The sequence below is a fragment of the Bufo gargarizans genome, chromosome 4 (genome assembly GCF_014858855.1).
Source record: "Bufo gargarizans isolate SCDJY-AF-19 chromosome 4, ASM1485885v1, whole genome shotgun sequence".
Taxonomy (NCBI): Eukaryota; Metazoa; Chordata; class Amphibia; order Anura; family Bufonidae; genus Bufo; species Bufo gargarizans.
Genome location: NC_058083.1, coordinates 472880997 through 472953085, shown reverse-complemented (window position 1 = coordinate 472953085; position 72089 = coordinate 472880997).

The following is a 72089-nucleotide window of genomic DNA, read 5'->3' as shown; positions in this document are numbered from 1 at the left end:
TTGTAACATCCCCAAAAAATAAAATATCATTCCCAAAATAATTCAAACATGAAGTAGACATATGGGGAATGTTAAGTCATCACAATTTTTGGGGGTATTACTATGTATTACAGAAGTAGAGAAACTGAAACTTTGAAATTTGCTAATTTTTCCAAATTTTTGGTAAATTAGGTATTTTATTATGCAAAAAAATTAATTTTTTTGACTTTATTTTACCAGTGTCATGAAGTACAATATGTGACGAAAAAACAATCTCAGAATGGCCTGGATAAGTCAAAGTGTTTTAAAGTTATCAGCACTTAAAGTGACACTGGTCAGATTTTCAAAAAATGGCCTGGTCCTTAAGGTGAAAATGAGCCCGGTCCTTAAGGGGTTAAAGACTCCTGTCCACCACACAGTCAATCAGACGGCAACTACTACCATGGGCAAGACCAAAGACCTGTCAAAAGACACCAGAGACAAAATTGTGGACCTCCATAAGGCTGGAAAAGGCTACGGGGCAATTCCTAATCAGCTTGGTGAAAATAGATCAACTGTTGGAGCAATTGTTAGAAAATGGAAGAGTCTAAAGACGACTGTCAGTCTCCCTCAGACTGGGGCTCCATGCAAGATTTTACCTCGTGGGGTATCACTGATGATAAGAAAGGTGAGGAATTAGCCCAGAACTACAAGGGAGGAGCTGGTCAATGACATGAAGAGAGCTGGGACCACAGTCTCAAAGGTCACTTTCGGTAGAACACTATGCCGTCATGGTTTCAAATCATGCATTGCACGGAAGGTTCCCCTGCTCAAGTCATCACATGTCCAGGCCCATCTGAAGTTTGCCAATGACCATCTGGATGATCCAGAGGAGGCATGGGAGAACGTCATGTGGTCAGATGAGACCAAAGTAGAACTTTTTGGTCTAAACTTCACTCGTCATGTTTGGAGGAAAAAGAAGGATGAGTTGCATCCCAAGAACACCATCCCTACTGTGAAGCATGGGGGTGGTAACATCATGCTTTAGGGGTGCTTTTCTGTGAAGGGGACAGGAAGACTGCACTGTATTAGGGAGAGGATGAATGGGGCCATTTATTGTGAGATTTTGAGCAACAACCTCCTTCCCTCAGTCAGAGCATTCAAGATGGGTCGTGGCTGGGTCTTCCAACATGACGACGACCCAAAGAACACAGCCAGGATAGCCAAGGAGTGGCTCCGTAGGAAGCATATCAAGGTTCTGGAGTGGCCTAGCCAGTCTCCAGACCTTAATCCAACGAAAGCCCCAAAACCTGACAGATCTAGAGGAGATCTGTGTGGAGATGTGGGACAAAATCCCTGTTGCAGTGTGTGCAAACCTGGTCAAGAACTAAAGGAAACGTTTGACCTCTGTAAATGCAAACAAAGACTTCTGTATCAAATATTAACACTGATTCTCTCAGGTGTTCAAATACTTATGTTCAGCAGTGAAAGACAAAAAAATTCTTTAAAAATCATACAGTGTGATTTCGTGATTTTTTTATTTTTATTCTGTCTCTCAGAGTGGGAATGCACCTACAATGTGAATTTCAGAACCCTCCATCATTTCTAAGTGGGAGTACTTGCAAAATCGAAGGGTGTTCAAATACTTCTGTTCCTCACTGTACCACCATCGATGGATGTTGATGTTGGTGCAGAGGGGAGCAGAAGTGCCTGTCTGGGAGCCACGTCGACTGAAACCAGCAGTGGGGACCAGGTGAGTATCATCACCATTGCGGGTATGATACGACTGCAGGTCTGTTTGTATCCCAGATAACCCCTTTAAGGAAATATTGACAATGTAGTTATGTCTGCTAAGGCATCTTAATTTGTTTATATGTGTTGATTATAATGGCCCAAAGCACCACTTTATTAGATAGCATATGGACCATGATAGAGATCCTGAATGCGATCTTTCCCATATTAAATCACTTGCATGCTCATATTGTCTGCACCTCAAGAACATCTGTAGAATCCGGCCTTTTTTCACAGTAGACACGGCCAGAACTCGTTGCTTTGATTCATTCCTGCCTTGACTATTGTATTGTAACTCATTACTTATCAGTGTTCCCCTCATTAATCTCTCCCCCCTTCAGTCTGTCCTAAATACAGAAGCCAGGCTCACCTATCTGTCTACCCGCTACACTGATGCCTCTAACCTGTCACTTCACTGGTTGCCCATCCACCACAGAATACAATTCAAATGCACAAAGCTCTCCCCAGTGCCTCTGCTCCCTATATATCCTCCTTCATCTCTACCCTCCTGCATTAGCACCCTGCATAATTTGATCTTCTCACTCCCATCTTTAAGACTTTTCTAGAGCAGTGATGGGTTTGTCTAACAATCTTTCTGCCATCATGGCTGTCACTGAAGAAAGAATCTTTGTGGATGGAAATGGGCAGCGACTAATCCCGTTGTCCCTCCCACCATAAACACTTATTTGGAAGTCGGAAGCAATAGTTGTCATTTGGCCAACAGCTAACGTTATGAAACATTTTAATAGACTGCCTGTCCCAAAAAAAAGTCACCACCAAAAAAAAAGGTCACACACTCTAATATTTTGTTGGACAGCCTTTAGCTTTGATTACGGCACGCATTCGCTGTGGCATTGTTTCGATAAGCTTCTGCAATGTCACAAGATTTATTTCCATCCAGTGTTGCATTCATTTTTCACCAAGATCTTGCATTGATGATGGTAGAGTCTGACTGCTGCGCAAAGCCTTCTCCAGCACATCCCAAAGATTCTCAATGGGGTTATGGTCTGGACTTTGTGGTGGTCAATCCATGTGTGAAAATGATGTCTCATGCTCCCTGAACAACTCTTTCACAATTTGAGCCTGATGAATCCTGGCATTGTCATCTTGGAATATGCCCGTGCCATCAGGGAAGAAAAAATCCATTGATGGAATAACCTGGTCATTCAGTATGTTCAGGTAGTCAGCTGACCTCATTCTTGGAGCACATACTGTTGCTGAACCTAGATGTGACCAACTTCAGCAACCCCAGATTATAGCACTGCCCCCACAGGCTTGTACAGTAGGCACTAGGCATGGGTGCATCACTTCATCTGCCTCTTTTCTTACCCTGATGCGCCCATCACTCTGGAACAGGGTAAATCTTGACTCATCAGACCACATGACCTTCTTCCATTGCTCCAGAGTCTAATCGTTATGCTCCCTAGCAAATTGAAGCCTTTTTCTCTGGTTTGCCTTACTGATTAGTGGTTTTCTTACGGCTACACAGCTGTTCAGTCCCAGTCCCTTGAGTTGTCTTCACATTTGCATGTGGAAATGCTCTTACTTTCACTATTAAACATAGCCCTGAGTTCTACTGTTTTTTTTTCTTTGATTTGATTTCACCAAACGTTTAAGTGATCGCCGATCACGATCATTCAGGATTTTTTTCACGCCAAATATCTTCCTCGAATACAATGGGTCCCCCCTATCCTTCCAGTTTTTAATAATGTGCTGGACAGTTCTTAACCCAATTTTAATAGTTTCTGCAATCTCCTTAGATGTTTTCTCTGCTTGATGCATGCCAATGATTTGACCCTTCTCAAACAGACTAACATATTTTCCACGACCACGAGCTGTTTCTTTCGACATGGCTGTTTAAGAAATGAGAAGCAACTCATTGCACCAGTGGGTTAAATAACTCATTGCCAGCTGAAAGATAATCGCCCATGCAGTAATTATCCAATAGGAGGCTCATAACTATTTGCTTAGTTAAATCCAGGTGGCGATTTTTTTTGGGACAGGCAGTGCATATGCTAAGTTCCCATCTGCATTGCACTCCACTGGGAGCCTTCGTCACATATCTAGGCAAAAAATGCACCATTTTCTCCAGTAAAATGCCAGGCCCCATGACGAAAACTTGATGGACCCCATTATAGTCAATGAGATCCATAAGGCGCAGTTATGTGCTGAATATGCACCTCCATGATCTTCATTGTTCAACTCCTATAACAGACCAGAACAAAAATGACCTGCATGGATGATAAATTCCCACCACTGTATTAATTCAAAAGGAGACCAAAAAGACCATAATGTTTTTTCACAACTACCCATGCTTTGTCCTCCTTGCCCAATAGTGTTACCATAGAGAAGCTCTATCTACATGCAGTTGTAATATTAAGCAGTCACCTCCATCCTGGATGGTAGGTATTAGAGATGAGCGAAGCGAGCTTCGGATGCTATATCAGAAGCGGCTTTGCTAAAATATTCATTATAATACTGTACGGAGATTCGTCTCCGTATAGTATTAGAATGTATGGGCTGAAGTAAGTTATTCACAAAGTCACGCAAGGCTTTGTTGAATAACTTCGGTAACTGATTATTACAGCGAAAAACCACTTCAAAACTTGAAACCAATTTTAACTTCGGTTACAAGTGGTATCTTGGAACCGAAGCCGAGTTCGATTCCAAGGTTTTTCACTGTAATAATCAATTACCGAAGTTATTCAAAGAAGTCACGCAACTTGATGAATAACGGACAGCAGTACATTCTAATGCTATATGGAGAAGGATCCTCGTACATCATTATAATAAAAAATTTTGCGAAGCAATTTCGGATGTAGCATCCAAAGTCATTTTGCTCATCTCTAATAGGTATGTGCAGGGCTGGATTATGGGAAGGGCCACTTCTCCTGGGGTCTCCAACACCTTAACCCCTTGAGGACCCGTACATGTACGGCGCTGGTGGATGTGACTTAAGGACCAGTGCCGTACATGTACGGCGGGGCTGATCGTGGGGGGCAGGAGCTGTACCTACCCGATCAGCGGCAGGGGTCCGGCAGTTACTGATAGCCGGTCCCCTACTGTATGCATCGGTGAAATCACTGCTGCCAGCGCATTAAACCTTGCACTGCCGTGGTCACCGCTGATTGTGGCACGTGCGGGATCCTGCCAGGTGCGGGGTGGCCATCGGGTCCCTGCGCTGCTGTGACGAAGACCCGATGGCAGACAAGGCAGCCCGATGCCTTCCACTGGCATTGTGGCTGCCTTCCGTGACAGCCTGTGAGATCTAGCCCCATGGATCTCACAGGCAGGAAGCTGTAAGTGTATTACAGTGTGTAATACACTTACAGCCAATGCATTACAATAGAAAAGTATTGTAATGCATTGTAAAGGGGATCAGACCCCCAAAAGTTGAAGTCCCAGAGTGGGACAAAAAATAATGTGAAAAAAGAAGTTAAAAAAGAAAGTTTAAAAAAAAAAGGAAAAAATAGGCAAAAAAAGAAAAGTAGACATATTAAGTATCGTCACATCCGTATCAATCAGCTCTATAAATATATCACATGACCTAACCCCTCAGGTGAACACCGTCAAACACCAAGCGATCAAAAAGGCGTATGCCCCCCAAAATAGTACCAATCTAACTACTAGGGTCACCTCATCCCACAAAAAATGAGCCCCTACCTAAGACAATCACACACAAAATAAAAAAACTCTCAGACCATAGAGACACTAAAACATGATTTTTTTTGTTTCAAAAATTATATTTTTGTGTAAAACTTAAATAAATAAAAAACAGTATACATATTAGGTATTGCCATGTCCAAAATGACCTGCTCTATAAAAATATCACAATATAAAAAATATCACATGACCTAACCCCTCAGTTATACACCGTAATAAACAAAAAAACGGTGTCAAAAAAGCCATTTTTTGTCACCTTACATCACAAAATGTGTAATAGCAAGCGATCAAAAAGTCATATGCACCCCAAAATAGTGCCAATCAAACAGTCATCTCATCCCACAAAAATGATACCCTACCTTAGACAATCACACAAAAAATAAAAAACACTACGGCTCTCAGACTATGGAGACACATGACCCTCAGATGAACACCGTAAAAAAATAAAAATAAAAATGGTGTAAAAAATGCAATTTTTTTGTCACCTTACATCACAAAAAGTGTTATATCAAGTGATCAAATGGCCATACACAGCCCAAAATTATACAAATCAAACCGTCATCTCATCCTGCAAAATATTAGGCCCCACCAAGGATAATCGCTTAAAAAATATAAAAACTATGGCTCTCAGAATATGAAGACACTAAAACATGATTTTTCAGTAATGCTGTTATTGTGTAAAACTTAAAAAAAGGATACATATTAGGTATCTCCGCATCCGTAAGAACCTTCTGTATAAAAATATCACATGACCTAACCCCTCAGGTGAACACCGTAAAAAAATAAAAATAAAAAGTGTGTCAAAAAAGCAATTTTTGTCACCTTACATCACAAAAAGTGTAATACCAAGAAATCAAAAAGTTATACGCACCCTAAAATAGTACCAATCAAACCATCATCTCATACTGAAAAAAATTGAGCCCCTACATAAGACAGTCGCCCAAAAAATAAATAAAACTATGGCTTTCAGAATATGGAGATACTAAAATAAAATAAAAATTAAAAAATTATTTTCTTATGTAAAACAGAAGCAAACAACCAAAGAAAGTAGTCATATTTGGTATTTTCACGTCCGTAACAACCTGCTGTATAAAAATACCACAGGATTTAACCTGTCAGATGAACATTGTAAATACAAAAAAAATAAAAAAGTTGCCAAAACAGCTATTTTTTTCCTTGCCTCACAAAAAGTGTAATATAGAGCAACCAGAAATCACCTAAAATAGTACCAACAAAACTGCTACCTTATCCCGCAGTTTCCAAAATGGTGTCTTTTTTTGGGAGTTTCTATTCTAGGGGTGCATCAAAGAGTTTTCAAATTAGACATGGCAACTTAAAATTATCCCAGTGAAATCTGACCTTTAAAAACCATATAGCGTTCATTTTCTTCTGCGCATTGCCATGTGCCCGTAAAGCAGTTTACGACCACATATGGGGTTTTTCTGTAAACTACAGAATCAGGGTAATAAATATTGTGTTTTGTTTGGCTGTTAACCCTTGCTTTGTAAGTGGAAAAAAATGGATTAAAATGGAAAATATGCCAAAAATTGGAAATTCTGAAATGTCATATACATTTTCCTTAAATTCTTGTGGAACACCTAAAGGGTTAATAAAGTTTTGTTGTCGCAAATTCTACGACACACTTCTTCTTTTGTGTGGCTCCAAATCAGTTAGAATTATAAGTATGAGCTCATACAGCTTTCTCAATGAGACCAATACAGGCTGGTATCATGGAAAATATGCAGTCCTTTATTACAGTTACATACACTTATATAGACAATATGAGGTAGACAAAAGGGTGGTCCTAGATGAAAGTTTATTGGCTCTGTGACAAAAAGTAGTTTACTAACTTTATTCCTGAGTTTGATTGGCACATTTGAAACTAGCAACTTAACTCCTCCTTTCTTTCACTAATGATCTTAGAACAAAGAAAATGTACACGAGGCACTTAATTGATTTCTGCCATCTAGTGGAGAATAATGTGTACTACAGCAAAGAGAGTGAAATAAAATCCTGTCTCTCACAGTTTTGATTACCTTGAGCGGTGTATTTTCCAAAATGTGGTCACTTTTTAGAAGTTTCTACTCTAGGGGTGCATCAGGGGATCTTCAAATGTGATATGGCAACTTAAAATTATCCCAGTGAAATCTGCCTTCCAAAAACCATATGGTGTTTCTTTCCTTCTGCGCCCTGCCGTGTGCCCGTACAGCAGTTTATGACCACATATGGCGTGTTTCTGTAAACGAAAGAATCAGGGCAATAAATAATGAGTTTTGTTTGGCTGTTAACCCTTGCTTTGTTAGTGGGGAAAAATGGATTAAAATGGAATATCTGTCCAAAAAGTGAAATTCTCAAATTTTATCTACATTTTCCTTTAATTCTTGTGGAACACCTGAAGGGTTAAGAAAGTTTGTAAAATCTGTTTTGAATACCTTGAGGGGTGTAGTTTCTATAATGGGGCCATTTATGTGTGGTTTCTATTATCTTAGCCTCACAAAGTGACTTCAGACCTCAACTGGTCCTTAAAAAGTGGGTTTTGTAAATTTTCTTCTTAGAAGATTTGCTTCTAAACTTCTAAGCCTTCTAACGTCTCAAAAAAAGAAAATGCAATTTATAAAATGATCCAAACATGAAGTAGACATATGGGAAATGTAAAGTAATAACTATTTTGTGAGGTATCGCTATTTGTTTTAAAAGCAGAGAAATTGGAATTTTGAAAATTGCTAATTTTTCCAAATGTTTGGTAAATTTGGTTTCTTTTTATAAATAAAAATGAAATATTTTGACTCAAATTTACCACTGTCATGAAGTACAATATGTGACGAGAAAACAATCTCAGAATGGCTTGGATAAGTAAAAGCGTTTTAAAGTTATCACCACATAAAGTGACATATGTCAGATTTGCAAAAAATAGCATGGTCCTTAATGTGAAAAATGGCAGGGTCCTGAAGGGGTTAAAGGGGTTTTCCAGTAATATTTATGTTTATGGAATGCCCCCAGCCTGTCTCCTGAAAATGAAGATTCATACTTCCCTGCTACACGCCGCAATGGTCCTCCGCTGTCCTCTGCGGTCTTCTGCTCCCCGCAGTGTTTACATCCAGCTGACCATAGGCATGGTTACATGCACTGCTCCAGCCCAGTCACTGGCTTCAGTGGTGATGTTACCGTGCCATAACCATCCAAATGTAAACAGCGCCAGGACTGGAAGATGGAGAGGGCAGAGGCAGCACGGAGGACAGTTGTTGCAAAGGAACAGGTAGGCATGAATCTTGTGCCATTCTGTGGGCATTGATAAAAAAATAATTTTGACTGGAAACCACCTTTAAACAAAAGATAAAGAAAAATTGAAGCTATAGCTTCCCTTTATAATAAAACTCATGTCACCCTGCTGGATCCATTTTCTGATGGATCCACCTAGCAGACGGTAAATTCCTCTGATTGAGAATGAATCCATTTGGCTTCTGACGAGGCTTCAGTCATTTTCATCACAGATCATCTGATGGAGGCTCCTAAAACCTATGTGAACACAGCTTCAAATTTTAAAGAGGACCTGCCCCCTCTCCTGACATGTGAGCTTTAGTAACTACCTGCCTTCTCCATGTATAACAATTATGGAGCATCTATTCTTATGGCTCTATGCTGTGCCTTTCTCTATTATTCCTAAAAATGAATTTCCATTAGTATGCAATGAAGGTCCAGATGGGTGTTACCTGTAAGGCTACCATTGATACACCCTCAACTGGTAACATCCAGACAGACCTTTATTGCAGACTGCTGGCAATTCATTAATAACTTCTAGTCGAAATAATATAGGAACCACACAACATTGAGTCATAAAATCAGATGCTCCAGGATTGTAATAACGTGGGGGATGTCAGTAGTTACTAAAGCTGACATGTCAGGAGAGGAGACAAGTCATTTTGAAACTTGTCATGAAAATTGAGAGTTATATCAGAACAGTAACTCACCCTGTATACTCTATTACATGAACTGTTTAAACATGGCTTTTTTAATGATATTTGGTTGCGGCAGCAGTGTATTCCTGTTTTGTTTACCTGTTTCTATTGACCAAACGATATAAATCCATTAGTCTCAGCAATGTTCTAAAGAAAAAAAAGGCAAACACGATAATGAACTGTAATTGCATTAAACATCTGGTTCCCAACTCCTTGGTGAATTTGCCACCTGATGACTCGCACTGATGTGCTTAGATATAGGCGATGCCTCCAGCTTCCTAATCATCTGGCACTTATTACAAAACACATTGAGCACCAACTTCCTTTCATTAATTGGCTCTGGGTTACTGGCACTGGAAAGATTTTTCAGGTATGTATTGTGCATACAGAGGCAATTACACGTAGGATGGAATATGGGAAGTGAATCAAACTACAGTTTTACTATTAATTATATTCAAAACTAGAGATCTTTGCTAAATTAAATGTAGATTTAATAATGTAATAACAATAATAACCTCCCTTCTCAAAATAAATGTTGTGCCACAACAGTAGTGTGTGTGTGTATATCTATATATGTATATATTTATATATTTTTTATATACATATATATATATATATAAGGATGAAACACGGACAGCACTCCAGGTAAAAAATGGTGGTGTTTTATTCACCCATGTGGATGGCAACGTTTCGGCTCATACACAAGCCTTTTTCAAGCAATGAACACAGTATAGAGGTGGAGTATATATAGTCCAACCCATATTACAACACAGTATAATCAATTAACAAACCAGTGTAAATAAAGTGCAAATAGTGCATATATAGAAAGGAGTAGCACATATACATAGAAGTGACATATGTATCAGTGTCAAAATATATCACTGATTAATACAAAATATATGATGAAGTGCATATAATATCACAAAAACATATAATAATCAATTAATAAACCTCAGGTGCACCAAAGGTGGGAGGGGCGAGAAGAGATGATGCTGTCAGATGGTGGGGGAAGCGACGACATACCCGGTTCCATTTTCTGTATCGTACACACCATGTACCGCCACGTCCGGAGTTCGGCTGAAGACAATGTGCAGGCGCCCAGTCGCATAAAGATCATAGTGTGTCTTCCAAAAATGACGTAACCGGAGCATGCGCACAACAGTGAACAGACCTCATCGGCCATCTTGGAAAAGGTACAACTGCTCCCATATAGCGGAGAGCACAGATACCGAACCTAATCAGCGGTGTAATATATATATTATCCTCCCGAACAGTCACAATCATATACACAAGGCAAGAAATATTTAATCGGCCCAATATAGACCAAAGAAAAAAGGAAAAAATGAGAAAATAATAAAAAATGATACTATGAATAAACAAAATTGCCACAATAGTGTGTGCGCTAACCTGGTGGTGGACAGGATAGCGCAACATGGAAACAATGCCGTGTACCTTGATATGTGTCCATAGGGGGCAGAGGGAAATTGCAGCTAATAAGGCCGCACCTCACCACATAAGTGAACACAATGAGGCAACGTACACCGCAGAAACCACAGCGGACATACCTCACAATGGTCACTAGTCCCCACTAGGGACCCAAAATTAAAGGACACACCATAAGAGGCAAAATGTAACAAATAAGACTGAATAGATGTAAATATAATAAAAACCATCACTGAATAGGGGCATGTTAACAAACATGGTAAGCACCGGGTACGTCTCACTTCACCAACCCGCAGCATCATTCTTGTCTGTGAAGAAAACAGAAACAAAGAGTAAAAAAATTGTAAAAAAATTGGCTTAATGGTGTTCATAATACACTATGTAGCACCAGAAGAACAACAAATATCGCATAAATGACATTGTAGGGCAAACTACTCATCTAAGCATATATCCCCGAATTGTAGTCAACATTGAGCCCATTGGGTCTCAAACTATTAAGGGTGTAGATCCAGAAGAGCTCTTTTTTTCTCAGCATCAACACTCTGTTGCCCCCACGTCTTGGCATAGGTACATGGTCAATGGCCCTACATTTAAGATCTTTTTCGGAGTGTGAATGCTCCGTAAAGTGTTTGGCAACAGGGAGGTCCTTTCTTTTTTTGCGTATAGACAATCTGTGATTGTTCAATCGCGTTTTGAGATCCGTGGACGTTTCACCCACATATAATAGTTTACACGGACAAATTAAAACGTAAATAACATAGTTGGAATTACAGGTAAGGTGAAAACGAATCGGATATGAAATCGCAGTGATGGGATGAACAAAAGTACTGCCCTTACCCATATACTTACAGTCAATGCAACACAGACAGGGGAAGCTACCCTTGCCCTGAATAGTAAGGGAGGTTTGAACAGACTTGGACCTGGGTCCAATATCGGCTCGCACCAGTTGATCACGCAAGTTTCTGGATCTGCAATACGAGAAAAGGGGAGGGGATCTGAATTCCAAGATCTCACTATGGCAACCACCCAAAATCCCCCAATGTCGTTTGATGATACGGTTAATCTCCTCACTCTGTTCAGTGTACTTGGAGATAAAGGGAATCCGAGAAATAGATCTATCGACCACTCCCCTCTCCAAAGTACTGCTCCTAGCCATATCACAAACCTTATGTTTGTGGGAATCAAGGAGTCGGGTGGGATACCCTCGTTTCCTGGCCATGTTGTCCAAAGCCAGATTAACCTGTTCAGGTTCAGAAACTATGCGTTTGACCCTAAGAAATTGGGAAAAGGGCAGATACTTAAGCATATTGCGTGGATGACCACTGTTGTAGCAAAGGAGAGTGTTTTTGTCCGTGGGCTTGGTATATAGCTGTGTGTGCAACCTGCCCTGATTATAGATAACCGTAGTGTCTAAAAACTGTATCGCAGTGTCAGAATGGACCAAGGTGAACTGAAGGTCCCTATTGACACTATTAAGGAACAAATGGAACTCATCAAGCTGTGCAACACTACCTGTCCAAATGAGGAAGATGTCGTCGATGTATCTCCACCACCGCAGCACATGGCTGCGGTGGTGTGACACATGGACGACATCCCCCTCAAAGCACCTCATGAAGATGTTTGCATAAGTGGGTGCTACGTTCGAGACCATCGCCACGCCCCTCTTTTGTTGAAAAAAAAAAAAAGGTGGAAAAAAAGGAACACACCAGCTACATCTACTTCATCTTCCCTTTTTTTAGGGAACAATGTGGACCCACAAAGAAAAGACGAGGGCGTACCAGGAGAGGGGGTCGTAGACACCATAGAACCAACCGTTTCCAGGAACAACAAAACCAGAGCTCAAACGAACAAACTACAGATGAACAAGAGGAAGTGACTGTCATCAATTAGGTTAATCTGGCTTTGGACAACATGGCCAGGAAATTTCAAAAACGAGGGTATCCCACCCGACTCCTTGATTCCCACAAACATAAGGTTTGTGATATGGATAGGAGCAGTACTTTGGAGAGAGGAGTGGTCGATAGATCTATTTCTCGGATTTCCCTTTATCTCCAAGTAAACTGAACAGAGTGAGGAGATTAACCGTATCATCAAACGACATTGGGGGATTTTGGGTGGTTGCCATAGTTGGATCTTGGAATTCAGATCCCCTCCCCTTTTCTCGTATTGCAGATCCAGAAACTTGCGTGATCAACTGGTGCGAGCCGATATTGGACCCAGGTCCAAGTCTGTTCAAACTTCCCTTACTATTCAGGGCAAGGGTAGCTTCCCCTGTCTGTGTTGCATTGACTGTAAGTATATGGGTAAGGGCAGTACTTTTGTTCATCCCATCACTGCGATTTCATATCCGATTCGTTTTCACCTTACCTGTAATTCCAACTATGTTATTTACGTTTTAATTTGTCCGTGTAAACTATTATATGTGGGTGAAACGTCCACGGATCTCAAAACGCGATTGAACAATCATAGATTGTCTATACGCAAAAAAAGAAAGGACCTCCCTGTTGCCAAACACTTTACGGAGCATTCACACTCCGAAAAAGATCTTAAATGTAGGGCCATTGACCATGTACCTATGCCAAGACGTGGGGGCAACAGAGTGTTGATGCTGAGAAAAAAAGAGCTCTTCTGGATCTACACCCTTAATAGTTTGAGACCCAATGGGCTCAATGTTGACTACAATTCGGGGATATATGCTTAGAGGAGTAGTTTGCCCTACAATGTCATTTATGCGATATTTGTTGTTCTTCTGGTGCTACATAATGTATTATGAACACCATTAAGCCAATTTTTTTACAATTTTTTTACTCTTTGTTTCTGTTTTCTTCACAGACAAGAATGATGCTGCGGGTTGGTGAAGTGAGACGTACCCGGTGCTTACCATGTTTGTTAACATGCCCCTATTCAGTGATGGTTTTTATTATATTTACATCTATTCAGTCTTATTTGTTACATTTTGCCTCTTATGGTGTGTCCTTTAATTTTGGGTCCCTAGTGGGGACTAGTGACCATTGTGAGGTATGTCCGCTGTGGTTTCTGCGGTGTACGTTGCCTCATTGTGTTCACTTATGTGGTGAGGTGCGGCCTTATTAGCTGCAATTTCCCTCTGCCCCCTATGGACACATATCAAGGTACACGGCATTGTTTCCATGTTGCGCTATCCTGTCCACCACCAGGTTAGCGCACACACTATTGTGGCAATTTTGTTTATTCATAGTATCATTTTTTATTATTTTCTCATTTTTTCCTTTTTTCTTTGGTCTATATTGGCCGATTAAATATTTCTTGCCTTGTGTATATGATTGTGACTGTTCGGGAGGATAATATATATATTACACCGCTGATTAGGTTCGGTATCTGTGCTCTCCGCTATATGGGAGCAGTTGTACCTTTTCCAAGATGGCCGATGAGGTCTGTTCACTGTTGTGCGCATGCTCCGGTTACGTCATTTTTGGAAGACACACTATGATCTTTATGCGACTGGGTGCCTGCGCATTGTCTTCAGCCGAACGCCGGACGTGGCGGTACATGGTGTGTACGATACAGAAAATGGAACCGGGTATGTCGTCGCTTCCCCCACCATCTGACAGCATCATCTCTTCTCGCCCCTCCCACCTTTGGTGCACCTGAGGTTTATTAATTGATTATTATATGTTTTTGTGATATTATATGCACTTCATCATATATTTTGTATTAATCAGTGATATATTTTGACACTGATACATATGTCACTTCTATGTATATGTGCTACTCCTTTCTATATATGCACTATTTGCACTTTATTTACACTGGTTTGTTAATTGATTATACTGTGTTGTAATATGGGTTGGACTATATATACTCCACCTCTATACTGTGTTCATTGCTTGAAAAAGGCTTGTGTATGAGCCGAAACGTTGCCATCCACATGGGTGAATAAAACACCACCATTTTTTACCTGGAGTGCTGTCCGTGTTTCATCCTTATTTCGACGGGGTAAGCTGCTACATCCCTGGACTTAGCACCCTTCCTGTGTTTTCTCTGGTGCCGCCATCATTTTTCTTTTTCTACATATATATATATATATATATACTTTCCAAATAACGAGGCAGCACTTCCAGCTTTCGGTGACAGGGTGAAGACCCAAAAACTTTATTCCCAGCAACATTTCGGCCTACTCAATGAGGCCTTTGTCAAGCTATATAGCTTGACAAAAGCCTCATTGAGTAGGCCAAAACGTTGCTGGGAATAAAGTTTTGGGGTCTTCATCCTGTCACCGAAAGCTGGAAGTGCTGCCTTGTTATTTGGAAAGTACGTATCGTGGAGGAGAAGCCGACCTCTGTGAGAAATTGCACCCAGTGCACGTGGTCTGACTGTGCTGTTGTGGTATTTGTGAGTATATATATATATATATATATATATATATATTAGGGTTCAGCAAATCAAAGTATCCAAAGTGGACTTCGATCTAAATTTCAGGGAAAATTTAAATTCGCTGAATTGCTTTGTGGTAACAAAAAATTTTTCCCCTGAAATGGTGGTAAAAACAGAAATAATACATACTCACCTCATCCATTTGAGCGCAAAGAGGCCACCACGGCTATCTTATAATGAAGGAACTGCTATACTGGCACTCTGTACCCACTGCCTCACTCCTTCCATTGGGTACAGCTGCTGGAGCACTTACCTGCTCTCCCCTGCTGTCTCTCTGGTGGACTTCTTGATGCTTCCTCCTGGTGGTCCCGGCTGCCGGCTAGACTCTGGTTTGCTTTGCCTTTCACTGCCAATAGGTAGCGCCCGAGCGCCCTCTCCAGCACTTATGGCGTCAGCGTGTGCACATTTTCATTACCCCCAGCCTATGGCTGGCCACTTCAAGGTATTTAAGGCACCTTCCCTTTTGAATGGGTGCCTGAACAATAGATTCTAGGTAGCTAGTTTCTTGCAAGGAGCCTCCATTGTCTTATTTGCATGCTTGGGTACTGAGCTCTACTTGCTTCCCAATTTAATCCTTGGCTGTTTGATCTGACCCCTGACTGTTTCTAATTTTGACCATGTGATGCCCACCTTGACCATTGCACTTTTTACTGGATTGCTAACACACTGCCTAGCCTCACCTCAGCTTGTTTCCTGACTACATTTTGCCTGATCCTTAGGTGCTACACGCTAGTGTCTCTTCATCCCTGAGGGTAGGCCAACACTTAACAGAGACTGCTCCAAGAGGTAGCAGCCTGGTTATTTCCCTACAACAGAGTCTACAACCCTGTGTAAGGGTTAACGGGTAAAGACCAGAGGGTCTGCTTAGATAATGCCTTTAGGAGTAGCCCAAAATAAAATCTGTTCAGTGGCACAGCATATACACATCTGTTACTGTAACAAAAGCCCTGTCACCTATGAAGATTGAGCCCTTTTCTTTGCTAGACAGAGGCAGTACTCCCATATCTTTTTAAGGGGATTTTTACATGGGACTGCTTTTCATCATATTTTCTGTAAGAGTTATTTATATAAGTTAATCGTGTCTCCCTTACAACCCAGTTAGACTTGTAATGATCCTTTCTTCTGCACCGTAGATTGTTCTCTTGACTCACCAAGGAGCTTCACTGCAGCAGTGATGGTTCCCATGAAAACGGTTCCCATGAAAATGTGCAACATTTTAGGATATGTTAGTATGATTGACAAAACACTGTAAACTTATACTGTAAACAATAAAGGGGTTGTCTCATCTGAGACACTGGTGCCATATCGCAAGGATATGACAGCAATGTTAGATACAGTAGGTGCAGGTCCCACCTCTGGAACCAGCTTCTATCACCAGGCTGTGCATGTGCAGTGCACTCTCCATTCACTTTCATGGAACTTCAAAAAAATAGCCAACCCTGTCTTGGCCATTTTTGGAACTCCCATAGAAGTGAATGGAGAGCATGTTCCCCATGAGTGGTGCACTTTCGGGGCCCCATTCTAGAAACAGGTGTGGATCCCAGAGGTGGGACCTGCAACTATATGACATTAGTGGGATATCCTAGCCATATGTCACCAGTGTCTCAGATGACACAACCTCTTTAACTTATTTGTGCAATTACAAACTTCAACTTGCATTAGAATGTTTGTGAAATCAAAATGGTCCAGAATTAAATATATTTGTTGAAAATATGTGAAACTTATTTCAGTAAGGGCTCATGCACACGACTGTATGTATTTTGCGCTCCGCAAAACACGGATCTGCAAAGAATACGGATGATGTCCATGTGAATTCCGTATGTTGTGGAATGAAACAGCTAGCCCCTAATAGAACAGTACTATCCTTGTCCATAATGCGGATAATAATAGGACATGTTCTATTTTTGGGTGGAACGGGCATGCGGACAAACAGAGACGGAATGCACACAGAGTAACTTCCAATTTTCTGTGGACCTATTGAAATAAATGGTTCCGCATACGGTCCGCAAAAAAAATGGAACGGACACGGAAAGAAAATACATTTGCGTGCATGAACCGTAAAGCTAAGTTCACACTTCAGTTATTTGATCAGTTATTTCCATCAGTTATTGTAAGCCAAAACCAGTAGTGAAGCTACTCAGAGATAAGGAATAATAGAATTCTGTGATCTACACCCGTACCTGGTTTTGGCTCACAATTACTAATGGAAATAACTGACCAAATAAGGCTGAGTTTACATCACTGTTTAGCTATCTCTTCTTCTGATCCGTCAGAAGAAGAGAAACAAAATGATCCTGTAAAAAAAAAGGTTCCTGTTGCATCAGTTGTCATCTGTTTGAGCCATTAGATAGAAAAAAAGTACTGTATGCAGGACTTTTTTTCCCCATCTAATAAAACGGATCTCAGATGGAAATGGTTCAAACGGATGACAACCGGTGCAACAGGATCCTGTGTTTTGTTTTCTCTCTCTTCTTCTGATGGATTAGAAGAATGGAAAGCTAAATGGTGATGTGAAGTCAGCCTAAGGCCTCTTTCACACTACCGTTTTTTTTTTCCATTTTGGGGCCATTTTTTGTGTTCCGTATACGGTTCGTATACGGAACCATTCATTTCAATGGTTCCTAAAAAAAAACGGAATGTACTCCGTATGCATTCCGTTTCCGTATTTCCATTTTTCCGTTCCGTTGAAAGATAGAACATGTCCTTTTATTGCCCGCAAATCACATTCCGTGGCTCCATTCAAGTCAATAGGTCCGCAAAAAAAACTGAACACATACGGAAATGCATCGGTATGTCTTCCGTATCTGTTCAGTTTTTGCGGAACCATCTATTGAAAAGGTTATGCCCAGCCCAATTTTTTCTATGTAATTACTGTATACTGTACTGTATATACCATAAGGAAAAACGGAACGTAAAAACTGAACGGAAACACAACGGAAACAAAAAAACGGAACAATGGATCCGTGAGAAACAGACCGCAAAACACAGAAATAGCCAGATGGTAGTGTGAAAGGACCTAACTAGTGTAAGCAAAATACATTTTGGTTAGGCCTAGTTCACACGAACGTATGCTTTTATAGTTTTTTGCGGTCTGTTTTTGAGTTCCGTTGTGTTTCCGTTTCCGATCCGTTTTTCCGATCCGTTTTTCCGTATGGCATATACAGTATACAGTAATTAGATAGAAAAAAATGGGCTAGGCATAACATTTTCAATAGATGGTTCCGAAAAAACTGAACGGATACGGAAGACATACAGATGCATTTCCGTATGTGTTCCATTTTTTTGGCGGACCCATTGACTTGAATGGAGCCACGGAACGTGATTTGCGGGCAATAATAGGACAGTTCTATCTTTCAACGGAACGGAAAAACGGAAATACGGAAACGAAAATGAATGGTTTCGTATACGGACCGTATATGGAACACAAAAAAACTGGCCTGTACACTCGCAAAAAAAAACATTTGTGTGAACTAGGCCTTAGTATTTATCTTTTCTTAAAATATTATCTTATGGATTTTTGTAGAACATTTTTAACAAATACCCCATGGCACAAAGTATGTGTATTAGGCCTCATGCACACGACCGTTGTGTGCATCCGTGGCCGTTGTGCCGTTTTCCGTTTTTTTTCGCGGACCCATTGACTTTCAATGGGTCCGTGGAAAAATCGGAAAATGCACCGTTTTGCAGCCGAGGCCGTGATCCGTGTATCCTGTCCGTCAAAAAAATATGACCTGTCCTATTTTTTTGACGGACAACGGTTCACGGACCCATTCAAGTCAATGGGTCCGAGAAAGAACACGGATGCACACAAGATTGGCATCCGTGTCCGTGATCCGTGGCCGTAGGTTGCTTTCATACAGACGGATCCGAAGATCCATCTGCATAAAAGCTTTTTCTGATCTAAGTTTTCACTTCGTGAAAACTCATTTCCGACAGTATATTCTAACACAGAGGCATTCCCATGGTGATGGGGACGCTTCTAGTTAGAATACACTGCAAACTTTGTACAAGACTGCCCCCTGCTGCCTGGCAGCACCCGATCTCTTACAGGGGGATATGATAGCACAATTAACCCCTTCAGGTGCGGCACCTAAAGGGGTTAATTGTACTATCATATTCCCCTGTAAGAGATCAGGGCTGCCAGGCAGCAGGGGGCATACCCCCCCCTCCCCAGTTTGAATATCGTTGGTGGCACAGTGTGCGCCCACCATCGCCCCCCCCTCCCTCCCTCTATTGTAATAAATCGTTGGTGGCACAGTGTGCCCCCACCATCGCCCCCCCTCCCTCTCTCTATTGTATTAAATCATTGGTGGCACAGTGTGCCCCCACCATCGCCCCCCCTCCCTCCCTCTATTGTATTAAATTGTATTAAATCGTTGGTGGCACAGTGTGCCAACCACCATCGCCCCCCCCCTCTATAGCAGTAACATTGGTGGCAGTGTGCGGTCTCCCATTCCCCCCCCCCCATCATTGGTGGCAGCGGAGTTCCGATCGGAGTCCCAGTTTAATCGCTGGGGCTCCGATCGGTAACCATGGCAACCAGAAAGCTACTGCAGCCCTGGTTGCCATGGTTACTTAGCAATAGTACAACAGTAGAAGATTCATACTTACCTGCTTGCTGCTGCGATGTCTGTGACCGGCCGGGAGCTCCTCCTACTGGTAAGTGACAGTTCTTTAGCAATGCGCCGCACAGACCTGTCACTTACCAGTAGGAGGAGCTCCCGGCCGGACACAGACATCGCAGCAGCAAGCAGATAAGTATGAATCTTCTACAATTGTACTATTGCTAAGTAACCATGGCAACCAGGGCTGCAGTAGCGTCCTGGTTGCCATGGTTACCGATGGGAGCCCCAGCGATTAAACTGGGACTCCGAACAGAACTCTCTGCTGCCACCAATGATGGGGGGCGATGGTGGTTGGCACACTGTGCCATCAACGATTTAATACAATAGAGGGAGGGAGGGGGGGCGATGGTGGGCGCACACTGTGCCACCAACGATTTATCACAATAGAGGGAGGGAGGGGGGGCGATGGTGGGCGCACACTGTGCCACCAACGATATTCAAACTGGGGAGGGGGGGCTGCCCCCTGCTGCCTGGCAGCCCTGATCTCTTACAGGGGAATATGATAGTACAATTAACCCCTTTAGGTGCCGCACCTGAAGGGGTTAATTGTGCTATCATATCCCTCTGTAAGAGATCGGGTGCTGCCAGGCAGCAGGGGGCAGTCTTGTACAAAGTTTGTAGTGTATTCTAACCTGAAGCGTCCCCATCACCATGGGAACGCCTCTGTGTTAGAATATACTGTCGGATCAGAGGTTCACGAAGTAGCTCATATCCGACAGTATATTCTAACATAGAGGCGTTCCCATGGTGATGGGGACGCTTCAAGTTAATATACCATCGGATTGGAGAAAACTCCAATCCGATGGTATAAAAGAACTCCAGACTTTACATTGAAAGTCAATGGGGACGGATCCGTTTGAAATGGCACCATATTGTGTCAACATCAAACGGATCCGTCCCCATTGACTTGCATTGTAATTCAGGACGGATCCGTTTGGCTCCGCACGGCCAGGCGGACACCAAAACGACTTTTTTTTCATGTCCGTGGATCCTCCAAAAATCAAGGAAGACCCACGGACGAAAAAACGGTCACGGATCACGGACCCACGGACCCCGTTTTTGCGGACCGTGAAAAAAAACTGTCGTGTACATGAGGCCTTAGAGTCAGTTCTGGATTTGACCTTCCTTTAGTAGACTAAGTTTTCTGCTTTTGGTTGTTTTGTATGAAGTAATTTTTTTCCATTGGGCCAAATAGGCCAAACCATCATACTGCCTACCATCTGCCCCATGTTTTCATGCATTTTTTTTGCCATAGTTGATATTTCTTATACGATATAAGCAAACAGCTCCACTTGGGACTGATCAGTAGTCTGTGCATTGCTAATTTTGGCCTCATGCACACAACCGTTTTTTTTTTGCGGTCCGCAAAAACGGGTCCCGTGGTTCCGTGATCCGTGTCCGTTTTTTCTTCTGTGAGTCTTCCTTGATTTTTGGAGGATCCACGGACATGAAGGAAAGTAAAAAAAAAAATCTTTTGGTGTCCGCCTGGCTGTGCGGACCCAAACGGATCCGTCCTGACTTACAATGCAAGTCAATGGGGACGGATCCGTTTGACACAATATGGTGCAATTGCAAACGGATCCGTCCCCCATTGACTTTCAATGTAAAGTCAGGAGTCCCTATTATACCATCGGATCGGAGTTTTCTCCAATCCGATGGTATATTTTAACTTGAAGCGTCCCCATCACCATGGGAACGCCTCTATGTTAGAATATACCATCGGATTTGAGTTAGATCGTGAAACTCAGATCCAACAGTATATTCTAACACAGAGGCGTTCCCATAGTGATGGGGACGCTTCAAGTTAGAATATCCTACGAACTGTGTACATGTCTGCCCCCTGCTGCCTGGCAGCACCCGATCTCTTACAGGGGGCTGTGATCCGCACAATTAACCCCTCAGGTGCCGCAGACCCCCCCCTCCCCTGTATTACATTCATTGGTGGCTAGTGTGGCCCCCCTCCCTCCCCAATATTATTTTCATTGGTGGCCAGTGCGGCCTCCCCTCTCCCCCCCTAATTAAAATCACCCGCTACCATCATTAGTGGCCAGTGCGGCCTTCCCTCTCCCCCCCCCTAATTAAAATCACATTCCCCCATCATTGGTGGCCAGTGCGGCCTCCCCTCTCCCCCCTAATTAAAATCACGTTCCCCCATCATTGGTGGCCAGTGCGGCCTCACCTCTCCCCCCCCTAGTTAAAATCACCTTCCCCCATCATTGGTGGCAGCGGAGAGTTCCGATCGGAGTCCCAGTTTATTTGCTGGGGCTCCGATCGGTAACCTTGGCAACCAGGACACTACTGCAGTCCTGGTTGCCATGGTTACTTAGCAATTTTTAGAAGCATTATACTTACCTGCGATGTCTGTAACCGGCCGGGAGCTCCTCCTACTGGTAAGTAAAGGTCTTTGCGGCGCATTGGTTATAGCACAGACCTGTCACTTACCAGTAGGAGGAGCACCCGGCCGATCACAGACATCGAAGGTAAGTATAATGCTTCTAAAAATTGCTAAGTAACCATGGCAACCAGGACTGCAGTAGCGTCCTGGTTGCCATGGTTACCGATCGGAGCCCCAGCGATTAAACTGGGACTCCGAACGGAACTCTCTGCTGCCACCAATGATGGGGGAAGGTGATTTTAACCACTTCAACCCCCCTAGCTGAAACACCCTTAATGACCAGGCCACTTTTTACACTTCTGCACCACACTACTTTCACCGTTTATTGCTCGGTCATGCAACTTACCACCCAAATGAATTTTACCTCCTTTTCTTCTCACTAATAGAGCTTTCATTTGGTGGTATTTAATTTCTGATGACATTTTAACTTTTTTGTTATTAATCGAAATTTAACGAAATTTTTGCAAAAAAATGAAATTTTTCACTTTCAGTTGTAAATTTTTATTTTTTTTATTACATCTATATATAAAGTTTTCCCTAAATTTATTGTTTTACATGTCTTTGATAAAAAAAATGTTTGGGTAAAAAAAAAATGGTTTGGGTAAAAGTTATAGCGTTTACAAACTATAGTACAAAAATGTGAATTTCCGCTTTTTGAAGCAGCTCTCAATTTCTGAGCACGTCATGTTTCCTGAGGTTCTACAATGCCCAGACAGTAGAAAAACCCCACAAATGACCCCATTTCGGAAAGTAGACACCCTAAGGTATTCGCTGATGGGCATAGTGAGTTCATAGAACTTTTAATTTTTTGTCACAAGTTAGCGGAAAATGATGAATTTTTTTCTCTTTTTTTTTTTCCTTACAAATGCCTCATGCACACGACAGTTGTGTGCATCTGTGGCCGTTGTGTCGTTTTTATTTTTTTTTTCGCGGACCCATTGACTTTCAAAAATTGGAAAAATTGGAAAAATTCAGAAAATGCACCGTTTTGCAGCCGAGACCGTGATCCATATATCCTGTCCGTCAAAAAAATAGGACCTGTCCTATTTTTTGGACGGACAACGGTTTCACGGACCCATTCAAGTCAATAGGTCCGTGAAAGAACACGGATGCACACAAGATTGGCATCCGTGTCCGTGATCCATGGCCGTAGGTTACTTTCATACAGACGGATCCGAAGATCCGTCTGCATAAAAGCTTTTTCAGAGCTGAGTTTTCACTTCGTTAAAACTCAGATCCGACAGTATATTCTAACACAGAGGCGTTCCCATGGTGATGGGGACGCTTCTAGTTAGAATATACAACGAACTGTGTACATGACTGCTGTGACGAAACCAACCTCGCCACAGTGTTTTGGAGGGGGCTGGTTGCCAGCCTCCTGCCTCAGGATTATGGCCCATACTGACTTAAAAGAAGACAGGCCGGCCACACAGCTTAAATCTGTCTTTGGAATTGTATTTTGTTATGTGAGGGTACCCAGATGGCTAGTTTAATTGTATTCGTGTGGTCTGAGTGTCATTCGCCTAATGATATGCACTCAGACTTGTATCTGGGACAGCTATCTGGGAATATGTTAAATGTCTGTGGTTGCTGGGAGGGTGTGACATTGTGTGTTTAAATGGTGATTTCTGTCCTGTTGTCCCCACATGTGTATTGGCGATCTCCCCTTTGTCCTGAGAGATAATTGGATTATCCCTCGGTTGTCTCTGGGGCAGAGAGGAGGAAACCATGATGCATTGTGGGGATATGTTGTATCTGTTCGGTGTGTCGCAGTCTCCATTCTGGTCCCCTGGGGGCGTGTCCACCAGATGGGGACCTGCATAAATACGGGCGGGTAGCCCTCAATAAAGTGTTCCTGTTTTATCCTTCATCATGTTGAGACTGGTGTTTGGATAACTGGGATTGCTATACGCTGAAGATTTGCTATACTCCCCCTGCATTCCTGCTCTCTGGCTGTAGGAGAGGTTCACCCACTGGAGCCTGGAGCCTTGTCGTAGGTCCAGCGTGGGTGGAGGACGGTGAGACCCCAACCAAGCTGCGGCGGTTCGTGGGGTCTGCAGTGCGTACGGTGTCAAGTGGAGTGCTTGGAGTCCTCGGAAAGCACTAGGAGCATCTAGCAACGGAGGTACCCAGTCGGGGTGCCAGGCGATCCGTTACAACTGCCCCCTGCTGCCTGGCAGCACCCGATCTCTTACAGGGGGCTGTGATCTATACAATTAACCCCTCAGGTGCTGCACCTGAAGGGGTTAATTGTGCGTATTATAGCCCCCTGTAAGAGATCCGGGGCTGCCAGGCAGCAGGGGGCAGACCCCCCTCCCTCCCCAGTTTAAATTTCATTGGTGGCCAGTGCGTCCCCCCCTCCCTCTATTGTATTATTACATTGGTGGCAGTGTGCGTCCTCCCCCGGCCCCCCTCCCTCCCTCTATTACATTAATAACATTGGTGGCAGTGTGCGGCCTCCCCCGGCCCCCCCTCCCTCCCTCTATTGCATTATTAACATTGATGGCAGTGTGCGGCCTCCCCCGGCCCCCCCTCCCTCCCTCTATTACATTAATAACATTGGTGGCAGTGTGCGGCCTCCCCCGGCCCCCCCTCCCTCCCTCTATTGCATTATTAACATTGGTGGCAGTGTGCGGCCTCCCCTCTCCCCCCCATCATTGGTGGCAGCGGAGTTCCGATCGGAGTCCCAGTTTAATCGCTGGGGCTCCGATCGGTAACCATGGCAACTCCAGGACGCTACTGCAGTCCTGGTTGCCATGGTTACTTAGCAATAGTAGAAGCATCATACTTACCTGCTGGCTGCTGCGATGTCTGTGTCCGGCCGGGAGCTCCTCCTACTGGTAAGTGACAGGTCTGTGCGGCGCATTGCTGTCACTTACCAGTAGAAGGAGCTCCCGGCCGGACACAGACATCGCAGCAGCCAGCAGGTAAGTATGATGCTTCTACTATTGCTAAGTAACCATGGCAACCAGGACTGCAGTAGCGTCCTGGGGTTGCCATGGTTACCGATCAGAGCCCCAGCGATTAAACTGGGACTCCGATCGGAACTCCGCTGCCACCAATGATGGGGGAAGGGGGGGAGAGAGGAGGCCGCACACTGCCACCAATGTTATTAATGTAATAGAGGGAGGGGGGGCCGGGGGAGGCCGCACACTGCCACCAATGTTATTAATGTAATAGAGGGAGGGAGGGGGGGCCAGGGGAGGCCGCACACTGCCACCAATGTTATTAATGTAATAGAGGGAGGGAGGGGGGGCGGGGGAGGACGCACACTGCCACTAATGTTATTAATGTAATAGAGGGAGGGAGGGGGGCCGGGGGAGGCCGCACACTGCCACCAATGTTAATGTAATAGAGGGAGGGAGGGAGGGAGGCCGGGGGAGGCCGCACACTGCCACCAATGTTATTAATGTATTAGAGGGAGGGAGGGGGGCCGGGGGAGGCCGCACACTGCCACCAATGTTATTAATGCAATAGAGGGAGGGAGGGGGGGCCGGGGGAGGCCGCACACTGGCCACCAATGATATTCAAACTGGGGAGGGGGGGTCTGCCCCTGCTGCCTGGCAGCCCCTGATCTCTTACAGGGGGCTATGATACGCACAATTAACCCCTTCAGGTCTGGCACCTGAGGGGTTAATTATGCTGATCACGGCCCCCTGTAAGAGATCGGGTGCTGCCAGGCAGCAGGGGGCAGTCATGTACACAGTTTGTAGTATATTCTAACTAGAAGCGTCCCCATCACCATGGGAACGCCTCTGTGTTAGAATATACTGTCGGATATGAGTTTTCACGATGTAACTCATATCCGACAGTATATTCTAACATAGAGACGTTCCCATGGTGATGGGGACGCTTCAAGTTAAAATATACCATCGGATTGGAGAAAACTCCGATCCGATGGTATAAAAGAGACTCCAGACTTTACATTGTAAGTCAATGGGGAACGGATCCGTTTGCAATAGCACCATATTGTGTCAACGTCATGTCCGTGGATCCTCCAAAAATCAAGGAAGACCCACGGACGAAAAAACTGTCACGGATCACGGACCTACGGACCCCGTATTTGCGGACTGTGAAAAAAAACTGTTGTGTGCATGAGGCCAAAGTCTCATATTCCACTAACTTGTGACAAAAAATAAAAACTTCCATGAACTCACTATGCCCATTATGAAATACCTTGGGGTGTCTTCTTTCCAAAATGGGGTCACTTGTGGGGTAGTTATACTGCCCTGGCATTTTAGGGGCCCAAATGCGTGCAAAGTAGTTTGAAATCAAAATCTGTAAAAAATGGCTGGTGAAATCCGAAAGGTGCTCTTTGGAATGTGGGCCCCTTTGCCCACCTAGGCTGCAAAAAAGTGTCACACATGTGGTATCGCCGTACTCAGGAGAAGTTGGGGAATGTGTTTTGGGGTGTCATTTTACATATACCCATGCTGAGTGAGATAAATATCTTGATCAAATGCCAACTTTGTATAAAAAAATGGGAAAAGTTGTCTTTTGACGAGATATTTTTTCTCACCCAGCATGGGTATATGTAAAATATAAGACTTTGTAAGAAAAAACAAAAACAAATAAAAAATCTATTTCCACTAATTTGTGCCAAAAAAATGTGTTTTGCGGATCCGGGGGAGATTAATTAGGGGGGGGGAGGGGAGGCCGCACTGGCCACCAATGATGGGGGAACGTGATTTTAATTAGGGGGGGAGAGGGGAGGCCGCACTGGCCACCAATGATGGGGGAAAGTGATTTTAATTAGGGGGGTGGAGAGGGGAGGTCGCACTGGCCACCAATAAATATAATATTGGGGAGGGAGGGGGGTCTGCCCCCTCCTGCCTGGCAGCACCTGATCTCTTACAGGGGGCTATGATACGCACAATTAATCACTCAGATGCGGCACCTGAGGGGTTAATTCTGCGGATCACAGCCCCCTATAAGAGATCGGGTGCTGCCAGGCAGCAGGGGGCAGTCATGTACACAGTTCGTAGGATATTCTAACTTGAAGCGTCCCCATCACTATCGGAACGCCTCCGTGTTAGAATATACTGTCGGATCTGAGTTTTCACAAAGTGAAAACTCAGCTCTGAAAAAGCTTTTATGCAGACGGATCTGCGATCCGTCTGTGTGAAAGTAGCCTACGGCCACGGATCATGGACGCGAATGCCAATCTTGTGTGCATCCGTGTTTTTTCACGGACCCTTTGACTTGAATGGGTCCGTGAACCATTGTCCGTCAAAAAAATAGGACAGGTCGTATTTTTTTGACGGACAGGAAACATGGATCACGGCCGCTGATGAACAACGGTGCATTTTCCTAGTTTTCAACGGACCCATTGAAGGTCAATGGGTCCGCAGAAAATCACGAAAAAATGAACAACGGCCACGGATGCACACAACGGTCATGTGCATGAGGCCTTTGTCCTAAGCAAAACTAAACTTCAGCAATTACTGAAATCATTAAGACATCAGATTTTTTATTCATCCTTTTGAACATTCAAGTCATAATAATGGAGTGAAAAAGTCACAAACTTTTGCGCAATCGCTTAAACTGCGAAAAAATTGGCGACTTTTATTGGCTCTGCACTATGCTTGCCAGTTTTATTATGTAAATGAATCTCTAGACAGATTTACTATTGCGACAATTTAAAAAGTTGGAAAAAATTGCGCAATTTCATACCAGTGAGGACCATGCATATCTTATGCGACTTTTTAATAGAACACACAACTTTTTCGTAAAGACGTGTGACTTTTGTAAAGCCGCTTACTGAAGGATAAACTGCTACCATCAAACCAAATATATCACAGTATTAAAGGACCATTAATAAATCTGACCTAGCCAAAAGTGACTTTAGACATATGCAAAAGTGGAGTAAGATGTAAGTGTAATGATAAATCCGGCCCATTGGGTTTTTGTTATGACGGTTGAAAAAATTTAAATCCTTGACATTCATTGCTTTCTATCTAATCAGTCGAATCATAACTGATGCATTTTTTTTATCAACACAACATCCGATTTAAATCAATAGGGGTAAATTTCCGCCTCAACACTTTAATGTCTTTTTGTCGAAAAAGATTATGGAAATGGACTAAAGGAACTGATAGCCATGAGTAGACCTTAGAGTTACATATAACAGTACAGTACACAGTAGCATTCAGTCATGTATGTTGCTTTTCCATTTGTTCATAACTAGAGTTGAGCGAACACCTGGATGTTCGGGTTCGAGAAGTTCGGCCGAACATCCCGGAAATGTTCGGGTTCGGGATCCGAACCCGATCCGAACTTCGTCCCGAACCCGAACCCCATTGAAGTCAATGGGGACCCGAACTTTTCGGCACTAAAAAGGCTGTAAAACAGCCCAGGAAAGAGCTAGAGGGCTGCAAAAGGCAGCAACATGTAGGTAAATCCCCTGCAAACAAATGTGGATAGGGAAATGAATTAAAATAAAAATTAAATAAATAAAAATTAACCAAAATCAATTGGAGAGAGGTTCCATAGCAGAGAATCTGGCTTCCCGTCACCCACCACTGGAACAGTCCATTCTCAGATATTTAGGCCCCGGCACCCAGGCAGAGGAGAGAGGTCCCGTAACAGAGAATCTGTCTTCATGTCAGCAGAGAATCAGTCTGCATGTCATAGCAGAGAATGAGGCTTCACGTCACCCACCACTGCAACAGTCCATTGTCATAAATTTAGGCCCCGGCACCCAGGCAGAGGAGGGAGGTCCCGTAACAGAGAATCTGTCTTCATGTCAGCAGAGAATTAGTCTGCATGTCATAGCAGAGAATGAGGCTTCACGTCAGCCACCACTGCAACAGTCGATTGGCATATATTTAGGCCCAGCACCCAGGCAGAGGAGAGAGGTCCCGTAACAGACAATCTGGCTTCATGTCAGCAGAGAATCAGTCTGCATGTCATAGCAGAGAATCAGGCTTCACGTCACTCACCACTGCAACAGTCCATTGTCATAAATTTAGGCCCAGCACTAGTGTTGAGCGGCATGTCCCATATTCGAATTCGCGAAATTTTGTGAATATTCGAAAGAATATTCGTAAAATATTCGCGATTATTCAAATTCGTTATTATTTCGCATATGCGATAATTCGAATTTTCGCATCGCATAATACATATGCTATGCAAAATTCACATGTGCGCTAATGAAATCGCCTTACGAAGATTCGCAACTCAATTCAATCACTAATGTATGAATGCAATGCCCTTTGCCTCTGTTCTGGGACAAGTGTAGATATTCGCATGTGCGCTAATAAAATCGCCTTACGAAGATTCGCACCTCAATCACTTTCTAGGGAATGTGAGACTTTTGGGAATCAATCGAGATACAGTGGGGGGTGATGACAGTAGTTGACAGAGTACAGATCAATGTAATCTGTAAGGTGGAAAGTAAAATAAAAAATACGAATTTTCGTTAATCGAATTTTACGAAGTTCTACGTATTCGCGAATATGGTGCTATACTATATGAATGCACAGGCCTTTGCCTCTCTGTTCTGGGGACAAGTGTAGATATTTGCATTTGCGTTAATAAAATCGCCTTACGAAGATTCGCAGCTCAATTCAATCACTAATGTATGAATGCAAAGCCCTTTGCCTCTGTTCTGGGACAAGTGTAGATATTCGCATGTGCGCTAATAAAATCGCCTTACGAAGATTCGCAACTCAATTCACTAATGTATGAATGCAAAGCCCTTTGCCTCTGTTCTGGGACGTGCCGATATTCGCATGTGCGCTAATAAAATCGCCTTACGAAGATTCGCGCCTCAATCACTTTCTAGGCAATGTGAGTAAGATCTGAGCTGTTGGACCTTTGGGAAACAATCAATTATATGTGTACTGTAATTTTGTGGGGGAGGGGGGGAAAACAAAAAACGAATATTCGTTTTTACGAATATATAGCACTATATTCGAAATATTCGCGAAATCGCGAAGTTGCGATATTCGCGAAAAAAATTTGCTTTTCGAATATTCGCGCTCAACACTACCCAGCACCCAGGCAGAGGAGAGAGGTCCCGTAACAGACAATCTGGCTTCATGTCAGCAGAGAATCAGTCTGCATGTCATAGCAGAGAATGAGGCTTCACGTCACCCACCATGTCCGACCATGTCCACGACCATGTCCACGTCCGCGTCCCTTACTAGATGTTTTTCTCATTGTTATGGTTCACCACAACAACAAATATATTATTTGGCCCAATGTATTGTATTCAAATTCAGCGGGATATAAATTTGAGGCCTAGTATTTAGGCGCTGGGTGACCGGTATGGATTTAGTGACAGAATTAGACTTGGAAATGCACAGAAGCGTGTGTGTGTGAAGTTATTCTGAATGACCCAATGTGCACCTTGAATATTATATACCCTTTTAGGGATAGATTTCAAATAGCTCTGATATAGCAGAAACCACTAAATTATGAAATTGTTAAATTGGGAATTGTATTTAAACCCAGAACAAAAAATGTGCTTTGACGGACACTAAATAACTTTCCCAGCCACAACAGGACAGCGTTAACGAGAGATTTAGCAGGATATAAATTTGAGGCCTAGTATTTAGGCGCTGGGTGACAGGTATGGGTTTAGTGACAGAATTAGACTTGGAAATACACAGTAGCGGGTGTGTGTGAAGTTATTCTGAATGACCCAATGTGCACCTTGAATATTATATACCCTTTTAGGGATAGATTTCAAATAGCTCTGATATAGCAGAAACCACTAAATTATGAAATTGCTAAATTGGGAATTGTATTTCAACCCAGAACAAGAAATGTGCTTGAACGGACACTAAATAACTCGCCCAGCTACAGCACTAAGGACAGATTTAGCGGGATATAAATTTGAGGCCTAGTATTTAGGCGCTGGGTGACCGGTATGGATTTAGTGACAGAATTAGACTGGGATATGGCCAAAAAATAAACAGACTATTGCTGGTTAAATGCACTTGGTGTGACAGCTTCACCCTGATGTAGGCTTTAGCCAAAAAACAACCACACCATTGAGGGTTAAATGCACTTGGTCGCAGCTTGTGCTGGCGCACCACAAGACACAAAATGGCCGCCGATCACCCCAGAAAAATGTGACTGACAAACGGTCTGGGCAGCCTAAAAACAGTGAGCAATTGAGGATCAGCAGCTCAATGATCCACAGCTGCAGATCGATCAGTTAATCAAGTCCTTTGGAGGAGTTAATCTGCCTAATCTCGCCCTACTGTCGCAGCCGCAACCTCTCCCTACGCTAATCAGAGCAGAGTGACGGGCGGCGCTATGTGACTCCAGCTTAAATAGAGGCTGGGTCACATGGTGCTCTGGCCAATCACAGCCATGCCAATAGTAGGCATGGCTGTGATGGCCTCTTGGGGCAAGTAGTATGACGCTTGTTGATTGGCTGCTTTGCAGCCTTTCAAAAAGCGCCAAGAAAGCGTCACAAAAGCGCGAAGAAAGCGACGAACACCGAACCCGAACCCGGACTTTTACGAAAATGTCCGGGTTCGGGTCCGTGTCACGGACACCCCAAAATTCGGTACGAACCCGAACTATACAGTTCGAGTTCGCTCATCCCTATTCATAACTCCACTTTTTGTACCAGAAATCTTATGCATTGTGTTAGGTCAGTCACCCACAGTAATAATGCCTTGACCTGCTGATATGGGTTCCCAGAGGTATCCTTACTCCATTAATGGATCACTCCTGCCTGTAAAGTGAGTTAAGTTTGATAACATCTGCATGTTAGAGAATTTATATTCATGCAACTCCATCAGCCGCTTCTCCACATCGTGCAACTATCATGCTGTTTAACAAGCCTATAAATCTGCATCAGAATCTATTATCTTATCCCCATGTTACATATGGATTTTATTGCAGATTGTGGTGCAAATTAAGCCTCGTTGCTAAATGCAATGGAGAAAACCTGCTGCATTTCTTGAATCTGCAGATTTTTTTTTTACTCTGCAAGAGGATGAGGTTCGTTAAAACCTCATTCACTTAAGCCTCATGCACACGTCCGTGGAACACAGACCGTGAGATACCGGCCTGGAATCCTGCTGAGTGCAGGAGCGCACGGCGTCATTGGTTGCTATGACGCTGTGCGCTTCATGCCGCCGCTGCTGTACAGTAATACACTCGTATAGATCATAGGAGTGTATTACTGTACATCAGCGGCATCACGAAGCGCATGGCGTCATAGCAACCAGTGTCGCCGTGCGCTCCTGCTCTCAGCAGGAATCCAGGCCGGTATCTCACGGTCCTTGTTCCACGGACATGTGCATGAGGCTTTACACTGTACTGTATTTACTATTGCATTTTGGTGCATATTCGACAATCTACTGTATTTTTCGCCCCATAAGACGCACTCCCCCCCCCCCCAAAAGTGGGGGGGAAATGCCCCTGCGTCTTATGGGGTGAATGCTGCCATTTTACATCGCAGACTGCGATTTATCAGCTGGAGGGAGGAAGGGCCGGTGTCATGCAAATGCGGCAGGGTGGTGTGGTCACTGTACTCCGGCCCCGCCGCTCACTCACTGCTTTATTGACTAAACCTTTTATATTAATAATCTTAATTTAAGTTCCGATCCCCAGCCCCATCTGTACTACTTACTAAATGTCCTGTAGCAGGCAGAGCAGGGCGGACGGGCGGCCGTAACTCACTGATGTCATGTGCCTGCGCCACCTACTTCATTCATAAAGTAGGTGGCGCAGGCATGTCACGTGACATCAATGAGTTAAAGCCGGCCTCCCACCCTGCTCTGCCTGCTACAGGACATTTAGTAAGTATGGAAAAGTAGAGGGGCACTCAAATATCGAGGAGCCTATAGTGGCAAGTGAACAAACAGTATTATTTATTAAACATTAATAAAAATGACATATAAAATTAGCTTATAAAAAGAGGTCTAAATATGGCTCACATAGATATATAACACATCCAGATGGTGGCTGGTGCACCACAGAGTATCAAATCTTCACCTAATAAGAGACAATGATGTGGTAAACATACACTGTGTTCTAATGTCCCAGATAGGTGAACAGAGGTGTGCCGCTGCTTTAATAAGTAAGACGGATGTATGTCGGTCCATATCTATTAGGCCAAATGGGTGACCATATAACACATCGCCATAGAGTCCATTAGCACTTGCCCTTGAACACCGAAATTCAAAAGAATCTTACCACCGGATAATGTATCGGGTGTCTCCTGTCTTGTGTGTACCTGCTACCAGCATCCTGTGTAGTCTCGCGGTACAAACGTGACTTGCGGCGTCCCACGTGACTTGCGGTGATGCCTCGTAATAGACAGTCCACGTGATCAGGAAGTTGTAAGTGCTATGTCCAGCATCTTCCAGTGGATATTTCTATGCGGTGTGTATTAGATTCCGCTGATGGCCTCGACCATAATCACTGGTTGCTTGCTACTCCATCCAAATGTACCATACGCGTTTCGGGGAACCTCCCCTTCTTCAGTGGCTGTATTATGCAAGCAGGAAATGCAGTGTTTAAATACTCCATTTTGGACATGGAATGATGGGTAAATAATCCATCTGAAGTTGTGGCACGGAGTAGTGGCAGTGGAATGAAGAAACGCATATGCGTTTGTAGTGTATCTTTGTTTAGAATTGTACCAGACTCGATGGGCAATGTGAGCAATCACCTACTTATTGTTAAAAACATATAAAAACGTAAAACAACATATATAATACAAAATATATATATAATAAAAAAAACGCATATGCGTTTTCATTTTGTTTTTTGTATAAAATTACAACAAAATAGATGTATCATATAAGCAATCGTGGTTAAGACTTAATAGATATTTAAACGTACACAATAGGACCATATACTGTAGTATGTTTGTCAGAAAGTATATTCTGACATTCTGAGAGGTGAAAAGTATATTCTGACATTCTGAGAGGTGGAAATGTTGGGAAGGGAAGGGCAGTCTGATAGGGAGGGGGGATCCAAATACTGATAAACAGCCATACTTGGATGCAAACAATCCAAACAGCTCCATCTCTGCATTATGTCCCTTAGGTATGAGGCTATCAAATTCAAAGATCCGGCGGGATTCCTGTCTAGACATGTTCATGATGTGATTCCCTCCTCTCCATGATCTCCTAACCTTCTCAATAGCCACGAAGGTTATGGTAGAAGGATCACAATCATGACTGTCTTAGAAGTGTTTAGACAGAGAATCAAGTTCATAACCCTTACGGATGTTTGAGACATGTTCCCTCACTCTTTCTTTTAAGGTTCTCTTTGTTCGACCTAAATATTGTCTATGACAGCCACATTCCAATACATAAATGACATCCTTTGAATCACAGGTTAATGTTTCTTGGATGTCCAGATAGAAACTATTCTGTGTCGATACCGCTCTTGTGGTTTTCTTGGCAAAAGAGGTAGCTTTACAGTTGAGGCATCTACCACACCTAAAGAAACCCTTCATTTGAAGCCAATCAGAATCTGTACTCCTATCGCGGGCTGTCTTGACAGTTAGTGCTACTTTAGAAGCAAGGTTAGCAGCTTTAGTGTATGTGATTTGAGTTGTTGTCAATAGCGGTATAATTTTGTTGTCGCACAAGAAGTGCCAGTGGCGCTTAATAATTGTCTGGACCCGTCGATATTGAGAGTGGAATGGCAATATCATAAGTATAGTCTCATCAACTGGCGTCAGTTTACTCGGTCCAAAGAAATCTGCCCTATTCATATCCCAAACCTTACGTAATGCTTCTTCTATAGTTGTGGTAGGATATTCTCTGTCTTTGAATAATTGACTACGTTTCTGGGCCTCTTCCTCAAATTGTTCATTGACTGTGCAGTTGCGCTTAAGTCTCCTAAAATGGCTTACGGGTATATTCGTAAGCCACCTAGGTAAGTGGCTGCTTGAAAAGCATATCTAGCTTTTTCGTGCTACTTCTTTAGTATGTGTGCTACATATTATTCGTGATGTTTCTATAGTAATGTTGAGATCTAAGAACGCAACCCCACCTACATATAATATCGTGGTGAATTGTAAGTTCCTAGTATTTTGGGTAATCTCAGCCAAAAAATAATCTAAATCCTCTCTACTGTCCTGCCAAATAAAAATAATGTCATCAATATACCGGCGCCAGAGCACCAGACTCGTCCGCACCCGAGGACGGATGACCTTATCCTCCCAATGCGCCAGAAATAAATTGGCGTAGCTGGGGGCGAATCTGGTGCCCATGGCTGTACCGGTTAACTGTAAGTAAAATTGATTTTCAAACATAAAACAATTGTGGGACAGTATATATCTTACTGTCTCCACTAGAAACTGTATTTGTTCCACCTTTTAGTTCTCCTTTCTTAGTTAGATGGTCCTCCAAAGCTAACAAACCCTTATTGTGCTCTATTATAGTGTATAGAGAACTAACATCTAGAGTTCCTATGATGTACTGCTCTTCCCATTTTTGTTCCAAAACCTTGACTATTTCATTCGTGTCTTTGATATAAGATGGGGTCTCCTTAACCAATGGTTGTAGCCATTGGTATATATATTTTGACAGATTGGAGGAAATACTATCTATACCTGAGACAATCTGTCTTCTTGGTGGGGATCTTAGATTCTTGTGTATCTTGGGGATGCAGTAGAAAGCTGGTATTCTTTTCTGCGTACCCAAGATGAATCTAATCTCCTTCTCAACCAAGAAACCTTCTTTTAACCCTCTATTACATATTAGGACTAGTTGTTTATAATATTCATCCGTAGGGTCTGATGTCAGTCGTCTATATGTCGTTATATCAGTTAGCTGTCTCAGGCACTCCTCTCTGTATGAATCAGTGTCTAAAATCACCACTGACCCGCCCTTATCTGCAGGGCGTATTGTTACATCATGCATCTCTTGTAATTGTTGAATGGCCTCTATTTCTCTTTGGCTGAGGTTATTAGGGACTCTATTGCTGTTTAATTGTCTAAGTTCTCTTTCGACATTTTTCTTAAATGTTGCTATATGCTCACCTGTCTGTTGTTTGGGATAATTTTTTGATTTTTCTCTAAGAGTGGTGTGTGCATATTTATTTGTATGTTGTTCTTCCTGATAGTTGGAGAGGATAGGGTTTTTTATAAAGTATTTTTTGAGACATAGTCTCCTTACAAATTTCTCTACTCCGATGTATGTGGAAAATTTGTAGAATTTTTTGGTAGGAGCAAATTTAAGTCCTTTATTCAAAAGTGCCTTTTGTGAATCAGTGAGTTGTGATTTACTTATATTTATCACGTTTGACATGTCCCGTGATAGTTGTTATTGTACCTTTTTGTGTGAATGCCTTACTCTCCATATCTTTTATGTCGTGTTTGTGTATTGTCGTATGCTGTGTTGTTGAATTGTTGGTTGTGATCTTTCTGAATAGTGACTGTTCGTGGTTTGATTCACGTGTTTGTTCTCGTTTTCCCCGTGTTGATTGCTCAAATTGTAATCGTGTTGAGTGTGCATGTGATGTACTCGATTCCTCGTATGTCTCGGTCTACTGGGTGGTGTCGGTGACCGTCTTATCCTCACTTTGTGATGTGGGGGGGGGGTAAAATCTAAAAAAGAAGGTGAAGAAAGGGCCTCATACCTAATAGATGTAGACACCTGAGGTTGTTCTTTGGTGTTACCTTTTTTGGGGGTTCTTTGTTTGTATTGGAATTTTCCTCTATTTCTTCTATCGTATGTCTCAATTTATCATTACCTTTATCTATAGTCAGGTCCATAAATATTCGGACATCAACACAATTCTAACATTATTGGCTCTTTACACTACCACAATGGATTTGAAGTAAAACAAAAAAGATGTGCTTTAACTGCAGACTGTCAGCTTTAATTTGAGGGTATTTACATCCAAATCAGGTGAACGGTGTAGGAATTACAACAGTTTGCATATGTGCCTCCCATTTGTTAAGGGACCAAAAGTAATGGGACAATTGGCTTCTCAGCTGTTCCATGGCCACGTGTGTGTTATTCCCTCATTATCCCAATTACAATGAGCACATAAAAGGTCCAGAGTTTATTTCAAGTGTGCTATTTGCATTTGGAATCTGTTGTTGTCAACTCTCAAGATGAGATCCAAAGAGCTGTCACTATCAGTGAAGCAAGCCATCATTAGGCTGAAAAAACACAACAAACCCATCAGAGAGATAGCAAAAACATTAGGCATTGCTAAAACAACTGTTTAGAACATTCTTAAAAAGAAGGAACGCACTGGTGAGCTCCAACACCAAAAGACCCGGAAGACCACAGAAAACAACTGTGGTGAATGATCGAAGAATTCTTTCCCTGGTGAAGAAAACACCCTTCACAACAGTTGGCCGGATCAAGAACACTCTCCAGGAGGTAGGTGTATGTGTGTCAAAGTCAACAATCAAGAGAAGACTTCACCAGAGTGAATACAGAGGGTTCACCACAAGATGTAAACCATTGGTGAGCATCAAAAACAGGAAGGCCAGATTAGGGTTTGTCAAACGATATCTAAAAAAGCCTTCACAGTTCTGGAACAACATCCTATGGACAGATGAGACCAGGATCAACTTGTACCAGAGTGATGGGAAGAGAAGAGTATGGAGAAGGAAAGGAACTGCTCATGATCCTAAGCATACCACCTCATCAGTGAAGCATGATGGTGGTAGTGTCATAGCATGGGCATGTATGGCTGCCAATGGAACTGGTTATCTTGTATTTATTGATGATGTGACTGCTGACAAAAGAAGCAGGATGAATTCTGAAGTGTTTCGGGCAATATTATCTGCTCATATTCAGCCAAATGCTTCAGAACTCATTGGACGGCGCTTCACAGTGCAGATGGACAATGACCCAAAGAATACTTTAAAGGGAAAGTAGTGGAATGTTATGCAATGGCCAAGTCAATCACCTGACCTAAATCCAATTGAGCATGCATTTCACTTGCTGAAGACAAAACTGAAGGGAAAATGCCCCAAGAACAAGCAGGAACTGAAGACAGTTGCAGTAGATGCCTGGCAGAGCATCACCAGGGATAAACCCTGGTGATGTCTATGCGTTCCAGAATTCAGGCTGTAATTGACTGCAAACAATTTGCAACCAAGTATTAAAAAGTGAAAGTTTGATTTATGATTATTATTATGTCCCATTACTTTTGGTTCCTTAACAAGTGGGAGGAACATATGCAAACTGTTATAATTCCTACACCGTTCACCTGATTTGGATGTAAATACCCTCAAATTAAAGCTGACAGTCTGCAGTTAAAGCACATCTTGTTTGTTTCATTTCAAATCTATTGTGGTGGTGTATAGAGCCAAAAATGTTAGAATTGTGTCGATATCCCAACATTTATGGACCTGACTGTATATTCCGAAATTTTTGGGTTTTCTTTTGTATAATTTCCTTCTCCAAGTTATCTAAATTACGACATATTCGATGCTGCCATCTCTGTATGTCTTCAGTATCTGGAAATTGCTGTATCTCAATCTTAATGTTAGCTATTTGTTCAGTCAGTTTGTCAGAATCTGTGACCGTCTGTCAATGATCATCTGTATTCGATTCTCTAACTGAATGTCTGGTGGTGATGAGGGATCCAAGTCTGGCTGTTTATCAGCATTTGGATCCCCCCTCCCTATCAGACTGCCCTTCCCTTCCCAACATTTCCACCTCTCAGAATGTCAGAATATACTTTCTGACAAACATACTACAGTATATGGTCCTATTGTGTACGTTTAAATATCTATTAAATCTTAACCACGATTGCTTATATGATACATCTATTTTGTTGTAATTTCATACAAAAAACAAAATGAAAACGCATATGCGTTTTTTATTATATACAGTACAGACCAAATAACATTTAAAGTTGATAGGGCAGACATCCGAATGGATTGTCCCCATCACGGTCACGTCCTATCGGCTCCAGGTTATCTAGAGTCACCAAAGCGGCAGCAGGCCCTCACCCATATTGTTTTAGATGGTCAGATTAGCAGGCCCTTGCTCCAAATGATTTTGAGGGTCACCAGCAGGCCATTAATCATAATTTTTCAAAGCTGTGTATGATGCCCTCCTTTATGTGTAACAAAGGGGGTATTGGAGTGCCTGTTCCTTGTCATTTTTGGCAGCCCTTTCACTTAGTGCATAGGCTTTATGAGTGTAGGAGTCCCACTACATGAACAATTGTACCACAATGTGAATGAGGCCCTTCTTTATGTGATATACAGGTTGGATCGGAGTGCCTCTTCCTTGTAATTTTTGGCAGCACTAGCACTTTATATACAAGTAAATATACAGATAAGAATGTTTCCTAACAATTTTTCCTCCGTCTAAAATAGATTTGATCTTCGATTTTCTGCATATTATTGTCAGTCTGTAAAAGTGGCATACTACTCGGACAACATCATTCCTAACTGCAACCTGGGAGTCCAAGATGCATCCAGACATCCTCTTCGTGCTGTTCCCGAACCATTTTGGTGGTGTTTCCATCAATTTCTGACCTTTTCCTATGAACCAGGCACCCTCCCCTCTTCAGAGCAGGGGGTGCCTGGTTTAATGCTCAGGTTCTCCCATTGACTTCCATTATCCCGATGTGTTCGGCTAGAGCATCCGAGCACTTTGGTGCTCGATCAACACTAGTCTCCGCTCAAGTCCTAGAAGCCATCACAGAATGCAAGACGTCTCTGACTGAGAAGCTTGATGAGGTCAAAATTGATCTGGGACTCTTGTGTCAAGATCTGATCTACATAACTTGAGGGACAGAGTACAACATGCTGAGGAACGCTTGGAAGATTAAATTGCTACTGTTCCTAGATCCATTTTCGAGCTTAATACTAAAACGAAGCTTTGGAAACATAAACAATACAGGTGAGCTGGAAAACGGGCTCCGCAGAAACAACATCAGAATAATTGGTCTGCCAGAAAGAGCGGAAGGCCACATACCGGATGAGTTCATAGAAAAATGGATAAAATAACTTTTCCCAGATGCATATTTCTCTCAGGCCTTTGTTGTGGAAAGGGCTCACCAGCCTCCGCAAAGCCTCTGCCGCCTGGGGCTCCTCCCCGTCCTATGCTGGCTAGATTCCTCAGTTGCAAAGATAGATACACGATCCTGGCTCTGGCTAGACAGAAACAGGAAATTAAATATGACAATGCCAGGGTCTCCATTTTCCCAGATTTTTCCATGGAGCTACAAAAACAACGTGCTACTTTTATGGATGTCAAGAGGCACCTGAAAGAGGCTAATATTCCCTACTCCATGGGATTACCTGTCAAGCTCTGAGTGGTGGATAGTGATAGAGCGGTATTCTTTACCTTACCTGGAGAAGTTTCTGAATGGCTGGCTTTGAGAAGATGCTCTCCAAGACGCTGAGGACTTCAGCAGAGTTAAAGGATTTACTACACGACAACGATGGGAACCTCGTTTGACATCACACAATCTATCTCTGTTCTTACTGCATATCACCCCTTGTCTGATTTTACTTACTGTAGCCATAGCCCGCATGCTTCTGTCACCCAACATCTCTGGCAGAAGCATCCCGGTTTATCTAGCCTACAGATTGGTCTGATACAACTTTTCTCCAATATAAGCATTATTGCATATTATTTGAACTGCTCGAAGTTCCTGTATATTTACCCTTTGTTCCAGGGTTAGGCCTCTTGCACACAAACTTTTTTTTTTTCCGTTTCCGTTCCTTTTTTCTTGCGTTCCGTATACGGAACCATTCATTTCAATGGATCCGCAAAAAAAAATGGAAGGTACTCGGTATGCCGTCCGTTTCCATATTTTAGTTTTTCCGTTAGTACTGTTCTATCAGGGGCCAGCTGTTCCGTTCTGCAAAAACGGAATGAACACGGACGACATCCGTATTTTTTGCAGATACGTTTTTTGCGGACCGCAAAAGACTGAAAAAGCCATACGGTCATGTGCAAGAGGCCTTAGTTATTCTCTCTGTATGACTATGTTCAGACAGGTGGCGCTGTTGCAGGTCTATACACTTAATGCAATGTATTCATATTTGGATGACACATATCTGCCTCAGGAAATATGGCTGACCTAAAGATCATGTCATGGAATGTTAGGGGGCTGGGCACCCCATGCAAAAGATCTATGGTGTTCTCGTTTGCTATACATTTTGGACCGCAGTGTTCTCTGTATCCAAGAGACGCATCTTACTGCTAACACTTCACGGACTCTACAGAAGTCCTGGGTCCAATGGGCAGCACACTCCTATCATACATCCTCTTCTAGGGAAGTGTCTTTGTTAGTACGCAAACATGTTGGGAGGTAAAAGTTCTGGCTATTGATTCGAAAGGCAGATATGTCTTTGTCCACTCTCTTATTGATAATGCACAGTATGCTTCTCTTTGTATTAATAATCCTCCCCCAGGGTCCATACATGTCCTACACCTAGCGGCTGCTTTTGCAGCTACACACCGACACGCTAAAATAATTTGCATTGGGGATTTGAACATGCCACTAGGCATGTCCATAGACCATTTGGCAGAGGGATGGCTTCCGCAGGCGGAGCTCCCTCACGATTGGAAGTGTTTCTCACGTAATTCCACTGTCTTGACCTATGAAGGGTTACACATCCTACAGCGCGAGATTATTCTTGCCATAGTGGAGGGCACCGTCCCCTGACACAAATTGATTACATGCTAGGCAGTGGAAACGTACTGCTTAACCTCCACTCCATATTTTATTTATCTAGAGGGGTGTCTGACCACTCGCCAATAGTAGGAACACTAACATACAGTGCCTCATCAGTAATGTATAAAATGAATATCCACCCATTCTGGCGGAATTTCATGGGCTCAGCAGATGGGGTCCCTAACCTGCTGAGTGAGTTCTTAATAGTGCACAGGGAGGAGACCAATTTGGCTCTCCTATGGGACACTCTGAAGGCGTTCCTGAGGGCATACTTGCACTCCAGTATATCCTATATCAAAAAGGACACTAATTGATCTGAGTTAGACCTGCGACACAATGCACTGTCCTAGAACAACAATATACCCAACACCCGACCGATACTAACAGGACCGCTTGTCTTCAAGCAGGTAGGCAATATCTAACTGTCCTCCAGGATAAGATAATTATTTTTTATGAAACAAACTGCTTTTGAGCTAGGTAACCAATCAGCCAAATTGCTGGCACAGATAGTTCGCCACTTATTACCATCCTCCGCAATATTGGCAATTAAATCCCCTACTGGACAGGAGCTCCACACTGAGGAAGATATCCTTCAAACCTTCACTTCTTTCTACGACAACCTGTACAAATCGAGCATAACAGTTTCTGAGGCAGATATAGTCACTTACTTGGAAGGCATACCCTTCCCCAAACTGACTACTTCACAACGCGATCAACTTGAGCAGCCCATTACTTTAGATGAGGTACTTCAGGCGATATTGGACCTAAATAATAGAAAGTCCCCAGTACCCGATGGGCTCCCTAAAGAGGTCTATGCTAGATATTCGAATGAATTAGCCCCACAACTACTGTCCACTTTTCATTCAGCTCTGGAGACGGGGAACTTACCTGTCTCATTTATGGAAGCCGCCCACTATAGTCCTCTTACTCAAACCAGATAAAGATCCGCTAGAGTGTAGCCCATACAGGCCCATTGCTCTGCTAAACGTGGACTATAATATCCTCAAAAGAATATTGGTAACCCACCTCAATCAAATAATATTGTCACTGGTTCATTTGGACCAAACAGGCTTTATGCTTGGGAAATCCACCACTGAAAATATAAGACACGTACAAGTTGTCACCCAGCTGGGATATTATATGAGTTCAGATTGGTCCCTGGCATTGCTATTTGATTCAATAGAATGGTCATACCTACAGTGGTGTTTGCAAGGATTTAGGTTTGGCCCCCAATTTCTTAAATGGATATCACTTTTGTACTGTAGTCGGGTTAGTAGGCTATAGTAGATAACTTTGGTCTGTATTCGGGCCTGAAGCTTAACTGTGAGAAGTCTGTGTATATGCCCTTGGGTAGAGAGCAGTGGTCGGGCTCATGTCATATGGCGGGATTGAAGGTGGTGGATATGTTCAAATATCTAAGTGTTAAAACCACTAAGTACTACTCCCAGGCAGCAACTCTCAATATTGACCCACTGATTTAAAAAGCTTGAAATCATTGCCCGTGGCAGGGCGAATCAATTTAATAAAAATGATCATACTGCCCAGGGCTCTATACGTTTCCCAGCACTCGGAAGTCCCATACCGAGGTCGGTGTTCAGGGAACTGGATTCTATGACTAGGATCTTCATCTGGGGCTGCTCGTGCTCTAAGCTGAATTTAGACTCATTTAAGACGTCTTAAAACGGAAGGGGGAATGGCGTTACCAGACTATTTTATATATTATCTAGGAGGGCAGTTACCCCTCATTCATACTTGGTACACCACAGAAGAACTCCCCACATCTGAATATTTTTTTAAACACTACCTGAATGTTCACACTCTGTGGTCAGTCTTGGAGATGCCTCCTAGATTTTTGAAACCATTGCTCCCACTGCACAGATTGGCTCAGGTGGTTTGGAAGGAGGCTAAGTCGGTGACCCAGTTTACCAATATTATATCTGAAACACCTCTATGGGACAACCAAATGTATTGCCTTGCAGTGTTACAGTCCTAACGTGCCAACTTTAAGCATGTGGAAAACACAGATAAATCAGATCTTACCTTATGTAGCCCTAGTATTTAAACATCACAATCAACCCCAAAATTTTTATAGGGTCTGGGTCTTATGGTACAGTTCGCCTCATACCTTATATTCTGTTCCAAGAATGCGGAGGACCTTATCATCTGCCCACAGCACCTCTAATCAATGAATGCTGCCAGCTCAGATGGGACGATAGACCTTATGCAACAGCGCACTAATTAGTGAATAATCATTGTACTGCAATTACTTTGTCTATTGTAATCTTTATTGTAAAACTGTTTACAATTTGTGAGTTCTTACTTGTACTAATAAATGAGTTTAAAAAAAAATACTTATCAAATGCTGAATTTTGAATGAAGCCTTAGGGTGCCTTCACGCATGGCAGATTTATAGTAGAAAATGTTCTGTAACTGAAAATCGGCTCCATTCACTTGAATAGAGTTGTTTTGGTGGGAAGCACATAGATTTCTGCAAGCCACAATCAGATGAATGAAACTGATTTTCAGTCTCAGAAAATTTTCTGCAACAATAACTGCTGTATGTGAAGGTGCGGTTAGAGTACCTTCACATGCAGCACAGTTTGTTGCAGAACTTTCTATGACTGAAAATCAGTTCCATTCATCTGTATAGGATTTTTTTGGACATGGATTTTGCAAGCCTCATTCAGATGAATAGAACTCATTTTCAGTTGCAGAAATTTCTGAAACAAAATCATCCGTTTGTGAAGGCACCCTTAAAGGTTTTTTTGGATTTTTATATTAATCAATATCAAATCAGTGTGTGTCCAAATCCCAACACCCCGCCGATTAGCTGTACTCCTGTAGGTCCGGTACCAGAACTATACAGCTTTGTCCACTTTGTAAGGGCTCATGCACACAACCATAACCATTATACTGTCTGTAAAGAGCGGATCCACAAAACACCGATCCCAGGCATGTGTATTCCACCATTTTTTTCAATGTTTTATCCTTGTTGGACAAGAATAGGACATGTTCTATCCATGTTCTATCTTTTTTGCGGGGCTGCGGAATGGATGTACGATGCAAACACATCTTTTGCGGCCCCATTGAAAGGAATGGGTCCGCATCCGATTTGCAAAAAATGCTGATTGGACCAAACATATGGTCAAGTGCATGAGCCCTAATAGATGGAGCTGGTTACTGAAGTGCTTACTGTCACGACCATGGTTATGGTCGTGACTCCTTGAACCGCATGCAGTTGCCTGCGGTCTTGTTCTTGTTGTCAATCACAGGTGAGGGCTGAAGTATGTTGCCTCACCTGTGGTTGCCGCTGGCAACATAATGTATGTGGCAGCATAGCAGCCTGAGCTGGTGCTAGGCAGCTTGCTGTAAAGTGCATGCGGTTGCACCTGCAACGTGTGTTTATATGTGTGCACTTTCCGTTCTGGTGTGCACGGGGTTTATTGTGTGTGTATTCCCCTTTAAGTTGCTCTTTTTCCTTTGTCAGGTGTAGGAAGGGTTAACTCCCTTCTTTGTGTGAACTCTGGGTGTGTCTGTGTTTGGGTGTGGACACTAGTTTGTATTGCACGGGATCCAGTCAGTGTGTCTGTGGCAGGTAGGTGTAGAAGTTCTTTTCATCCTCCTGCCATATCCATAGGCTGTTCATGTTCCTATCCCCTTGCAGCTTGGCCACTTTAGACTCCTGTTTCTCCGCGTCCAGGAGGAACGGGCTGTCTACCCAGGTCCTAGCTCAGGGATCTGCGGAGGGTGAGTAGGGATCCGAGGTCCCTGAGAATGAGCCCTCCTACCTTCAAGGTCGGCTCATGTAGCTAGGAGTCAGGGTCAGATTAGGGAAGCTCTAGGAGGTGACCTGCTCCCTAATTCTGTGGTCCTGGCCAAGTAGCGACCTACAATCTTCTGGCATCGCACGGCTGAGGGTTTTCCCCATCCTCAGCCGTGACACTTACTCCTTTTAGTGGACTGAGCTTTGCAGTTCCAGTACCTATTTCCATAGTCGGAGCAATTGCAGAACAGCTCATTTGGAGTTGGGAGTCAGACTACTACCGATCTGATAAGGATGGCCTATCTTAAAGGTTATGCACACCTTTGGGGGAAGTTGTTTTTGTTATTATTACATTGTACTCATTTTGAGCTAAAATAATTTTTTAATCGGTCTTTATTAAAAAATATGGCATCCTTTTTTCTGTACAGAGCTGACATGCTTTAGTAGCATTCTTTGGATTTTCTGTATTTTCCGTCATCTGGGGAGCAGACAGACTCCTTATCTCTGATCTCTGACCACCTAAACACTCATTATAGCTCAGTTCTTATTTTACTGATAAGAATGTGGCTTAAATACATTTTTATGACCTCTTATTGGCGGCTTAGATGACCTTATTAGAAGATTAGATGACCACCACAAAGTGAAAGTGAAAGTACCAGTAACACAGCTGGAAAAACAGTTACCCCTTTGTGACAGAACAGCTCAATATTTTTAACAAAGGCCAATTGAAAAAAAATATTTTTAGCCATAAATGAGTAACATGCAATGATAAAATAAATTGCCTCCAAAGGTGTACATAGCCTTTAAGGATAGACTATCAATATAAAAACCCAGGAAAATCTCATTAATATATAATGGGTAACTATAGGTGATTTTGCACTTTAATGAACACCAGTTGCACATTTTATACTGTGTGTAGCACCATGTAGAGTTTGCACCTGTGGGTAGGTATAGCCATAGGAATATCCGTCCATGTCACAGTAGAGGTACAGTACAGACCAAAAGTTTGGACACACCTTCTCATTCAAAGAGTTTTCTTTATTTTCATGACTATGAAAATTGTAGATTCACACTGAAGGCATCAAAACTATGAATTAACACATGTGGAATTATATACATAAAAAAAAAGTGTGAAACAACTGAAAATATGTCATATTCTAGGTTCTTCAAAGTAGCCACCTTTTGCTTTGATTACTGCTTTGCACACTCTTGGCATTCTCTTGATGAGCTTCAAGAGGTAGTCACCTGAAATGGTCTTCCAACAGTCTTGAAGGAGTTCCCAGAGATGCTTAGCACTTGTTGGCCTTTTTGCCTTCACTCTGCAGTCCAGCTCACCCCAAACCATTTTGATTGGGTTCAGGTCCGGTGACTGTGGAGGCTAGGTCATCTGGCGCAGCACCCCATCACTCTCCTTCATGGTCAAATAGCCCTTACACAGCCTGGAGGTGTGTTTGGGGTCATTGTCCTGTTGAAAAATAAATGATGGTCCAACTAAATGCAAAGCGGATGGAATAGCATGCCGCTGCAAGATGCTGTGGTAGCCATGCTGGTTCAGTATGCCTTCAATTTTGAAGGTGTGTCACCAGCAAAGCACCCCCACACCATCACACCTCCTCCTCCATGCTCAGAAAAGGTGAACGGATGGACTCTACATGCCTACGTCGCACAAAGACACGGTGGTTGGAACCAAAGATGTAAAACTTGGACTCATCAGACCAAAGCACAGATTTCCACTGGTCTAATGTCCATTCCTTGTGTTCTTTAGCCCAAACAAGTCTCTTCTGCTTGTTGCCTGTCCTTAGTAGTGGTTTCCTAGCAGATATTCTACCATTAAGGCCTGATTCACACAGTCTCCTCCAGTTGTTCTAGAGATGTGTCTGCTGCTAGAACTCTGTGTGGCATTGACCAGGTCTCTAATCTGAGCTGCTAACCTGCGATTTCTGAGGCTGGTGACTCGGATGAACTTATCCTCCGCAGCAGAGGTGACTCTTGGTCTTCCTTTCCTGGGGCGGTCCGCATGTGAGCCAGTTTCTTTGTAGCGCTTGATGGTTTTTGTGACTGCACTTGGGGACACTTTCAAAGTTTTCCCAATTTTTCGGACTGACTGACCTTCATTTCTTAAAGTAATGATGGCCACTCGTTTTTCTTTACTTAGCTGCCTTTTCTTGCCATAATACAAATTCTAACAGTCTATTCAGTAGGACTATCAGCTGTGTATCCATTTGACTTCTCCACAACGCAACTGATGGTCTCAACCCCATTTATAAGGCAGGAAATCCCACTTATTAAACCTGACAGGGCACACCTGTGAAGTGAAAACCATTTCAGGTGACTACCTCTTGAAGCTCATCAAGAGAATGCCAATAGTGTGTAAAGCAGTAATCAAAGCAAAAGGTGGCTACTTTGAAGAACCTAGAATATGACATATTTTCAGTTGTTTCACACTTTTTTGTTATGCATATAATTCCACATGTGTTAATTCATAGTTTTGATGCCTTCAGTGTGAATTTACAATTTTCATAGTCATGAAAATAAAGAAAACTCTTTGAATGAGAAGGTGTGTCCAAACTTTTGGTCTGTAGTGTAGGTGGTAGAAGACCTAGTATAGTGACTTCAAGAAATCCTCAGCGTTGCCCGATACACCTTTTCCCCTAGTCTCATTTATTGGTATTGAGGAATACATCCTCAGCAGTTTGCTAGTCAATTCTCGTATGTACTTCATTACCAGGCAAAGTCAAATCAGTGTTTTTTAATTAACACAATTGTGTGGACTTCAATCTTGCCGCACAATAGGTTTTCTGACCTTGGCGTTGCATGCATGGGTTCATTATTGAGTGTATTGTTTCCTATAAACATACGAAACCCCGACCATAACAATTCCATCAAATAAAACAAAGTTATCCGAGAGCAGAATTAAACTCTAGATGACCCTTAGCACTACTCCGTAGACCCCTATTAATAATTTCTAATCTAATCACTGTGGAAAAATGTACTATAGCAGGACATGCTAGGCACCTCGCCAGGAATCCTATTGCAGGCCATTGGATTCATTTCAGTCTGGAGCTTCTACAGAGAAGATGCATCTTTTTACTAAAATGCTACTTGATGATTTTCCTTTTGTTATCTTCTACTGAAAAAAAATATGTCCTTGTAAATGACAGACATGTTTCTTAGCAAATTGCTCTGGACCAACTGATGGAACCAGTGCCAAATGCCCTGTGAACATATAAGTGATGTTCATGCCAATTTTCTGTCAGCTGTATATGTTTGGTATGTTGGAAGATTTAGCGCAAGTTTATGTTTCTTTTTTTCAGCAGATTTAGCTAATGATCTGTGCTGCAGTCGTCAAATATTTCTTTTTCAATGATGCTTTATTTAGTCTACACTGTGGTCAGGTACTGAGGTCACCATATTGTCCCCACCAATTTATGAGTGTGTCACACATACAGTATAAGTGCTCATGCACATGGCAAGATACGGGAGATACGGTACGTAACAGAGGGATGGATCAGAAGCCCACTGAAGCACTACAGCGTCTGTCGGTTTTCTGTCCATGCCTCTGCATGCACTCCGTGCCCCTGCATGCACTTTTTTTGCGGTGCAGACTGTTGGATGTGGACCGTGGACCATATTCAAATGAATGGGTCCTGCACCCGCATACAGTGGCCCTACGGTCAGTGCATTTTCACATTATTAAAGGTCTACGCATGGGCAGACTGGAAGGACGGATCCGGCATTGCGGTATTTTTTAATGCAAATACATTCCTATGGAAAAAAAAATACGGATCCGGCATTCAGGCAAGTGTTCTGTTTTTTTGGCCGGAGATAAAACCGCAGCATGCTGCGGTATTATCTCCGTCCTGAACAGTCAAAAAGACTGAACTGAAAACATCCTGAACGGAATGCTCTCCATTCAGAATGCATGAGTATAGCGCACCTAGGACGGAACTCTATGCCGGAAAAGAAAAACGCAAGTATGAAAGTACCCTAAAATGCTGTTTTTCTTTTGTTGATCTGAGGCTCTGTTCCCGAGTTATGATAATTTTTCTTAATATGCAAATTAGGCCTTTGGTGCAATGGTGGCATCATCATTGCTCTTCTTACACACAAGCTTTTCTACTTTCTGTGTTCATCCCCTCCCCCGCTGCTTCCCTACTGCCTGACCATGTCAATCAAAGCAGCCAGGGAAGGCTTTCGAAAGGAGTGGAGCTTGGGTGAAACAAGTGCAATGGTGATACTCTCATTGCACCAAAGGCCTAATTTTCATATTAAGAAACAGTATCATAACTCAGGAGCAGAGCCTCAGATCAACAAAAGAAAAAACATGTTTTAATCAGATGAACCACAGCTATGTGTTTATGCAAACAGCTAGATAAGGAGGTTGCTTTAATAAGTGGCGATACAAGTGAAAAGTCACAAATTATTGCACAATTATGGCATCTGGCATAAATTGCAACCTTTGCCACTACTGTTAAACACTTTAAGGGCCTGTTCACACTACTGATTTAAAAAACGCACTTAAAAATTCAATGCGGAATCTGCATATTTATTTCAGAGTGGAAAAATGCATGTGGATTTGCTCCAAAAAATGCAAGAAAAATTAACAAAAAATGCATGGACTTACATGGAGCTGTTTTTTATGTTTTCCATTCATCTCAAAGGGAGATTTAACGCTGATTCTGCCCCAGGATAGGGCATGCCACTTCCTTTTTCCATTCTTATTTTTTCCATGCGTAAAGTGTTGCTTCCCAATGAAATGAATAGGAGTTTGTTTTGAGACATTTTTTGGAGCTAAAATTCTAGGCACAATCACATTAGTAAATTTCCCCCATCTTTTTTTGTGGTTGACTTTTTGGTTTGTAAAAAATATGGTTTGCAATTTATGCATTTTTTGCAAGTGTTTTTTCGGTGCTATTTTTTATCCATACATTTTGTTTGTGTTTTTGTGCATTTTTCAAAACCTGCTGGAAAAACCTCTGGGGAAGCGTGTCTAGAGAGTGATGGCTGTTTTTTGACAAAAATGCCACTGACTCAAAAAATAAACTAAAAGTAAGGAAAAGGCCACAGAAAATAACTAGCACATTTCAGATCTCTCTATCAACTTGCAGCTTGAAGCTGGCTACAACACTTCAGGAAAAAGTGTTGGAAAACCACTTCCAAAAATGTGGCATAAAAAAAACCCTCTATGTGTGTTTGTGTGAAAGACCTTACACTATAAGCTAATGTTTCATAAAGCAGCTCTTCCATAATACAAGCAGAAAAACTATTAGGGGCATATCTGACAACCGACTGCTGACAGGTTCCAATATCAACCAGAAGAATTGCAAAAGCAGTAGTGGATTTCTATACAAGCTTCGACTCTCGATCAGTACAAGTTAGGTACTGCAATGCATTAGCAAAGTTATTCAACTTTTAATGTAATATATATATATATATATATATATATATTTCAAGAAAAATGGCGGCACTGGTTCAAAAAACACAAGGTTTGGGTGCACGTCCCAAGGGGAATAGGCTCCTTACCCCAATGAATAAATCCGGAAAAATGAGCGGCACTCCAATGGATAAAAGTAAGTGAACCTTTTATTCACCCAGGTGGTGCTTGCAATGTTTCGGCTCTAAACATGAGCCTTCTTCAAGCAAAGATACAACTCAAGCAACAGCATTATATACAGGTGAATCAATTTGCATATCAGACATGTGATCACAAACACCCAGTGGGTGTGTTACAAAATGTGACAATGATGTATTAAAACAATATAAACATATGATATTAAAAGTGTTGACATATAATGATAGAAGTGCAAATCAAAAAAAGGGGAAAAGAGACATGAATCATACATGTCATATGTATTATAGACATAGTGAACAAAAATTGTCGATCAGAGACACAGAACTGATCGATCGGTGTATCAAATCCTTATATAACTTGCAGGGGGAAAAAGCTGAGAGGTGAGGTGATATCGCAGACATACCTGAAAAAACAGGGAGACTCATTACATGTCTTTACTTGGTGTTGTTTACTTTTCATTGCGCAGGCGTAGCGCAGCACCAATTAGGGATGTAGACGAGAGGGAGACGTCCAGCGTCATCGGACTGGGCCGGCGCTCCGACGTCACCTCAGCATCATCTGACCCAGCCTAGATGTTTCTCTCCAGGCGCATGCTCAGTAAGAAAAACCTACTCTCAGCGCCATCTTTCTCTCTGGAGAGTTGCCCATGCCCCGTATAGCTCAGTGTATCGCATCCAACCCACATTAAATCGGGTATATACAACTCAGAGTGGAAGTGAGCTCCCTTAGAAACAGGGTGTCCACATATACTACCAAGGTGAAGACCTGCCACAACCACGGGAACCGCGGTTGGTGCAGAGATGTCTCACCCAAAAGGGATCTCCTCTTGTGGGTACACAGATGCCACAGAGTACAGGTAGCATGTTGAGGAATCACATCACCATGGCTGTTGTGTCGAAATAAACCAATCCCACGGTGCTCGCCAGACCAGGCAAAATAAAATATAAAAAAGATACAGTAAAAAAATAAAACCAATATACAGAGCATGTAAAATCACCCTCTCCTGTACGGTATGCTGCGACCACTCCATCCCGACTTGCCATTCCTCCTGATGTTGAATGTGTGAGATCTATGTAAAAGAAAGGGGAAAAAGAGGAAAAAAATATTATTAAAGCAAGAAAAAATGGAAAAAATTTAGCTGTATTACTCTCTTAGAGTATACACGGAACACTGAGTTACATCTAGCTAACACAGGAGGCAAACCAACCCTCACAACGCATCACCGAGATTATATTCTACATTTAAACCATGAGGTTTCAAGCTATCCAACTTGTGGATCCAGCTAAGTTCTCTACGCTTGAGTATCCTTGACCTATCCCCACCTCGCCTGGGTTGAGGTATATGGTCAACTATCCAACACCTCAAATCACCTTCCTTGTGTTTGGCTTCTGTAAAATGCTTGGATACCGGTAGATCCATCCGTTTTTTCCGGATACTCAAGCGATGATTATTGAAGCGGGTCTTAAGCTCAGTCGTCGTCTCGCCTACATACAATAAATTACACGGGCAGGATAGCACATAGACGACATAACTGGAATCACAGGTTAGATTAAATGGAATGCCAAAGGATTCACCAGTACTGGGGTGTAAAAAAATTCTTCCCTTTGCGGATGTATTTGCAGTTAACGCAATTCAGGCAGGGAAAACAACCCAGGCCGGATTTTGTTAACATGGTCTGTCTCAAGGACCCTTTTGAGCCAATGTCGGCTTTAACCAACTGATCCTTCAAGTTTCTGGATCGACGGTAGGAGAGCAGTGGTGGACATTGAAATTCTGGGATTTCTTTGACGCATGAGCCTAATAGACCCCAATGCTTCCTAAGGATCCTATTTATTGAGGAGCTATGCTCACTGTACACTGAAATAAACTGAATTCTATCCACCTTGCGGACAGCTTTCCGTTTTGTCAGTAATTCGGCCCTGTTCAGACTGTGAACCCTGTCAATATGCTCCTTTAGCAACCGTTTGGGGTAACCCCTATCATGAAATTTAAGAGCCATAGAATCCAGGGTCGCATCTAATTTGGTCTCCTCCGACATTATACGCTTAACCCTGAGGAACTGGGAGAAGGGCAATGATTGAATCATTCTCCTTGGGTGAGAGCTATTAAAACACAAAGTGTTGGTATCAGTGGGTTCCATATATAACTCGGTGTGTAACACTCCTTCTTTTAACACCACTTTAGTGTCCAAAAACTGGATCTCAGTTTTGGAGTGAATGAGGGTAAACTGCAGATCCGTATCATGGCTGTTAAGAAAGCTACAAAAATCAGCCAATTTGGCCTCGGAGCCTGTCCATATGAGGAAGATGTCGTCGATGTATCTCCACCACCTCAGTACATGACATGTCTGAAGTGGTGGGACAAATAGACGACATCCTCCTCATAGCAACGCATAAAGATATTTGCATACGTGGGGACCACGTGAGACCCCATGGCCACACCACGTTGTTGCAAATAAAATGTATCTTTAAAGAGAAAATAGTTATATTGGAGCACAATTTTGAGCAAATCAATGATAAACTCGGAAGCATGCAAGGTATATGAGGACATCATTAACATTTTCTCCACAGCCTGGATACCCCTCTCATGTACTATTGAGGTATATAATGACGTGACATCGAATGATGCGAGTAGCACTGAAGATACCTGTGATAAGTCAATGCCCTGGAGCTTAACAAGAAAATCAGATGTATCTTGTATATAAGAAGACCCACCTATTGAGAAATCCCGCAGGACTTTGTCAAGAAAGATAGCTATTCCACTAAAGATCGAATCGGTGCCCGAGACGATAGGCCATCCCGGGGGATCGATGAGGGTCTTGTGAATCTTGGGCAGCACATATATCACAGGAGTGACTGGATGTGCTACCTCAAGAAAAGGGTGAATAAAAGGTTCACTTACTTTTATCCATTTGAGTACACACACAGGTATATATATATATATATATATATATACACACACTCACCTAAAGAATTATTAGGAACACCAGACTAATACGGTGTTGGACCCCCTTTTGCCTTCAGAACTGCCTTAATTTTACGTGGCATTGATTCAACAAGGTGCTGATAGCATTCTTTAGAAATGTTGGCCCATATTGATAGGATAGCATCTTGCAGTTGATGGAGATTTAAGGGATGCACATCCAGGGCACAAAGCTCCTGTTCCACCACATCCCAAAGATGCTCTATTGGGTTGAGATCTGGTGACTGCGGGGGCCATTTTAGTACAGTGAACTCATTGTCATGTTCAAAAAACCAATTTGAAATGATTCGAGCTTTGTGACATGGTGCATTATCCTGCTGGAAGTAGCTATCAGAGGATGGGTACATGGTGGTCATGAAGGGATGGACATGGTCAGAAACAATGCTCAGGTAGCCTGTGGCATTTAAACGATGGGCAATTGGCACTAAGGGGCCTAAAGTGTGCCCAGAAAACATCCCCCACACCATTACACCACCACCACCAGCCTGCACAGTGGTAACAAGGCATGATGGATACATGTTCTCATTCTGTTTATGCCAAATTCGGACTCTACCATTTGAATGTCTCAACAGAAATCGAGACTCATCAGACCAGGCAACATTTTTCCAGTCTTCAACAGTTCAATTTTGGTGAGCTCGTACAAAATGTAGCCTCTTTTTCCTATTTGTAGTGGAGATGAGTGGTACCCAGTGGGGTCTTCTGCTGTTGTAGCCCACCTTTCTTTCCCATTCTGACATTCAGTTTGGAGTTCAGGAGATTGTCTTGACCAGGACCACGACCCTACATGCATTGAAGCAACTGCCATGTGATTGGTTGACTAGATAATCGCATTAATAAGAAATAGAACAGGTGTTCCTAATAATTCTTTAGGTGAGTGTGTATATATATATATATATATATATATATATATAGGAACTTCATCTTTCAGCATGACTGTCGGGTTGTAATAATTCAATTAAGAATTATTAATTATGGTCATAAAAATTATTAATCATAAAAAAAATTAAATTGTTATAATTTGTCATAAATTCTAAAAATCATGACCTGGTGAATTGTAGACAACCTAATTGATACAATTCACATCTGAGTCCGACTATTTCCTCAGATAAATAAGTTCTTTTTGACGTGAGATGACGTTAATGATAAAACATGTAGTTCTGCATTATACAATAATACACAGGTTTATAAAAATATGCAGATTTATTGGTTATAAGGTTATAAACATATATAAGTAAATAAACACAATGAACATGCAAAGGAATATATATAGCATTACAAGCTTAACAATACATGTGAGAGGAAATAACTTGTCACATTATAACAAAGCTATTATTAGGTTAGGATATCAAATAGGAACATAATTTATATACATTACTTCTGTTCAGAGAAAATCTCATGATATCAGGATGGGCATGTCTAATCCTAGACATCAATATGGAATGCTAAATACATTCCATCCCCCTCTAACCAACTACACATCACATGACTTCAGGCATGGGCAAATCCATTCAAGGATATAGCTTAGAAGAGATAACTGTATCCTTCCGCCCCATCCTGGACTATTTTCACATATATAACTTTGGTAAGACTATTAAGACAAATGACAGGGATATATGATCTTTGCTAGACCATATCTTAAATGGAAAGGACTTAAAATAAGTCTTTCCTGTGGGAAACCATCACTTAGCTTGGCGAAGAATGTTCTATCAATATATATATATATATAAGCAATTATTTACTGCCTTGCTAGATTATGAGTCTTGATTCTTCTGCAGGTAGAATGAAGTCTCACAATATCCTAAAACTACATCTCAATATGGAGATGATCAATTAATTTAATTATGTATTTATTCGCCAATCTAGATGGTATAATTTCACCCACACTATCAAATTAGTCTTAATAAAATGAAATATCATTTTCTGTATCTCTTACCAAGTCCTAGTAGAAATCTCACTTCTGCTCCTAGGAAAGCTGGGTGGTCCATCATAGCACATCTCACCATGGCTTCCATCTTGATAGACCCCTCTAGACAGCTTTACTTCTCTTTCCTCTCTTTCTTGTGTGTGTCTCTGTTCTCTGTCCAATGTCTCCTTTCTCCCCCCCTGTGTATGGTTTATGAACACAAACTTATCAGTTAGACACACCTTCCTAGTTTGGAGCTTTCCAATCATTGTCGGATGGGTGTGATCATTGATAAGAAATGACATCATAACCTTACCCAGAATGCACTTTTGCTACTGTTGTAATGTCACCTACTCATACCTAGGTGGCACTGCTGTGTAAGCTATTTGCATCCTAGTATAAAGGGTTAACTTCTGTAAGTCTGAATAAAGGTATAACATACAATTGAACTTAAAAGCTTTAATTCAAGGCTATAGGGATTAGATTTGGCACTTGTAGCAATTAGAGACAGACCTCTAGGCGCCTCTCTGGATGTTTCTCTCACAATGTTTATTTGTACATCGTAAATAACTTCACTGGCTTTGTTTTCTCAGAGATATCGGTACCTCCTCTCATACCAAAGAGGTGAATAATTGTTACAAAACACACATCTTCACAGACACTCTTTTAGAGACAAAGATTCTCCTAATGAGAAATATATATAATATACTGGATACATGTTGTCTTCATAACATATAACAGTATAATATATTATATGTCCTACTGATTGTCTTATGCTAAGGACTAAGGCTCATTAAATGAATACATGAATACTATATATTTGCTTCATTGATAAATGCCTAATTGTATAGGTAATTATCACCAGCTGCATAGAGCTTATCTTTAACTCCCGTCATAAATTTATCAGTAGATAAGAAGGCCTCTTCTCAGACTGGTACATTCATGAGAAGAATAACACTAAAAAGTAGAAACCTTCGTGTGACCTTACTTTGGCCTTCTCAAGACATACAAAATTGTAACTATAGTGGAGCATGGCTCTTAAAGGTAATGAACATCCATCTTGACTAAAAATGAATTGGATATCAATGTATTTACCTATGAAAAGGCACGACATGACAACGACCTAAAGCTTACATCCAAATCAACAAAGGAATGGTTTCACCAGAAGAAGATTAAAGTTTTGGAATGGCCCAGCCAGAGCCCAGACCTGAATCTGATTAAAAATCTGTGGGGTGATCTGAAGAGGGTGGTGCACAGGAGATGCCCTCGCAATCTGACAGATTTGGAGAGTTTTTTTTAAAGAAGAGTGGGCAAATCTTGCCAAGTCAAAATGTGCCATGCTGATAGACTCATACCCAAAAAGACTGAGTGCTGTAATAAAATCAAAAGGTACTTCAACAAAGTATTAGTTTAAGGGTGTGCACACGTATGCAGCCATATTATTTTATTTTTATATTTTTTCTTCTCTTTACCTAAAAGATTTCAGTTTGTTTTTCATTTGAGTTGTACAGTTTATAGGTCACATTAAAGGTGGAAAAAGTTCTGAAATTATTTATCTTTGTCTCATTTTATTACATCACAGAAATCTGACATTTTAACAGGGGTATGTAGACTTTTTATATCCACTATATATCTATATATCGCTAAATGCTCACGGGCCCTGGTGCAAGAGTTCAGCTCGGGCCCCCCTTCACTCAGTGCTTTGTGACCAGGGGGCAGGGAAGCACATTGCCTTCCGGCTGCCAGAGGCAAAAATTGAAACTGCACCCCCCCTTATGCCAAGTTCTTGACCTACCCCTTCCCTCAAGCCAGAGGTGTAATGTGTCTAGCATGCACTTTCTATAATACTGGTGTCTTCTTATGTGGCACAAGGGTCTTTGGTGCCCCTCAGGCTCCTGGGCCTTGTAGTGACTGCTACCTGTGCTTATAGACTGAAGTACAATATAATATGCATACTTGCAGAATTGAAGAATAAATGTTTCCTAACAATACAGGCTATTGTAATAAAAACCAAACACAGCAGAAGCCATCAGACAGATAATTGGCAGCTATTAGATTTACATTCGTGGAATTGTCTAGTGTCAGCGCATCATCTTTTTATAAGACTGTAATTCTTTTTTATCCTTATTTGATTTAATTAGCGTACGTAGAAAGCAATGATTCAGGGTAAGAAAAAGGTTAACCTTTCAAGACAGTAGGAGGGAGAGTATATTCTTTTTCATTGTCTCTTAAATTAGAAGCTAAATGTAATACAATCATGTAGTCTGCTGTAATGAGGTCTCTGAGTTGACAGTAAACATCCTGATGGTGAAATGTATAGGATATACAGTACAGACCAAAAGTTTGGACACACCATCTCATTCAAAGAGTTTTCTTTATTTTCATGACTATGAAAATTGTAGATTCACACTGAAGGCATCAAAACTATAAATTAACACATGTGGAATTATATACATAACAAAAAAGTGTGAAACAACTGAAAATATGTCATATTCTAGGTTCTTCAAAGTAGCCACCTTTTGCTTTGATTACTGCTTTGCACACTCTTGGCATTCTCTTGATGAGCTTCAAGAGGTAGTCACCTGAAATGGTCTTCCAACAGTCTTGAAGGCGTTCCCAGAGATGCTTAGCACTTGTTGGCCCTTTTGCCTTCACTCTGCGGTCCAGCTCACCCCAAACCATCTCGATTGGGTTCAGGTCCGGTGACTGTGGAGGCCAGGTCATCTGGCGCAGCACCCCATCACTCTCCTTCATGGTCAAATAGCCCTTACAAAGCCTGGAGGTGTGTTTGGGGTCATTGTCCTGTTGAAAAATAAATGATGGTCCAACTAAACGCAAACCGGATGGAATAGCATGCCACTGCAAGATGCTGTGGTAGCCATGCTGGTTCAGTATGCCTTCAATTTTGAATAAATCCCCAACAGTGTCACCAATGCTGTGGTAGCCATGCTGGTTCAGTATGCCTTCAATTTTGAATAAATCCCCAACAGTGTCACCAGCAAAGCACCCCCACACCATCACACCTCCTCCTCCATGCTTCACTGTGGGAACCAGGCATGTAGAGTCCATCCATTCACCTTTTCTGCGTCGCACAAAGACACAGTGGTTGGAACCAAAGATCTCAAATTTGGACTCATCAGACCAAAGCACAGATTTCCACTGGTCTAATGTCCATTCCTTGTGTTCTTTAGCCCAAACAAGTCTCTTCTGCTTGTTGCCTGTCCTTAGCAGTGGTTTCCTAGCAGATATCTACCATGAAGGCCTGATTCACAGTCTCCTCTTAACAGTTGTTCTAGAGATGTGTCTGCTGCTAGAACTCTGTGTGGCATTGACCTGGTCTCTAATCTGTGCTGCTGTTAAAGAGGACCTTTCACTAGTTTAAAAACTAAAAACTAGCTATATCAGTGGGCAGAGCGGCACCCAGGGGTCCCCCTGCACTTACTAGTTTGTCTGGGCGCCGCTCCGTTCGGTCCCAGACATACTAGTAAGTGCAGGGGGACCCCTGGGCGCCGCTCTGCCCACAGATATAGTTAGTTTTTTGTTTTTAAACTAGTGAAAGGTCCTCTTTAACCTGCGATTTCTGAGGCTGGTGACTCGGATGAACTTATCCTCCGCAGCAGAGGTGACTCTTGGTCTTCCTTTCCTGGGGCGGTCCGCATGTGAGCCAGTTTCTTTGTAGCGCTTGATGGTTTTTGTGACTGCACTTGGGGACACTTTCAAAGTTTTCCCAATTTTTCAGACTGACTGACCTTCATTTCTTAAAGTAATGATGACCACTCGTTTTTCTTTACTTAGCTGCTTTTTTTTTTGCCATAATACAAATTCTAACAGTCTATTCAGTAGGACTATCAGCTGTGTATCCACCTGACTTCTCCACAACGCAACTGATGGTCCCAACCCCATTTAAAAGGGAAGAAATCCCACTTATTAAACCTGACAGGGCACAGCTGTGAAGTGAAAACCATTTCAGGTGACTACCTCTTGAAGCTCATCAAGAGAATGCCGAGTGTGCAAAGCAGTAATCAAAGCAAAAGGTGGCTACTTTAAAGAACCTAGAATATGACATATTTTCAGTTGTTTCACACTTTTTTGTTATGTATATAATTCCACATGTGTTAATTCATAGTTTTGATGCCTTCAGTGTGAATCTACAATTTTCATAGTCATGAAAATAAAGAAAACTCTTTGAATGAGAAGGTGTGTCCAAACTTTTTGTCTGTACTGTATATCATATGCAAAATATACACATACTAACATCTGATTCCAAAAGAGGGGATATGCACTATACTACCAAGACCAATATTACAGTATTAGTACTCATATACAGTCTCATGCACCAATCCTGTACAGTAGAACTGAGAATTCCAATGGCCCCATAATAAAGGGGCTGCAATATGGTGCCTTCATATAACACAGTACAACAGGTGAGTACCTGTCTGATATGCAATCTAATATATAATATCCACATGCATGTAGTGCATAAAGCAGGCTCAGAAGCTGAGCACACTCCATACATGGCAGATGACAGTTATGTTATACAGCTGATATCTGCTTACAAAAACTGGGATTGGAATTATATCCAATCCTGTATGTTTAACTCCTAGTGACCAAAAAATCTGAGTGGTTAGATAGAATGAGGGCACTCCCACAGTTCCCTGATTCTCCTACTGCAGTACAATTGTGGGATGCCAAGAGGATATCATGATAGCCAGGAGCCTAGTGGAGGCCCACAGATATGCCATCTTAGTACTCCCATTACACCTTGCCAGAGGCAGGGTGTAATAGGATGATATTGCAGGTACAATACACTGCAATACAGAAGCATTGCAGTGTCTTGTGAAATAGGTCAAGTAATCACAAGCTTAGGTCCCCTAATGGCAATAAAAAAAATAGTTTAATAAAGTTTATACAAAATATTTACCTCCCCCGACAGATATAACATTTTCCCATTTATGATATTAAAAAAATATCTAACATTTACATAATTGGTATCACTGTGCCCAAAAATGTCCAAAATATTACAATATCACATTATTTGTCCCGCATGGTAAATTGCATGAGAAAAAAATGCACAATGTAATGATCAAAAATCATGCACACCAAAATATTAGCAATATAAACTACAGTTCACCCTTAAAAAAGGCAAGAACCCACACACCTTCGCTGACAAAAAAGTTATGGGTGTCAGAATTTGGTGATACAAAGCAAAAAAAATAAAAATAAATGTAAGTAGTAAAACAACAAACATTATATAAATTAGGAATAGTTGTAATTGTCCTGACCTTTAACCCCTTCACATCTTCTGCCGTACATGTAAAATAAATATAGTTCACATGTACTTTTTTAGTGAATACCATAAGAATGAAACCAAAGAAAACCGGACTTCCTTCAAACAAGTATTATTTTTTAACAGTTTACCAGTACATTATATAAAATTTAAAAAATACACCTTATCCTTCAGAAAATAAGCCCTCATACTGCTATATCAAAGGAAAAAAAGTTATGGCTTCTGGAAGTCAGGGATAAAGAAAACCCAAAACTTTTATACCAAAATTGGATTGTTACTTAAGGGATTTAGGAACTCTCTTAGGCCTCTTTCACACGGCCGTTGCGGAAAAATGTGCGAGTGCGTTGTGGGAACACACGCGATTTTTCAGCGCGAGTGCAAAACATTGTAATGCGTTTTGCACTCGCGTGAGAAAAATCGCACATGTTTGGTACCCGAACTTGGGATCGGTATTCTGTAGATTGTCACTTGTGCGTTTCACGCAACGCTCAAGTGATGCGTAAAAATCACCGTTTGTGTGAACAGCCCCATAGAAATGAATGGGTCAGGATTCAGTGCGGGTGCAATGCGTTCAACTCATGCATCGCATCCGTGCGGAATACTCGCCCGTGTGAAAGGGACCTTACTGAGACACTAATAGGACACATGGACAGCATAGTGGGTGTATTCCTCAGCTCAGGACAGCCCTCTTTAAAACACAACTGATATCACTGAGGTGCTCTCACTCTGGTGAACCCAGTCTGTCCAATGCTTATCTATCTATGAAACTTTTTGTAGCATAGGACTGAATTATGTGATCTGATATGTTTTCATGCATTATTGAAAGGGGTTGGTTAAGTGTTTAATGCTGATGACCTATGCTCAGGATCAGTATGTTATCAATGTTGTTCCGGTGCCCGACACCACACCACTCCGCTCAGTGTCGCGGCCTTCTCACATCATATCAAGGAGAGCACTGTCCATTGTATAGCGGCTGTACTTAGTATCGTGCTCAGCCCTATTCACTTGCATGGGACTGAGCTGCAACTAGGTCATGTGACTGAACTTGATGTCAATGGATTAGGCCTCTTGCACGCAAATGTATCCATTTTGATTTTTTGTGGACCATATACGGAACCATTCATTTTAAAGCGTCCGCAAATAAAGGAGAAAGTACTCTGTGTGCATTCCGTTTCCGTATTTCTGCATATCCTTTCCGCTAAAGGATAGAACTTGTCCTATTCTTGTCCGCATTACGGACAAGGATAGAACTGTTCCATAAAGGGCCAGCTGTTCTTTTCCGCAAAATATGGAATGCACACGGATATCATCCGTATATTTTGCAGATCCATTTTTTTTGCGGACCGCAAAATAAATACGTTCATGTGCAAGATGCCTTAGGAAAAGGTCTCTTCACACACCTGATCAAAGGGGTGGTGGACTCCAACAGATCCGTTTCTGAGGAGTCTGACCTATGCTCAGTAGAGATGAGCAAAGTTTATAAAAATTCGATTTAGCAGCTTCGCCGAATTTTGACAAGAAATTTGACTTGTTACAAATTACTTTGTCACAAATCACCTCCCATTGTATGGACCGGGCACAATGACAGGAAACGGTGAAAGCGCCCCCAGTCCCCAATCAGTTAACCCCTTAGATTTCATATTCAACTCTGATGACTTACATTTAGCTGCACAGGGATTAATCAGGGGTAAAAAAATAAATAAATTTAATCACTTCATCCACTTGTTCCAGCATGATCACAAGGTGAGGTCATCACGCTCGCCTCAGGTCCTTTGGCGGGTTTTCTTCAATCAAGACAGGAGCAGACAGTCTATCTGTGAGCAATTGAATGAGGTGAGTATAATTTATTTTACTTTTAGCCACAATTTTAGAAAAAAATGTATTCCTTAGTGGACACAAAATGAACTTCAATCTAAATCTCAGGATAAATTTGATTCGCTGCAAAGCCGAATTTCCTTGTGCTTCGTGGTAGCAAACCGATTTAACCTGATACCGAGATCATGTATGAGTGTGGGATCTAAAGGGGACAATGACAGAGAGTGGCGCAATCGTCGTTCCTTGTCATTGCACCCACTATTTACAAAGAAATGTGCTTTGTAACAAAGTAATTTGATAAACCTGCTTTCACCAAATATTTATTGAGGCCTGCGAGAAACCTGCTTTCACAAAATACTAATTAAGGGGTTTGATATATCTATTTCCACCAAATATTGATTGAGGCCTGCAATATACCTGCTTCTAAAAATACTGATTAAGGGGTTTGATATACCTGCTTCCACTGAATATTGATTGAGGCCTACAATATATATAAATGTAAGTAGTAAAACAACAAACATTATATAAATTAGGAATAATTGTAATTGTCCTGACCTTTAACCCCTTCACATCTTCTGCCGTACATGTAAAATAAATATAGTTCACATGTACTTTTTTAGTGAATACCATAAGAATGAAACCAAAGAAAACCGGACTTCCTTCAAACAAGTATTATTTTTTAACAGTTTACCAGTACATTATATAAAATTTAAAAAATACACCTTATCCTTCAGAAAATAAGCCCTCATACTGCTATATCAAAGGAAAAAAAGTTATGGCTTCTGGAATTCAGGGATAAAGAAAACCCAAAACTTTTATACCAAAATTGGATTGTTACTTAAGGGATTTAGGAACTCTCTAAGGCCTCTTTCACTTGGCCGTTGCGGAAAAATGTGCGGGTGCGTTGCGGGAACACACGCAATTTTTCAGCGCGAGTGCAAAACATTGTAATGCGTTTTGCACTCGCGTGAGAAAAATCACCCTACTGGGCCCTACTGACCCTAACAATCCCTAGCATAGGGGTCAGGAATAGAGTTGAGCGAACACCTGGATGTTCGGGTTCGAGAAGTTCGGCCGAACATCCCGGAAATGTTCGGGTTCGGGATCCGAACCCGATCCGAACTTCGTCCCGAACCCGAACCCCATTGAAGTCAATGGGGACCCGAACTTTTCGGCACTAAAAAGGCTGTAAAACAGCCCAGGAAAGAGCTAGAGGGCTGCAAAAGGCAGCAACATGTAGGTAAATCCCCTGCAAACAAATGTGGATAGGGAAATGAATTAAAATAAAAATTAAATAGATAAAAATTAACCAAAATCAATTGGAGAGAGGTTCCATAGCAGAGAATCTGGCTTCCCGTCACCCACCACTGGAACAGTCCATTCTCAGATATTTAGGCCCCGGCACCCAGGCAGAGGAGAGAGGTCCCGTAACAGAGAATCTGTCTTCATGTCAGCAGAGAATTAGTCTGCATGTCATAGCAGAGAATGAGGCTTCACGTCAGCCACCACTGCAACAGTCCATTGGCATATATTTAGGCCCAGCACCCAGGCAGAGGAGGGAGGTCCCGTAACAGAGAATCTGTCTTCATGACAGCAGAGAATCAGTCTGCATGTCATAGCAGAGAATGAGGCTTCACGTCACCCACCACTGCAACAGTCCATTGGCATATATTTAGGCCTAGCACACAGGCAGAGCAGAGAGGTCCCGTAACAGACGATCTGGCTTCATGTCAGCAGAGAATCAGTCTGCATGTCATAGCAGAGAATGAGGCTTCACGTCAGCCACCACTGCAACAGTCCATTGGCATATATTTAGGCCCAGCACCCAGGCAGAGGAGGGAGGTCCCGTAACAGAGAATCTGTCTTCATGTCAGCAGAGAATTAGTCTGCATGTCATAGCAGAGAATGAGGCTTCACGTCAGCCACCACTGCAACAGTCCATTGGCATATATTTAGGCCCAGCACACACACAGGCAGAGGAGAGAGGTCCCGTAACAGAGAATCTGTCTTCATGTCAGCAGAGAATTAGTCTGCATGTCATAGCAGAGAATCAGGCTTCACGTCACCCACCACTGCAACAGTCCATTGGCATATATTCAGGCCCAGCACCCAGGCAGAGGAGGGAGGTCCCGTAACAGAGAATCTGGCTTCATGTCAGCAGAGAATCAGTCTTCATATCATAGCAGAGAATCAGGCTTCACGTCACCCACCACTGTAAGAGTCAATTTTCATAAATTTAGGCCCAGAACCCAGGCAGAGGAGAAAGGTCCCGTAACAGACAATCTGGCTTCATGTCAGCAGAGAATCAGTCTTCATATCATAGCAGAGAATCAGGCTTCACGTCACCCACCACTGCAACAGTCCATTGGCATATATTTAGGCCCAGCACCCAGGCAGAGGAGGGAGGTCCCGTAACAGAGAATCTGTCTTCATGTCAGCAGAGAATTAGTCTGCATGTCATAGCAGAGAATGAGGCTTCACGTCAGCCACCACTGCAACAGTCCATTGGCATATATTTAGGCCCAGCACACACACAGGCAGAGGAGAGAGGTCCCGTAACAGAGAATCTGGCTTCATGTCAGCAGAGAATCAGTCTGCATGTCATAGCAGAGAATCAGGCTTCACGTCACCCACCACTGCAACAGTCCATTGGCATATATTTAGGCCTAGCACACAGGCAGAGCAGAGAGGTCCCGTAACAGACGATCTGGCTTCATGTCAGCAGAGAATCAGTCTGCATGTCATAGCAGAGAATGAGGCTTCACGTCAGCCACCACTGCAACAGTCCATTGGCATATATTTAGGCCCAGCACCCAGGCAGAGGAGGGAGGTCCCGTAACAGAGAATCTGTCTTCATGTCAGCAGAGAATTAGTCTGCATGTCATAGCAGAGAATCAGGCTTCACGTCACCCACCACTGCAACAGTCCATTGGCATATATTCAGGCCCAGCACCCAGGCAGAGGAGGGAGGTCCCGTAACAGAGAATCTGTCTTCATGTCAGCAGAGAATTAGTCTGCATGTCATAGCAGAGAATCAGGCTTCACGTCAGCCACCACTGCAACAGTCCATTGGCATATATTTAGGCCCAGCACACACACAGGCAGAGGAGAGAGGTCCCGTAACAGAGAATCTGTCTTCATGTCAGCAGAGAATTAGTCTGCATGTCATAGCAGAGAATGAGGCTTCACGTCAGCCACCACTGCAACAGTCCATTGGCATATATTTAGGCCCAGCACACACACAGGCAGAGGAGAGAGGTCCCGTAACAGAGAATCTGTCTTCATGTCAGCAGAGAATTAGTCTGCATGTCATAGCAGAGAATCAGGCTTCACGTCACCCACCACTGCAACAGTCCATTGGCATATATTCAGGCCCAGCACCCAGGCAGAGGAGGGAGGTCCCGTAACAGAGAATCTGGCTTCATGTCAGCAGAGAATCAGTCTTCATATCATAGCAGAGAATCAGGCTTCACGTCACCCACCACTGTAAGAGTCAATTTTCATAAATTTAGGCCCAGAACCCAGGCAGAGGAGAAAGGTCCCGTAACAGACAATCTGGCTTCATGTCAGCAGAGAATCAGTCTTCATATCATAGCAGAGAATCAGGCTTCACGTCACCCACCACTGCAACAGTCCATTGGCATATATTTAGGCCTAGCACACAGGCAGAGCAGAGAGGTCCCGTAACAGACAATCTGGCTTCATGACAGCAGAGAATCAGTCTGCATGTCATAGCAGAGAATCAGGCTTCACGTCAGCCACCACTGCAACAGTCCATTGGCATAAATTTAGGCCCAGCACCCAGGCAGAGGAGAGAGGTCCCGTAACAGACAATCTGGCTTCATGTCAGCAGAGAATTAGTCTGCATGTCATAGCAGAGAATCAGGCTTCATGTCAGCCACCACTGCAACAGTCCATTGGCATATATTTAGGCCTAGCACACAGGCAGAGGAGAGGTTCATTCAACTTTGGGTAGCATCGCAATATAATGGTAAAATGAAAATAAAAATAGGATTGAATGAGGAAGTGCCCTGGAGTCCAATAATATATGGTTATGGGGAGGTAGTTAATGTCTAATCTGGACAAGGGACGGACAGGTCCTGTGGGATCCATGCCTGGTTCATTTTTATGAACGTCAGCTTGTCCACATTGGCTGTAGACAGGCGGCTGCGTTTGTCTGTAATGACGCCCCCTGCCGTGCTGAATACACGTTCAGACAAAACGCTGGCTGCCGGGCAGGCCAGCACCTCCAAGGCATAAAAGGCTAGCTCTGGCCACGTGGACAATTTAGAGACCCAGAAGTTGAATGGGGCCGAACCATCAGTCAGTACGTGGAGGGGTGTGCACACGTACTGTTCCACCATGTTAGTGAAATGTTGCCTCCTGCTAACACGTTGCGTATCAGGTGGTGGTGCAGTTAGCTGTGGCGTGTTGACAAAAGTTTTCCACATCTCTGCCATGCTAACCCTGCCCTCAGAGGAGCTGGCCGTGACACAGCTGCCTTGGCGACCTCTTGCTCCTCCTCTGCCTTGGCCTTGGGCTTCCACTTGTTCCCCTGTGACATTTGGGAATGCTCTCAGTAGCGCGTCTACCAACGTGCGCTTGTACTCGCGCATCTTCCTATCACGCTCCAGTGCAGGAAGTAAGGTGGGCACATTGTCTTTGTAGCGTGGATCCAGCAGGGTGGCAACCCAGTAGTCCGCACAGGTTAAAATGTGGGCAACTCTGCTGTCGTTGCGCAGGCACTGCAGCATGTAGTCGCTCATGTGTGCCAGGCTGCCCAGGGGTAAGGACAATCTGTCCTCTGTGGGAGGCGTATCGTCATCGTCCTGCCTTTCCCCCCAGCCACGCACCAGTGATGGACCCGAGCTGCGTTGGGTGCCACCCCGCTGTGACCATGCTTCATCCTCATCCTCCTCCACCTCCTCCTCATCCTCGTCCTCCTCGTCCTCCAGTAGTGGGCCCTGGCTGGCCACATTTGTACCTGGCCTCTGCTGTTGCCAAAAACCTCCCTCTGAGTCACTTCGAAGAGACTGGCCTGAAAGTGCTAAAAATGACCCCTCTTCCTCCTCCTCCTCCTCCTCCTCCTGGGCCACCTCCTCTTCCATCATCGCCCTAAGTGTTTTCTCAAGGAGACATAGAAGTGGTATTGTAACGCTGATAACGGTGTCATCGCCACTGGCCATGTTGGTGGAGTACTCGAAACAGCGCAACAGGGCACACAGGTCTCGCATGGAGGCCCAGTCATTGGTGGTGAAGTGGTGCTGTTCTGTAGTGCGACTGACCCGTGCGTGCTGCAGCTGAAACTCCACTATGGCCTGCTGCTGCTCGCACAGTCTGTCCAGCATGTGCAAGGTGGAGTTCCACCTGGTGGGCACGTCGCATATGAGGCGGTGAGCGGGAAGGCCGAAGTTACGCTGTAGCGCAGACAGGCGAGCAGCAGCAGGATGTGAACGCCGGAAGCGCGAACAGACGGCCCGCACTTTATGCAGCAGCTCTGACATGTCGGGGTAGTTGTGAATGAACTTCTGCACCACCAAATTCAGCACATGCGCCAAGCAAGGGATGTGCGTCAAATTGGCTAGTCCCAGAGCTGCAACGAGATTTCGCCCATTATCACACACCACCAGGCCGGGCTTGAGGCTCACCGGCAGCAACCACTCGTCGGTCTGTTGTTCTATACCCCGCCACAACTCCTGTGCGGTGTGGGGCCTGTCCCCCAAACATATGAGTTTCAGAATGGCCTGCTGACGTTTACCCCGGGCTGTGCTGAAGTTGGTGGTGAAGGTGTGTGGCTGACTGGATGAGCAGGTGGAAGAAGAGGAGGAGGAAGCCGAGAAGGAGGAGGTGGCAACAGGAGGCAAAGAATGTTGCCCTGCGATCCTTGGCGGCGGAAGGACGTGCGCCAAACAGCTCTCCGCCTGGGGCCCAGCTGCCACTACATTTACCCAGTGTGCAGTTAGGGAGATATAGCGTCCCTGGCCGTGCTTACTGGTCCACGTATCTGTGGTTAGGTGGACCTTGCTACAGATGGCGTTGCGCAGTGCACACTTGATTTTATCGGATACTTGGTTGTGCAGGGAAGGCACGGCTCTCTTGGAGAAGTAGTGCCGGCTGGGAACAACATACTGTGGGACAGCAAGCGACATGAGCTGTTTGAAGCTGTCTGTGTCCACCAGCCTAAATGACAGCATTTCATAGGCCAGTAGTTTAGAAATGCTGGCATTCAGGGCCAGGGATCGAGGGTGGCTAGGTGGGAATTTACGCTTTCTATCAAATGTTTGTGAGATGGAGAGCTGAACGCTGGCGTGTGACATGGTTGAGACGCTTGGTGACGGAGGTGGTGGTGGTGGTGGTGGTGGTACATCCCCTGTTTGCTGGGCGGCAGGTGCCAACGTTCCTCCAGAGGCGGAGGAAGAGGCTGAGGCGGCAGCAGCAGAATAGGCCGAGGCGGCAGCAGCAGAAGAGGTAGCAGGGGGAGCCTGAGTGACTTCCTTGGTTTTAAGGTGTTTACTCCACTGCAGTTCATGCTTTGCATGCAGGTGCCTGGTCATGCAGGTTGTGCTCAGGTTCAGAACGTTAATGCCTCGCTTCAGGCTCTGATGGCACAGCGTGCAAACCACTCGGGTCTTGTCGTCAGCACATTGTTTGAAGAAGTGCCATGCCAGGGAACTCCTTGAAGCTGCCTTTGGGGTGCTCGGTCCCAGATGGCGGCGGTCAGTAGCAGGCGGAGTCTCTTGGCGGCGGGTGTTCTGCTTTTGCCCACTGCTCCCTCTTTTGCTACGCTGTTGGCTCGGTCTCACCACTGCCTCTTCCTCCGAACTGTGAAAGTCAGTGGCACGACCTTCATTCCATGTGGGGTCTAGGACCTCATCGTCCCCTGCATCGTCTTCCACCCAGTCTTGATCCCTGACCTCCTGTTCAGTCTGCACACTGCAGAAAGACGCAGCAGTTGGCACCTGTGTTTCGTCATCATCAGAGACATGCTGAGGTGGTATTCCCATGTCCTCATCATCAGGAAACATAAGTGGTTGTGCGTCAGTGCATTCTATGTCTTTCACCGCTGGGGAAGGGCTAGGTGGATGCCCTTGGGAAACCCTGCCAGCGGAGTCTTCAAACAGCATAAGAGACTGCTGCATAACTTGAGGCTGAGACAGTTTCCCTGGTATGCATGGGGGTGATGTGACAGACTGATGGGGTTGGTTTTTAGGCGCCATCTGTGCGCTTTCTGCAGAAGACTGGGTGGGAGATAATGTGAACGTGCTGGATCCACTGTCGGCCACCCAATTGACTAATGCCTGTACCTGCTCAGGCCTTACCATCCTTAGAACGGCATTGGGCCCCACCATATATCGCTGTAAATTCTGGCGGCTACTGGGACCTGAGGTAGTTGGTACACTAGGACGTGTGGATGTGGCAGAACGGCCACGTCCTCTCCCAGCACCAGAGGGTCCACTAACACCACCACGACCATGTCCACGTCCGCGTCCCTTACTAGATGTTTTTCTCATTGTTATGGTTCACCACAACAACAAATATATTATTTGGCCCAATGTATTGTATTCAAATTCAGCGGGATATAAATTTGAGGCCTAGTATTTAGGCGCTGGGTGACCGGTATGGATTTAGTGACAGAATTAGACTTGGAAATGCACAGAAGCGTGTGTGTGAAGTTATTCTGAATGACCCTATGTGCACCTTGAATATTATATACCCTTTTAGGGATAGATTTCAAATAGCTCTGATATAGCAGAAACCACTAAATTATGAAATTGCTAAATTGGGAATTGTACTTCAACCCAGAACAAAAAATGTGCTTTGACGGACACTAAATAACTTTCCCAGCTACAACAGGACAGCGGTAACGAGAGATTTAGCGGGATATAAATTTGAGGCCTAGTATTTAGGCGCTGGGTGACAGGTATGGGTTTAGTGACAGAATTAGACTTGGAAATACACAGTAGCGGGTGTGTGTGAAGTTATTCTGAATGACCCAATGTGCACCTTGAATATTATATACCCTTTTAGGGATAGATTTCAAATAGCTCTGATATAGCAGAAACCACTAAATTATGAAATTGCTAAATTGGGAATTGTACTTCAACCCAGAACAAAAAATGTGCTTTGACGGACACTAAATAACTTTCCCAGCTACAACAGGACAGCGGTAACGAGAGATTTAGCGGGATATAAATTTGAGGCCTAGTATTTAGGCGCTGGGTGACCGGTATGGATTTAGTGACAGAATTAGACTTGGAAATGCACAGAAGCGTGTGTGTGAAGTTATTCTGAATGACCCTATGTGCACCTTGAATATTATATACCCTTTTTGGGATAGATTTCAAATAGCTCTGATATAGCAGGAACCACTAAATTATGAAATTGCTAAATTGGGAATTGTATTTCAACCCAGAACAAGAAATGTGCTTGAACGGACACTAAATAACTCGCCCAGCTACAGCACTAGGGACAGATTTAGCTGGATATAAATTTGAGGCCTAGTATTTAGGCGCTGGGTGACCGGTATGGATTTAGTGACAGAATTAGACTGGGATATGGCCAAAAAATAAACAGACTATTGCTGGTTAAATGCACTTGGTGTGACAGCTTCACCCTGATGTAGGCTTTAGCCAAAAAACAACCACACCATTGAGGGTTAAATGCACTTGGTGACAGGCGCAGCTTGCCCCTGATTTAGTATATGGCCAAAAAATGAACAGACTATTGCTGGTTAAATGCACTTGGTGTGACAGCTTCACCCTGATGTAGGCTTTAGCCAAAAAACAACCACACCATTGAGGGTTAAATGCACTTGGTGACAGGCGCAGCTTGCCCCTGATTTAGTATATGGCCAAAAAATGAACAGACTATTGCTGGTTAAATGCACTTGGTGTGACAGCTTCACCCTGATGTAGGCTTTAGCCAAA